The sequence below is a fragment of the Agelaius phoeniceus genome, unplaced genomic scaffold (genome assembly GCF_051311805.1).
Source record: "Agelaius phoeniceus isolate bAgePho1 unplaced genomic scaffold, bAgePho1.hap1 Scaffold_225, whole genome shotgun sequence".
Taxonomy (NCBI): Eukaryota; Metazoa; Chordata; class Aves; order Passeriformes; family Icteridae; genus Agelaius; species Agelaius phoeniceus.
Genome location: NW_027509900.1, coordinates 87,586 through 158,553, shown reverse-complemented (window position 1 = coordinate 158,553; position 70,968 = coordinate 87,586). Strand labels below are relative to the sequence as shown.

The 70,968-nt window shown below is 51.7% G+C and overlaps 1 protein-coding gene across 1 annotated transcript; it reads right to left on the bottom strand.

Annotated features, from left to right (window-relative positions):
* Nucleotides 1-39,515: 39,515 nt before the first annotated feature.
* LOC129133493 (hydrocephalus-inducing protein homolog) lies at nucleotides 39,516-55,515 on the bottom strand (the record flags this gene model as incomplete). Its single annotated transcript, XM_077173137.1, has 9 exons — nucleotides 55,409-55,515; nucleotides 54,029-54,218; nucleotides 52,840-52,939; nucleotides 51,492-51,610; nucleotides 50,140-50,363; nucleotides 48,135-48,202; nucleotides 45,612-45,844; nucleotides 44,699-44,799; nucleotides 39,516-39,659 (listed from the first exon to the last, which is right to left on the bottom strand). Coding segments are annotated over exons 1-9 (1,286 nt in total), but the record flags the coding sequence as incomplete, so codon positions are not given.
* Between the last annotated feature and the right edge of the window lie 15,453 nt (nucleotides 55,516-70,968).

Here is a 70,968-nt window from a genome sequence, read left to right as displayed (position 1 = left end):
TACACCAACTATGGGTAGCAGACACATAGGCATGGTAGATGGGAGTCAAAGCCATACTGGACCTCTGGGATGCCCTTTTGCCCATTCCAAATGATTGTCTCCAAGGAAAACCTGAGATTTTTTCCTCCTGTTCCCACTGTCCTTGCCCACATCAAGAGATGCTGGCATGACACATTCAAGAGGGAGAGAAAATTTTTTACTTAATTGTTCAAGCAAAATGACTTCAAGAAAAAGAAAAGGGGGGAGTGTTATAGATGAGTAATCCTATGGTTGAGTCTCACAATTAAGCGGTGAATATTAAATATATGTTCAGAGAAGTTTTGTAGATGTATAGTTATCCTTCCCCTCCCCCTTGCATTGTTATCGCAGGATGGCCTCAGTAGTTGGGGCATTTGGGAGGGTTGGCTTGTTACTATGGCAGCACCTGACCTCCAATCAAGGTGTGAGACAGTGATCTCCACCACTGGACAGTGAAGAAGGAGTTGATTGACAAGACTTTGGGAGGGGCTAGAGGTATAAAAGAGCATCCATTGTGTAGATAAGTACATGGTGACTGAATTCTTTGCTCCTGCTGCTGTATTCTTTTCTTTCTTCAGTCTTCTGTTTTATTTTGATATGGTCCTAATAAAGCATTTACATTTTTGAAAGTGAAAATCGTTTCTCACATGGGGTAGGGGATTGTGGGGCAAGGTTGGATTCTGCCTTGGAGTTCTGGGGAGGCTTCTTCATCTCCCTCTCAGGGACTGATGTTCAGGGCCTGAGCACAAAGGCCCAGAGGCTCATTAAAGTCCTTGTGCTGTGTCTGTGCTGCTGAGCTGGGCTGGGCTCCTGGCCCAGAGGCAGCTCCTGGTCACCAAGAAGAGCTTCAAAAGCACATTTCTCTTGATGAGCAGCTCTTCTGCCAGCCCAGCAGGGCTGGGGCACTGCCTGCAGCCAGCCCGGGCACAGCACAGAGGCACAGAGGGGTTAAACTCAGCCTGCGCTGGGAGCACAGAGCAGAGCTCACTCAGGGCTCACTAGGGCAGAAATCATCCCAGGTTTGAAACAGTCATTCCCTGGCTGTGGGAAGAGAAGCTGCAGTTCCTGCAGGGATCTCCTGGAGCTGGCACATCCCAGAGCTTTTAGGACCTTTCAGGCGGACTCTCAGGGCTGCTCCAGGGCAGGGCTGTGGCCCTAGGGCAGGGCTGGCTTTCCCTGCTGCCCCAGCCCAGGCACAGCCCAAGGCAGCTCCTGTTGCCAGGCTCTGCTGCAGGGCTGAGCAGCCGGGGCTGCAGCCAGGGGTGCCCAGGGCTGTCCTGCAGAGCAGGGTCCTGCAGCCCAGGGCGCTGTGCTGGGGCAGGGACTCTGCTGCCTGCCAGGGACAGCTCTCAGCCAGCCCTGGCAGCTGCTCCCAGCACTGGGGAGAAGCTCTGGGGGGAAGGAGCCGCCCTGAGCAGGGCAGGGGCTGCTGCTGAGAGGGGCTGGGTGGGGCAGGGCTGCTCCCAGCTCCAGACCAGCCTGGACACTGCTCCGGAGGGCACTTCCCAAAGAAGGTAAGCCTGGGATTGTTGTAAAGATCAGGAGCTTTCCTGAGAGTGTTTTCAATTTCCTGCTTGGAGAAGGATGGGAACGTTGGGGTGATGACAAAAAGATTTTTTCATTTTATACAATTTTCATGTATTTGTAGCTCTATAAATTACTATTACATAGTTATAAATCTATATTCCTTTTTTAAGTCTATTAAACTCTTCATGAACTCTCTTACTATTATATACATCTATAACTATAATCCTTTATTAACTCTATTATTTTCCCTAACTTTTTTCTTTGATTTTAGAAAAATAAGCTGATTGTCTAAATGCATTCCTGAAATACATATAGTATACAATACATATAGTATCCTGTATAGTCTTATTATCAGGAAGAGGACCTACAAGAAGAAGATTTTGGTTTTTGACCAGAATGTGAGCAGTCAGAATAAAAAGTGAAGGCAAAGAAGCCCTTGGACCTACTCCAATGGATTGAGCCAGGGGTGTGTAACTGGGGTAAGTGAATCTCCTATTGGATGTTCCTGTTAAATTTCCTAACTAATCAACCTTAATAAATTGTTGAAATCAGGCCCCAGGTGTGCCCCATCCCCACTGGGACACCTGGAAGCTTCCAATTAATGTCTGGTTTTTACTTCACTCTTCTAACGCTGTTGCAAGGGTTTTTTTTTTTTTTTTTCTCTTTTGATTATAAAAAAACAAGGGGATGAGAGAAGCAGAACAGGAATTGTAATCCCAGAATCCCAGGACATTCTGAGTTGAAAGGGACACACAGGATCATCAAACTAATGTTTGAACTTTTACAGGGACTGCAGAACTGTAAATTCAGTTGATCAGTGTCTCTGCTGGGAGCCTCCCAAAGGGCCCTCAGCCACTCCTCAGCCCTGGACAGCAGCAGCATCACCTTTGCAGGGCCCAGCAGGGCTCTCCTGAGCTGCCCTTGCCCAGCTGCACACAGAGCCTGCCCCAGCCAGGGCCCTGCACACAGGCAGGTTTCTGTAGGGCCCCAGGCAGGGCACACAGGCTGGGATGGGCTCTGTGAGCGCTGGCAGGGACAAGGCTCCTCTCAGGAGGGAATGTCCAGGCCCAGGGAGATGCTCAGGGAAGCAGAGGGGGCTGAAGAGAGCAGTGCTGGGGCAGGAGGGCACTGTTGGTGTGTGGGAGGTGCCGGGCACAGCTGGGCACGGGAACACTGTCCTGAGTGCCCGGCTGTCTCTGCCCTGCCCTCTCAGGCACAGCACCACAACATCTGCTCTTGGTTCTGCACTGCCCTGACATTGGCACTGTTATCTGCTGCTCTCAGGGAGGCTCTGGCATTTGCAGCAGCTGAGTCAGGCACTGCCCTTGGCATTCCTGCCAGGCAGGGGTGTCCATGGGAATGGGGTGTCCAAGCTTCCCTGGCACCTGATGGGCTGTGGGCAAAGCAGTCTATGGCAAAGAGGAATGAGCTGAGCCCCCTCCCTGAGATCCCATCATGGGCACAACCAGCGATCTCCTTGCTGTGCCCTGCCAAGCTCTGAGCTGCCCTCCTGGGTGCAAATCTGTGCCAGAGACTCTGGGAGTTCCCTGAATGTCCCAAGGGGAAGGGCAGAGCTGCACACCTGAGGAAATGCTGCTGGGTTTGCCAAGGGAGCCGGGAGTGTCCTTGGCACAAGGGGGTGCTGAGACCTTGCCCAGAGACCTTTAGGGAAGGTGAGACATTCAGGGATCCCTCTGCTCTGGGCAGGGTCTGGTTTATCCCAGGGTGGCCCGGGAGTGTGACTGTGCTCTAATTCCAGCCAAAGGTTTTCCCACAGCAGGACAAAGGGTGAGTGAGTTCTAGCTGTAGGGACTGTCTACAGGGAATGGGGCAGGTTTGGCTCCAAGCAGCCTCTCCTGACTTGTCACTGTCCTTTCTCCATGAACAGGGGCCCATGTGCAGCCCCAGCAAATGTCCAACAGCGGCTGCATCAGGCACTTCCTCCTGCTGGCATTGGCAGACACACGGCAGCTGCAGCTCCTGCACTTCTGCCTCTTGCTGGGCATCTCCCTGGCTGCCCTCCTAGGCAACGGCCTCATCATCAGCACTGTAGCCTGTGGCTACCACCTGCACACGCCCATGTTCTTCTTCCTGCTCAACCTGGCCCTCGCTGACCTGGGCTCCATCTGCACCACTGTCCCCAAAGCCATGCACAATTCCCTCTGGGACACCAGCAACATCTCCTACACAGGATGTGCAGTCCTACTATTTTTTTTGTCTTTTTCATTGCAGCAGAGTATTCCCTCCTGACCATCGTGTGCTACGACCACTACGTGTCCATCTGCAAACCCCTGCACTACGGGGTGCAGCAGAGCTTGTTGCCCACATGGCAGCAGCTGCCTGGGCCGGTGCCTTTGTCTATTCCCTGCGGCACACAGCCAATACATTTTCCCTGCCCCTGTGCCATGGCAATGCCCTGGGCCAGTTCGTCTGTGAAATCCCACAGATCCTCAAGCTCTCCTGCTCCAAATCCTATCTCAGGGAACTTGGGTTTCTTATGGGTAGTGCTTTTCTGTTACTTGGCTGTTTTGTGTTCATTGTTTTCTCCTATGTGCAGATCTTCAGGGCTGTGCTGAGGATCCCCTCTGAGCAGGGACGGCACAAAGCCTTTTCCACCTGCCTCCCTCACCTGGCTGTGCTCTCCCTGTTCATCAGCACTGCATTGTTTGCCTACCTGAAGCCCCCCTCCATCTCCTCGCCATCCCTGGATCTGGGCCTGTCAGTTCTGTACTCAGTGGTACCTCCAGCCCTGAACCCCCTCATCTACAGCCTGAGGAACCAGGAGCTCAAGGCTGCAGTGTGGAGACTGATGACTGGATGCTTTCAGAAACATTAAACTGCTGGCCAGTTTCTGCAAATCACTTGTATTAAAACTAATCCTTGGTACTTCTTGTTGGTTGGTTATAGGTGTTTTTTCCTTTGTTTTAATTTTTAAACTATTTTCCACAAAGAAAGGTCATTGCTTTTGCCATTTCTCATTTTGTTTCTCTCCACGTTCCCTGTGGCCACAGACTGTGTCAATGAGGGGCTGCGCTCTCGGTGCCTCTAAATGAACTAAAGGAAGTCCCAGCAAAGTTTTCTGCAGAGATGCCCTTTTGTTGCCTTCTCTGGAGCTGCAGCAGCAATGTCTGTGTGCAGAGCTGGGGCAGATCAGTGCTGACCCAGCAGCTGTGCCCAGCAGCAGCAGCAGCACTTGGTGTTGCCAGTGCTGCTGCCGTGGCCCTGCCCCACTGCCCTGGTGGCCCTGGTGTTGCTGCAGGGCCCGAGTGCTCTCGGGGCTGGGCACAGCCCTGGGGGTGGCAGTGCCGGGGCTGCAGCAGGGACAGGCCATGGGCACTGCTGGGGCAGCGCTGACGCCTCAGCCCAGGCCCTGGGGGCTCCAGGCTCCTTGCCCAGGCTCTCTCAAGAACACGGCCAGGCCAATGCTCAGCACAGAAAACCCCCGTGAGCAGCCTCAGGCTGGCCGTGGGCAGGCTGAGGGCAAACAGCATGGCTGGGGCTCTGCAAGGGCCCTGGGGGAGATGGGAAGGAGCAGCAGAGCAGGGGCTGATCCATCCCCAGTGCACTGCACAGCCCAGGGCAGCGTCCCAGAGCGTCCTCATGCAGCTGCCAACAACATCCCCCCTCTGCAGCCCTGGCCTCTCCCCCAGCTCACACAGGTGGCCCATCCTTGCAGGCACAGACACGGCAGCACTGGCTCAGCAGCCCCTGTTTGCATTGCTCACAGCAGGCAGGAGCAACCCCATGCTGTTGCTGTGGGGACATGAACCTGAGGGAGCACAAATGCCATCAGCCCCTGGGGCCAGCAAGGGCTGGGGGACACCAGGGAAACCACTCAGCTTTGTCCTGGCCTCTGCAGTCAGCCAGAAAGTTTGTCCCCATCAGCTGGGAGTTTCCTGTGCCACTGCAGACACTGCTGCTCAGAGCCAGGGCTGCCTGGCAGCCACCCCCAAACTGCCCTCAACATTTCCTTTGCTTCACCTTTGCTTTCTTTAATCCTCCTCCTACAAATTTCTTCCTCTTTCCTTCCCCAGGGGGCCCAGAGATGGACACAGCACTTGAGGTCTGTGGAGAGCTTTGTGGACAGTTGGCTAGCTGAGAAAGGTCACCTCGACCTAGTACCGTTGGTTAAGTTAGAAGAAGGCAATTCTAGGATTCAGCAGTCAGCGTCCAACCAGTGACAAGGACATTGTGCCCTTGGTGCAACAGCAGGATTGAGGAGAGGATCTTTTGCCAGAAATATAGGATAGTTTCAGCAGAATAACCACAAGAATGTAGAAGCAGTAACAAAATAACCATAAGAATATAGAAGTAGGCATGGTTGACTGATAAGTAATTAACCAATAATGAGCTCAGCTTTGCAATATGTATAAGCTTCATTAACACCACTGTAAATATGTGTGAACTAGCAATAAAGTTCGAGACTTGCTGATCACGCATATTGTGTGTCGCATTTCTTCCGCCGATCCAACAAATGGTGACCCTGCGACGTGATACCGGCAACGGCAACCACGGTGAATCGGTGTAGGACTTCGGTCCTGTCACAGCAAGGACGGCGAATAAGCACCGCTGAAAAAGGGAAGGTGCCGTGCCCTGGGTGACCTCAACGGAGAGCCCGGCTGATACGTGCTGCCGAGACCTTGTAGGGCTGCAACAGCGCTGACGTTTTTAAAATGGATAGAGAAAGGCAAGCAGCATATGATTTATTTACTTGCTTTTTACAAGAGCGTCAGGTTAAGGGCATAGATTTGCAGAAAGAGCTTCCTGGGTTGTTAGCTTATGGGTATGAACAGGGAGTTTTTCAAAATCCTCATACAGTACATGAGTTAACGGAGTGGCATAAATTTGGGCACAAGCTGTGGGAGGCAGTCATAGATGATGATAAAACTGCAAAAAAGTTGGGAAAGCTGTGGCGGGTTGTGCATGATGAGTTATTACAATATCAGGCAGAAAAGAAGGCTGCTCAGCAAGCTAGCGTGGCACATGAAAAGAATAAGAGTTATGGGGACTGGTTTAATTGTCTGTTACCCCCTGCCACATCTACAGTCATTTTGCCACCAACATCGGCTCCTGCTTCAAGCAGCAGCTCACCCCCTGCGTGTGCTACAACAGCACCGTCCGCACCGCCTGTGTCAAACCCTCCATCTCCTCCTCCTAGTAATGAGCTGATCCCTTGGTCAGAGAGTGGCCTAGTCGGGGCCATTGCACAGGGGCGAAGGGAGGCATGGGTAGCGGTAACAAAGAATATCATGGATACGGGGGATGAGGAGGCTATAAATGCAGCTATGGATGTTGCTTGTCCGGTGATATATTCTCCTGTGGCAGGAGGCGGGTTTCAAGCAACAATAACTGCTCTAGACTGGAAGTTGTTGTCACAATTACGGTCCACAGTTAGTCAATTTGGGGTAACCGATGAGCCCACAAAACAAATGCTTGATTATATCTGGGGGACTCAGGTTTTGCTGCCAGCTGATTGCAGAGGAATAGCAAAGCTTATCTTCACTCAGCATCAGCAGCTCTTGTTTAAGGCACACTGGCAGTCACTCTGTCAGGAATGTGTAGCAGTAGCACGGCAGCCAGGCGACCCGTTACATGGAATAACCCTAGAGGAGTTAATGGGTCAAGGGCCTTTTCTTCGGACAGAAGCACAAGCCTTACTCGGTCCTGATAAGTGTCGGGAGGCTATGCGCCTGGTGCGGTTGGCTATAGATAGGATAAAAGAGCCAGGGGGAATTCCTTCTTATATGGGAATAAAGCAAGGGAGAGATGAGTCATTTGGATCTTTTATAGATAAGGTAGCCAATGCTACTGAGCGGGCAGGAGTCCCTGATTTCATGACAGGTACTTTGTTAAAACAATGTGCACTCCAGAACAGTAATCAGGCTACGAGGAACGTATTAAATACCCTAGGAGCTAATTGGTCTATAGAAGAAGCTTTAGAACGATTGGCGAATGTGCCCGTAGGGAATCAAGCAATGTTAGTAGATGCTATTAAGGAGTTAGGAGCAGGATTACAAAAACAGGCAGAAGCCTCACAGAGTCAGGTGTTAGCTGCTCTTGCCCCCCTACAAGCAGCAGCAATAAATACTCCACGGGGTTCATCTACTGGCTGATTCAAATGTTACCAGTGTGGAGGTATAGGACACACGTGACGGGCTTGTCAAGCAGCCAGCATCTGGTGCCAAAATTGTCGCTTGGATACCCACAACAGCGGAGCCTGCCAATGCCGCTCGGGAAACGGGAAAGCCAGCGCATCCACCAGCCGCCGCGCCCAGACACAAGTAGCTGCTGTCAACACCTCAGCTCAGCTTCCCTACAAGCAGCCACCGCCAGGAGCCTCAGGCTGAACGTGGCAGCCTCAGTAGCAGTAACATTGATGACCACCTAACAGGAAAAGGTTCCGACTGGAATAAAGGGACCAATCATCATTGATGGACAACTTATGGGAGCTTTGCTCCTGGGACGATCATCGGCCACCATGATGGGATTGTTTGTTTTACCTGGGGTAATAGACGCTGATTATACCGGGGAAATTTCTGTTATGGTGCAGAGTCTTTTTCCACCTATACAAATCGAGAAAGGACAAAGGATAGCTCAGTTGGTTCCTTTGGAACAAATGGCTAAAACTTTACCCCCTTGTCAATCACAGTCGAGAGGGGAGCGAGGATTTGGTTCCACTGGAGGACTTACTTTATTAACAATGAACCTGAATGACCGACCAAAGCGCACTGTAATAATGGAGTATCGGGGTGGGAGGCAAACCTTGGAAGGATTTTATTGGATACTGGGCGGACTCCAGCCTTGTTAGTCCGGATTTCTGGCCCCACAACTGGCCATTACAGACAACCACAGTGACAATTACCGGGGTTGGAGGCCTAACACTTGCAAGAAAATCACCCATGTTATCTGTAACTATTGATGGAAAAACTTTGTGGAGTGTTTTCTCAGTTGTACCTTTGCCCGCTACTGTACAGTGCCTTGTTGGTCGGGACATTTTGCCTCAAATGGGAGTAGTGCTGACAAATGAGCACCCTTTAGGCTAATGGCCATTGCATGGACTTTCCCAATCCCATTAACTTGGACCACGGACGTTCCAGTGTGGGTTAAGCAGTGGCCGTTAAAAAGGGAAAGTCTGGAACAAGTTCATATACTAGTACATGAACAATATAAGCAAGGTCATTTACAGTTGTCAACAAGTCCATGGAATACCCCTATCTTTGTTATTAAAAAGAAGTCCGGGAAGTATTGCTTACTACATGATTTGCGGGCTGTAAATGAACCAATGGAGCCTATGGGAGCCTTACAACCAGGATTACCTAACCCGTCTATGTTGCCAAGGGACTGGCCACTTTGGATTGTTGATCTTAAGGACTGGTTTTTTACTATTGCTCTTCACCCTCGAGACACTCGGAGGTTTGCCTTTACCTTACCGGCGTTAAATAGGGAAGAGCCAGACACGAGATTTGAAAGGGTTTCTCTTCCGCAGGGGATGCGCAACAGCGCCACCTTGTGTCAACCTTGTGTCAATGCTTTACAACCTTTGCGGCAGGCCTGGCCTGAAACAATCATTTATCATTATATGGATGAGATTTTATTTGCACAGCCACAACCTTTTACAGGTCAACAAATTCAAAAGATACATGATGCCCTGAAACTACATGGATTGGCTGTAGCTCCTAAAAAATTCAATTATCTGCACCTTGGAAATATCTAGGATGGATACTTACTGATCAAATTGTTACCCCCCCCCAGAACTTGAAATTAAATATTAAAATACATACATACATACCTGATCAGATACGGATACCAATGAAGAAACATGCATTGACCTGGTACCTGACAAACAGTATGGAATTACAAGAGGCTCTGTTGGGAGCCGGTAGCGTGATTGCCACTGATAATATTCCCAATATACTGTTGAATTGGGTAGGGCAATGGGGTTGGATTCAATACGCAAAAAGATCACAGAAGCCCCTGTTGGATGCTATAACAGTCTATATGGATGCAGGAAGAAAATCCAGAACGGCTGCAGTAACCTGGCAGGAAAAGGGACAATGGCACCATCAGATTCTCCAGGCTTCTGAGTTGGATACTTTACAAACGATGGAGCTGTTGGCTGTTGTATGGGCCATGATGCACTTTTCTGGGCCTCTCAACATAGTGACAGATTCTGTGTATGTTGCAGGAGCGTGTGAGCGAATAGAAGATGCCTCTATAAAAGAGGTTCAAAACAGGAGGTTCCATGAGCTGTTTATACAGTTGCAGAGGGCAATTAAGCTGAGGAAACATCTTTTCTCTGTTATCCATATCAGAAGTCACAAGTGGGCTATTGGTCTAGGAGAGGGTAATGCGCGAGCACATAAGCTAGTCTCAATCACACAAGCGACTCCAATTCCCAGGCAGACTATGGCCAGAGAGGCACATTCCATGTTTCACCAAAATGCAAAAGGCCTCCATAGAGAATTTCAGATATCTATGGAGGAGGCACGGGCAATAGTCAAAGCCTGTGCCATATGTAGTCATCATAATGGGGGCTGCGGGTTAGGTCGGGGAGTTAACCCAAGAGGGCTGAACACAAATGAGACCTGGCAAATGGATGTCACACATGTTGCTGAGTTTGGAAGGATGAAGTATGCGCACGTTACCGAAGACACTTACAGTCATTTTATATGGGCCACAGCACAAACTGGTGAGAAAGCAGGGCAGGTGGAGAGACATCTCAGTAGTTGTTTTGCAGTAATGGGAGTGCCACGGCGCATCAAGACAGATAACGGGCCTGCTTACTGTAGCAAAAGAATAAAGCAGTTCATGCAATTGTGGGGGACAGAACACGTGACAGGCATCCCTAATTCTCCTACAGGGCAAGCAATTGTAGAGAGAGCAAATGGTACCTTGAAAAGATATCTGGGTAAATACACCCATATCAGAGAGCCACAAGAAAGATTGTTAAAGTGTTTATTTGTTTTAAATCACTTGTGTGTTTTGGGGGAAAGTAAAGTTCCTGCTGTAATTCGCCACTATGTACAGGAAAAAGATGATGTGAAGCAAGATGTATGGGTAAGATACAGAGATCCTAAAACAGGACAATGGAGAGGAGGAGGCACCAAAAGCAAAGGGTAGCTGGGCTTCACTGTTCTGCAGGAATTAGGGATGGGGAGCAATCTCCCACCCTGTCTGCAGCTGCTCCCACGGGGATGTGAGGGCTGATCCCAGAGCCCCAAGGGTCACAGTCAGGGCTGCCCTCAGGGAATGCTCACCTGGTATTGAGGGGCAGCGTGAGAACACCTGGATCTTGGGGCACCCAGCTGCCCCCCATGTTTGGAGGTGTCTGAGGAGGGCTGGGACAATGCCAGGGCCATCCTGCAGTGACATCCCTCCTGTCCTGCTCTGGGTGAGCTCAGTCCCAAACGTGACCCTGATCCTGGTCTCAATCTCACTCCACGTTTAGACACACTCACAGTTCTGTATTTAATCACATCCCAGTTCCAAACTTGTCTAGCCCCAGACCCAGTCCCAACCCCAGCCCTAAAGCCAATCCCATGTCTAGCCTTAACCCCAATCCCAGCTCTAATCCAAATCTCAGCCCCAAGTCCAACTCCAGCCCCAATTTCAGCCCCTTCCTAAATCCTCAGCCCCAAACCAAATCCCAGGTTCAGCCCTTCTGGGGCTTTGGGGGTGTCTCTGTCCCTGTGCCCCCGATGATGTTTGGGTGGGGTCACAGCAGGGCTGAGAGGGACAGAGACTCCCCCGGCCTCCCCAGGTGTGAGAAGGTGGCAGAGCCCCCCCAGCCCCGAGCAGCCTCAGCGGTGAGAGGGACACAGAGCCCCTGGTGCCCAGCCCTGCACAGGCATTCCCTAAGGTCAGAGGGATGGAGACCCCCCGAGCATCCCGCAGGGTGAGGGGACAGAGACCCCCGAGCATCCCCTGGGCTGAGAGGGACAGAGACTGCCCCGAGCACCCCCTGGCACAGGGGTGAGAGGGAGGGAGACCCCCCAGGCATTCCCTGGGGTGAGAATGATGGAGACCCCCTGGGGAATGGCCTGGGGTGACAGGGGCACCCCCTGGGAAATGGCCTGGGGTGGCAGGGACAGGGACAACCCCCCCAGGCCCTCCCATGCATCCCCCAGGGTGAGAGGCTCAGAGACCCCTCGAGCATCCACTGGGCACCGGATGAAGTAAAATTGTTTCATGTCAGAAATCAAACTTAACCCTACATAAAATGCCTTGAAGTTGCTCTTCCCTAAAGACAGCTGTGATGGAAATGCAAACAAATCCCAAACATTAATAAACTGACAGTACAAGCAATTTTGTGGCAATTCCAATTTCCATTGGTTCCTGCACAGCTCCAGCTCAGCTGCTGGCGCATTCTGATAAAAGAAAAGTGGAATTCAGCCCAATATAGATTATGAAAAGGAAGGGAAAGGTCTGTGTAGCTGTCACATAGGTGACAGGGACAATGAGAAAAATGATTGTCACACTTGGCAAAGCCCACCAGCCTGTGAATTTGGGAGTTATTTGGGAATTTAGCTACTTGTGCTGGGCTTCTTGTGAGACTTTTAGCAGCCCTGTGTTCCTCACCTTGGGGTGAATGAACCTTGTCAGTCTCGCTGGTATCTTTTGCTCCCTTTCCTCCAGTGATTTTAACAAACTTTTCAAGAAAGGACATCAAGATATTTTCTTTACACTGGCCACGCACAACAGCCGTTTTCCTCATCAGCTCTCCTGTAAGTCACTCAGAGGAAGCTGTGTCCAAGTTTCCAAGAGTTCCGCCAGAGAGAAGCACAACCTCCTCAGAGGAGGGAACCATGCTGTTGTCAAAGCACTTGGGGTCAGAGAACAGTGTGTAAACTCACTGTGCCAAAATAATGTCACAATCTGGCTAGTAAAATTGTTAGAGAGATGCCTCTGCCCCAATTAAGGTCCTAAGAAGACCAAATCCAAAGTGGATTTTATTGAACAGTAAATGTAGGGTAGACAGAGAGATGGAAAGAAAGAGAAAAGGAGGGAGAGCAAGAGTGAGTGACAAGAACAGAGACCTCCCCTGGGGCAGGGCAAGTGTGACATTGTCCCCTGTGTGTGTGGCCTTCCCAGGGTGGGGGTTTTACACCTGAGCCAGTTTGGGTAAGGGGGGTGGTGTTCACCCCCTGAGCAGGGATTACCCCACTGTTTCAGGTTGCAGTGTAAGATGGAACCAAATGCATCTTTTCAATCCCCATCTTCATCAACTGCTAGAAACAGGTGGGGCAGTGTTCTTGATCTCTTCCATGACACAGCCCTGATAACGCCCTCCAGGGGACATATCTCCTGTGAATGGGCCATTGAGTGTCACTGCAGGACTGATAAAATTCCATCATCCCATTGTGGGATGCTCCACCCAGGGGGAGGATCCAAGCATTCCTACCTGGATATAAGCTGAGGCTTGCTACAACAAGGAACAGCTTGCCTACTGGATTCCCAGAGGACAAGAACTCCAGAACCACCACTGGACCTTCAGAGGAAGACCAGACCCTTCTACAGAGCCACTGCTTTGACAGAATCACGTTCATCTCTCCAACAGGACTGCAGCCACCATTTAATGGGACTGCTGCCACCACCCTGACCAACAGGGTGTCAGGTTATATCCTGACTCTGTCAGTTTAAGGCAGTGTTTCTGTATCATTGCCTTGATCTTCATTTTCTTATTAAATTGTAGTTCTGCCTTAGACTCTCCCCCTGGTTTGCCTTCAAACCAGTACAAAAGACATTGTGTGCACCCTTTGTTTTCTTCCCAAAACAGGATTTCCCATCCCCAAAACTTTGCCAGATGGAAGAGGAGGCTGCGAGGAAGAGGAAGGAGCACCGGGACACCCAGGCAGGTGAGGAGGAAGTCAGTGCCCCTTTCCCCCTCTCTCCTGCTCCATCTCCCAGCCCAGCATCACCCCCGGCTGCAGGACAGCCCTGCTGCCAACCCCGTCCTGCTGGGGACGCACTGGGGGGATCTCCTTCCCCTTCCCTCTGGCACAGAGGCAAATCCCATCCTCTCCTTGTCCTTCCTCCCCCAGAGAAGGAGCTGAGGATGGAGACCAGGGAGGAAAAATCTCCATGGCAGAACCTCATGGAAGAGGCTGTTTTGAGCAACTCTAGTGCACAGGAATCCAACAGGGAGGAAAATCCCCAGAGATGCCACAGGAGGAGGGGCTCTAAACCCAGACCAGGGTGCTCTGAGGAGGAAACACCCACCCTGTGCCAGGAAGGTGGACAGAGCTTCAGCCAGAGCTGAGAGCTGGTGGTCCCTGAGCAGCTTCATGATGGGGAGAAGTCCCACAAGTGCTTGGAGTGTGGGAAGATCTTTAGGCAGAGCAGCACCCTGATCAGCCACCAGATGATCCACACTGGGGAATGGCCCTATGAGTGTGGGGAGTGTGGGAAGGGCTTCAGCTGCAGCTTAGAACTCATCACCCACCTGTGCATCCACACTGGGGAGAGGCCCTACGAGTGTCCCGAGTGTCAGAAGAGGTTTCAGACCAGCTCCAATTACCTCTGCCACCAGCGCATTCATACAGAGGAGAGGCCCTTCCGCTGCCCTGAGTGTGGGAAGGGCTTCAAGGGCAACTCCCACCTCATCACCCACTGGCGCATCCACACTGGGGAGAGGCCCTACGAGTGCCCCACCTGTGGGAAGAGGTTCCAGACCAGCACAAATCTCTGCCTGCATGAGTGGAGTCACACCCAGGAGAGGCCCTTCCGCTGCCCATATTGCGGGAAGGGCTTCAAGAAAAAATCCACCTTCATCACCCGCCGGCGCATCCACACCGGGGAGAGGGAGGCCCTACGAGTGCCCCACTTCATGGGAACAGCTTCTCCATGAGCTTGGACTTGAGCAGACACCAATGGAGTCGCCAGTAAGGGAAGTTCTGCGAGTGCCCCAGCTGCAGGAAGAGCTTCATGCACCACTCCAGCTTCTTTCTCCATTGGAGGTGCCACGTTGGGAAGAGCCCTGGGGATCCATTTTCCCTGTAATCCATGCTGGGAAGACAGCTGTCAATTTTCCTGCCCCTGGCAATGACCTGATGTGGAATTGAAAAACATAAGGGTCTGGCCATGGCCCTGTCATTATATCCACTCCCACCTCAGGTCATTGCCAGGGGCAGGAAAGGGAATCTCTCTCTCTCTCTATTGCTGAGGAGAAGGGTGTCCTTTCCAGACAGGGGAAATTGTGGCCAAGAAGACTCAGTGAGCTGTGTTTTAGTTTTCCCTGTAAAAAGTTTTATTTATCCCTTCTGTTATCAATATTGTCTCTGTTCCATTTGTTCCTTATCTCTTTGCTCTTGGCAATAAATTGTTCTTATTCCAGCCTGGGATCTTTGCCTTTTGTGCTTTCCATGGGAGGTGGGAGGGCAGCGAGGGCAGCGCAGTTTTAGCGAGAGCAGGAAATTGGGGAATCCCATTCCTGAAGCCCAGCCCGTGGAAACCGAGCATCCCAGCTGGTGCCAGCCCTGGTGGCCATGGCAGCAGCCTTGGGAGCGGGTCCCTGGCTGGGGCTGTGGGACCCTCTTCCCTCTGGTGCCCGGGGACAGGAGTGGAGGGAACGGCTGCAGCTGAGTCGGGGCAGGCTCAGGTTGGATGTCAGGAAAAGGTTTTTGCCCAGAGGCTGCTGGGGCCCTGGCCAGGCTCCCCAGGGAAGGGTCCCAGCTCCAGGGCTCTCTGAGCTCCAGCAGCGTTTGGCCAGCGCTGCCAGGCCCAGGCTGGCATTGTTGGGGTGTCCTGTGCAGGGCCAGCAGTTGGACTGGAGGATCCTGATGGGTCCCTCCCAGCTCAGCCAATTCTGTGCTTCTGGGATCCCATGAGACTGGGGATGGGACTGCCAATGGTTGCCATGGGCTCTGGCTGCAGGCCTGAGCTGGTGTCCATGGCAACCACCCCTGGCATGGGGTCTCCATGGAGCTGCCAAGGGACTGAGCATAGCAACAGGGGCCTGGTGATGGTTGCCATGGAAACTGACCATAGCAATAGGGGGGCTGGTGATGGTTGCCATGGAAACTGACCATAGCAACAGGGGGCTGGTGATGGTTGCCATGGAAACTGACCATAGCAATAGGGGGGCTGGTGATGGTTGCCATGGAAACTGACCATAGCAACGGGGGGAGCTGGTGATGGTTGCCATGGAAACTGACCATAGCAACAGGGGGCTGGTGATGGTTGCCATGGAAACTGACCATAGCAACAGGGGGCTGGTGATGGTTGCCATGGAAACTGACCATAGCAATAGGGGGGGGCTGGTGATGGTTGCCATGGAAACTGACCATAGCAACAGGGGGCTGGTGATGGTTGCCATGGAAACTGACCATAGCAACAGGGGGTAGGGTGATGGTTGCCATGGAAACTGACCATAGCAACAGAGGCCTGGTGATGGTTGCCATGGAAACTGACCATAGCAACGGGGGGGCTGGTGATGGTTGCCATGGAAACTGACCATAGCAACAGGGGGCTGGTGATGGTTGCCATGGAAACTGACCATAGCAACAGGGGCCTGGTGATGGTTGCCATGGAAACTGACCATAGCAACAGGGGGCTGGTGATGGTTGCCTGCTAAGGGTCAGATTTGTCACAGGCCCTCAGAAAGGTTCCATGGGGACTTTCCAAGATTCTCCAGGCTGTTCCAGAGCTGGAATGTCACAGGCAGGGACAGGGGCTCCATGGAGACCTCCCAGGGCTTTCTGGGGATGGTAAAGAGCCCCGTGGTCAGAGGCAGTCACAGCCACTCCATGGTGACATCCCAGGGCACCTTGGGCTGCAAAGGCACCGATCTGTCACAGGCACTCACGGGGGCTCCACGGTGACATCCCAGGAGTCCCCAGGCTGCCAAAGAGCCGGGATGTCCCAGACACTCTGAGGGGTTCCTGTTTCATGGGCACGGTGGGAGCTTCAGGCAAAAACTTTATTTCTTTATGGGAGAAACTCCTGCAGAGACATGAGGTGGAGAAATGACACTCAACAGCCACCATGGATCCTCAAACCCCTGCAGGCACCCTAGACTTCTAAAATTCCTTCTAGGAGAGGAGACTGGCAGCGGCTGGATCCAATCCCAGCCCCAGAATTTGTCAAATGTGTAAAGGACTGAAAAGGTGGAATTGAACTTTCACGCAATTTGTCCCACAGGATTAATGATTGAATACTAGATAAATTTATATAAATACGGCTCTGATTGATTCTGATCATGATCAGACAGAAAGATCTTAACCAGAGTTATTTACTCCACAGTTCAGGAGCTATAACAATTCTTAGAATATAGTGCTCTAGGAAGCAATTTTGAAGTCAGCAGGGCCTTGCTGGAGTTGTTGGAGCCCATTGCAGGCAGAGCCTCCTGCTCCAGCAGAAACTGCCTTTCCTGTGCCATCAGCAGGGCAGGTCCCGCTGCAGGAAAAGCCCCAGGCCAGCCCCAGCACAGGGAAGGCCTCGGGCACAAGGGCAGAGTGCCGTGCTGGGAGCTGTGCCAGGGAGAGCCTGAGGCACCAAAGGCACCTTGGCAGCAGCAGCTGCTTGCAGGCCATGGCCAGAAGCCTCCCTTGGCAGCCTGGCCTGGTGGCCACCACTGCAGAGCCGCTGCCTCAGGGCTCATTCCTGGCTGGGCTCTGAAAAGCCACTTCTGCCCCAGGAGGCTGACTGGGAAGCCATTGGCCCCAGCACCTCAGGGACAAGATATCAATGACAAAACTCTTCAGGGCAGCAGAGCCAAGGCAGGGGCAGGGGAAAGGGCAGAGCCAGGCCCAGGGGACAGGGCTGCCATGGTGATGGCTGTGAGGTCACTGCCCCTGCAGCAGCCTGGCTGCCCTCAGCAGACATTCTGGCCAGAAGCATTGTGAGGGCATCCAGCACATCAGAGAACACACACTACAGAAATTCTGTCCCTGGGGATGAGAGAGTTTCACTGGGTCAGGCTCCTGACTTTGGAGTATTCCTGGGATTGGGCATCCACTTCTCTGGAAAACAGTTGCAGTTTTGTGCCACTCTCATAATTGTAAAATATCTCCTCTTTCTAACAAATGTAAATCCACCCTCATTCAGTTTGGAGATATTGAGGCTTGTTATGTCACTGCAAGATTTGGGAGAAAATGCCTTTGACCACTTTCTTCCATTTTCACAGCCCTTGGAGAGGAACCAAAAATCTCTCAAGATGGGATTTGGAGGCCTCATCACATAACCAGCAGGGACGGGCTGATGGCTCTGGGCTTGTTCCAGATTGCAAGGCAAGATGTATTCTAATACCACCTGTATGGCAGTTGTCTTTTGTCAAGTGGGCAGTTTTCCTTATCTCTCTCTGTGAGTGATCACAATCACACCTCCCTCGGGAAGGGACATCTGCTGATAACAGGCTATTGAATGTCACTGCATGACTGATAAGAACTATAACATCTCATTGTGAGATGCTGCGCCCAGAGAGAGGAGCCAAGCATTGCTACCCAGATATAATCCAGAGGTTCTGAAACACCAGCACAGCTTCTCCACTGGATTCCCCAGAGGAACAGCAGCTGCCTCTTCTTCCACTGGATCTTCAGAGGAAGAATACATCCTTCTCTACAGGATCCCTGCTCCAACAGAACCACACCTGACACTGCAGGAGGACTGCAGCCACATTTCCAATTGGACTGCTACCAACACCCTGACCAACAGGGTGTCAGGCTGAGTTCTGACTCTGTCAGTGTTGTTCTAGTTTACTGCATTTTTTATTTGTTTAATTTTCTTCCCTAATAAAGAACTGTTATTTCCTGCTCCCATATCTGTGCCTGAGAGCCCCCTTAATTTCAAAATGATAACAATTTGGAGGGAAGGGGTTTACATTTTCCATTTCAGGGGCGGCTCCTGCCTTCATTAGCCGACACTTGTCTTTTCAAACCTTGACTAGGGGAAGGTTTCAAAGCTTCAGTTATAAAGCAAATGAAGTTTGAAGGAACAAATAAAATTGGAAGTGGGGATGTTCTGTTAGTTCCAGATGCAGGGTGAAATTTATTAGGACAGGATTTACAGGTGCAGTTTGACATTGGAGTGCTTCCAGAGGAAGGGGAAATGGAAGTTAAGCTTCTCCATTTAAGGGAAGCAAATGAGGAGAACATTCATGAGATGATGTGGGCAAAACCAAAAAACTGAGGTAAGTTAAACATGAAACCTATAGTAATAAAAATAGTTAATGAGAACCATCCAGTTCAGGTATGACAATAACCACTCTCCCTGGAGGGGAGACGAGGACTACAGCCGATGATCCAGGACCTACTTGAGGAAGGGACCTAAGAACCATGTATGTCCCCCCATAATACACCCATATTACCAGTGAAGAAGTCAGATGGGACTTACAGGCTTGTCCAAGATTTGAGAGAAGTGAACAAAAGAGCTGTGAATTGATACCCAGTAGTGCCTAACCCCTATACACTATTGAGTAATATCCTCCCTCACACCAGTGGATTACTGTGATAGACCTAAAAGATGCTTTTTTTTTCCACTGGCAGAGGAAAGTGGAATATATTTACCTTTGAATGGGAAGACCCCGATTCTGGGCAGAAGCAACAGCTGCATTGGACTGGGTTACCCCAAGGGTTTTTTGAAACCCCAAACCTCTTTGGTCAAACCCTAGGAGAAGTACTACAACTCTTCTCCATTAAACCTGAGATAAAGCTCATCCAATTTGTAAATTATTTGCTTCTCTCAGGACGGGAAGAAAAAGAAGTTTGGGAATCCACCATAGTGGTGTTAAATTTTCTGGGGGACCAAGGACTTTGGGTATCAAAAGGGAAACTCAAATTTGTAGAATGGGAAGTAAAATTCCTAGGACACGTGATTTGTCAAGGGAGCTGGCAGCTGAACCCTGAGAGAATTATGGGGTTAGTCTCACTCCCATGGCCAAAAACTAAGAGGGAAGTCAGAAGGTTTTTAGGCCTGTTGGGATGTTGTAGGCTATGGATTGAAGGATACAAACAGGCTGTCTGGTTCTTGTCTGAAAAGTTAGTAGAAGAAGAGATTAGGTATGAAAAAGACAATGAACAAAAGTTTGAGGATTTAAAGCAAAAATTAGTCAGTGCACCGGCACTGAGTCTTCCTGCCTTAGACAAACCCTTCTATCTGTTTGTGGATACAGAAAAAGGGGTAACACATGGAGTGTTAGCCCAGGACTGGGGAGGATCCAGGAAACCAGTGTCCTCTTTATCAAAACTGCTAGATCCTGTCAGCCAGGGGTGGCCAACCTGCATTCAGGCTGTGGCAGTGACTGCCCTACTCATAGCAGAAAGCAAAACATTACCCATTTGGGGGAAAATTGAGGATGTCTACCCCAAGCTCAGTAAGGAGTATCCTGAGCCAAAAGGCTGAGAAATGGCTCACTGATTCCCAAGTGCTAAAGTATGAAGAGATCTTAATAGATAATGGTTTAGAGCTAATCATGAGTAACCAAGTCAACCCTGCCCAGTTTTTGTATGGGGAACCAGATAAGGAACTAATACATAATTGCCTAGAGGTTATAAACTATCAAACTAAAGGAAGAGAAGACCTAACAGATCAACCACTCCAAGGTGGAAAACGATTCTTCATCGATGGACCTTCATGGGTAATAAAGGGGCACAGGGTATGGGGTACGCTATAGTGCATGAAGGGTTGGTGGCCATAGAAAAGAGAAAGTTACCTTCCAACTGGTCAGCCCAAGGTGTGAGTTGTATGCCCTAAAACGACCTCTGGAAATATTGGCACAGAAAAGGGGAACAATAGATACAGTCTCAAAATACGCTTTTGGAGTAGCACATACCTTTGGAAAAATTTGGGAAGAAAGTGGTCTATTAAATTCAAAGGGAAAGGGACTGATTCATGAAAAATTTGTCTTAGAAGAGTCAGAAACCTTACAACTACCAGAGGAAGTAGCAGCGGTGTATGTTAAAGGACATCAAAAAGGGGTGACTCAGGAGGAGTGAGGGAACAATTTAGCTGATTTAGAGGCTAAAAATGCAATTGAATCAGAGACAGAAAAACTAATACTAGTATTAACCCCCATGAGAGAAATGCAAAAAGTCCCCATATTCAGTGGGACAGAAGAGGAAGAACTCCTTAAAATAGAAGCTAAGAAAGACAATGAAGGGAAGTGGAGATTAGTAGATGGGAGGCAAATGTTGAAAAAACCTTTTGCCAGAAAAATGCTAGAAGGTGTACGTGGAACAACCCATTGGGGTACACAATTGTAAAGTGATCAAATTCTAAGGGACTGGGGATTCATGGGAATTTTCAGAATAGCTAAGCAAGTAACTGAATGGTGTGTGATATGTCAACAAGTGAATAAGAAAATCATGAGGAAAACACCCAGGGGAGGGTGACAACTAGCCTTATGGCCCTTTCAAAACATTCAACTGAACTTTACTGAGCTTCCCCATGTACAATGGTGGAAGTTTTTGCCAGTGATAGTAGATCACTTGACTGATTGGGTAGAGGTGGTACCCACAGTGAAAGCCAGTGCCAATGTTGTGAGTAAAACTTCTAGAATCAATCATTCCCCAATATGGGATGGCAAACAGGATTGATTCAGACCAGGGAACTCATTTTACATCGAAGATATTGCAGAAAATTGTTCAGGGCCTGGGAGTAAAATGGGAATTACACATTCCATGGCATCCACAGAGTTCCAGTTGGGTTGAGAGAATGAATCAGTCTCTTAAAAGAGCTCCAGTTAAGCTAATGATTGAAACCCAAATGTCATGGATAAAATGTCTCCCTTTGGCCTTATTAAGAATTAGAACCCAACCCCAGTCAGATTTGGGGGTGTCACCCTATGAAATGATGTTTGGGTTACCCTTCCTGACCTCACCCCAGAAGGTTGCCACCTATGAGGAAGGGGAAGCCAATGCCAAGAAATAAGTGATGTCTATAGCACAAACCTTTGAAGGGCTAAGACATAAAGGGGAAATTCCTCAAACTACCACCCTGGATTTCAGAATCCATAACATTAATCCCGGGGATTTGGTGATGATTAAGTCATGGAGAGGTCAGTCTCTAACTCCCCAGTGTGAAGGTCCCCTTCAGGTACTGCTCACCACTGAATCAGCCATGCGAACTGCAGAGCGGGGATGGACTCAGTGCAACAGAGTCAATGGCCCAGTAGAAGAACCCAAAGAGTGGACTGTAACATCCAGGCTGGGTGAAACAAGATTGACTCTCAAGCAGAGACTGAGAGACAACCAGGAAAACACCAAGACGCCCAAAAAGTAGAGTCAAGCTTCCACCAACCAGCTTGAGAACTGTTTTCCTGTTTTAATGGGTGAGAATTACCAGCATTTGTTGAGGACAAGTACACAACAGACAGTAAAAGGTAATGGGACAGCTTCTTCAAGAAAATAAGACAAAGGAAGGAGGGCAAGACCGGGTTGGCCCCTTTTTTTGCTACCAAGAAGGCTCCATAGCCCTGCTGTGGGTAGCAACCCCATAGGCATGGTAAGGTAGGGACAAAAGGCCATACCAGACCTCTATCATTCCTCAGCTGTCTTTTAATTCAACAGGGACTGGAGGGCAGGACCGAGTTGGCCTCTGTACTCACCCCTAAGATACACCAGCTATGGGTAGCAGACACATAGGCATGGTAGATGGGAGTCAAAGCCATACTGGACCTCTGGGATGCCCTTTTGCCCATTCCAAATGAGTGTGTCTAAGGAAAACCTGAGATTTTTTTTCTCCTGTTGCCACTGTCCTTGCCCATATCAACAGATGCTGGTATGACTCATTCAAAAGTGAGAGAAAATTTTGAATCAATTGTTTAAAAATATTACTTATAGAAAAAGAAAAGGAGAGTTTGTTATAGATGAGTAATCCTATGGCTGAGTCTCACAATTAAGCGGTGAATATTAAATATATGTTCAGAGAAGTTTAGTAGATGTATAGTTATCCTTCCCCTCCCCCTTGCATTGTTATCACAGGATGGCCTCAGTAGTTGGGGCATTTGGGAGGGTTGGCTTGTTACTATGGCAGCACCTGACCTCCAATCAAGGTGTGAGACAGTGATCTCCACCACTGGACAGTGAAGAAGGGGTTGATTGACAAGACTTTGGGAGGGGCTAGAGGTATAAAAGACAGAACATCCATTTTGTGGATGCGCACACAGTGACTGAATTCTTTGCTTCTGGTGCTGCATTCTTTTTTTTATTCAGTCTTTGGTTGTATTTTGATAAGATCTTAATAAAACATTTACATTTTTGAAAGTGAAAATTGTTTCTCATATGCGGTTGGAGAATGTGGGGCAAGGTTGTCCACAATGGATCACCTCTCAAGGTATAACTTCTCTGACCTGGCCAGACCTCCTTAGGAGTGGCCCTACATCAATATCAAGCACAGAATGCTGCAATTACCTCTTCTCTAGAGAACAGTAATAAAATACTCTCTTTAAAATAGGATTACATATTTCTTAGAAGCTTATTGAAATATTTCTCCATAACTGTTAAAGGAAAAGTTCCTGCTGAACTGAACTAGACCAGAGGGAAATCAAGGCAGAGCCATGGTTTGTCAGGACTTGCTTGATCCTAATGAGCCCTGTGGTGCATTTGGAGCTGAGCTCTTGAACCTCAGGGCCGGAGAGGAGATTGCACAAACCTTTCCAGGAATCGAAGTCAGAAGAAAACCCCAAGGTGTCTCAAAGCATGAATGGGTCCAACTGAGCTCCATCCCCAACACAGGCTCCTCATGGACTCCATGGAGGAGAGAATTGGAGGCCAGGATGGCACAAAATCCGCTCAGAGATTCAGAGTGGAAAGAAAAATCCAAAGTACCTTAAAAAACCTTGAGTATCTCAAGCACAATAATGACTTCTATTGAGTGTCAATGCAAAGCTCTCAAGGGACTTGTTAAAGCAGATAATTGAAGGCCGTGATTGCACAAACCTCTCAGAGATTCCAAGGCAAAAGCCAAACCCAAAGTCCTCTGAAAAACCTGCAGTCCCTGCAGGGAGCATGAAGGAGCCCCCAGGGCCATGGCTGAGCAAGGCTCCCCAGGGACTCCTTCCAGCAGATCCTTGAGGCCACTGGGATGTGGGCTAGGGGGGGATGCTGAGGGCAGGACAAGGGGCTGACAGTGCCCAGCCTGGCTGGGGCTGGGCCAGGAGGCCCCAGGGCCTCAGGACAAGGGGTCTCCTCACAGCCCTTGGTGGCACAGACCCTGCTGTGCCCCAGGGCACCAAGACTTGGCTTTTCTTTGTCCCCACCTGTCATCACTGCCTGCACTTCTCTGCTCTGCCTGGGGCCTGGGGACACTTTCTCAGTCGTGTCCCTCAGTGGGACCCATTAAAAGTCCAAGAAACTTTGGAGTTGGATTCAGCCTTGGAGTTCTGGAGAGGCTTCTTCAGCTCCCTCTCAGGGACTGATGTTCAGGGCCTGAGCACAAAGGCCCAGAGGCTCATTAAAGTCCTTGTGCTGTGTCTGTGCTGCTGAGCTGGGCTGGGCTCCTGGCACAGAGGCAGCTCCTGGTCACCAAGAAGAGCTTCAAAAGCACATTTCTCTTGATGAGCAGCTCTTCTGCCAGCCCAGCAGGGCTGGGGCACTGCCTGCAGCCAGCCCGGGCACAGCACAGAGGCACAGAGGGGTTCAATCAGTCAGGGCTGGGAAGGTGCTGAGAAGTGCCTGGGGCACAATCACTGCCAGCCCTTGGCACAGGAACCTCTGGCTGCAGGACAATGCAGCTACAGCTCCTGGAGCCATCTCCTCAAGCTGGAACATCCCAATGCCTACAGACCCTGTGAGTCCAACTCTGAGTATTTCTGGTGCAGGGGAGGTGAAATGCTCATGAAGCTCTGACACGCTGAGGGGTTCTGATTGGTCATAGAATATTTCCAAGACAAGGAATTTGTAAAAATTGAGGAAATTTCCAAAGACTTTTCACTGAGTTTCCTACTATTGGACAATGGCAGGGAAGGGAAGATAAATATTAAATGTTGATTATGAATTCTTTCTTATGAATTTTGACGTGTGCCTTAGAAATCCAAACTGTTTCTTTTTAGTGATCAGTAGGAGATCCCTAATGTGCTTTCAGCCACTCTACCCATGGCCAGCAGCAGCATCCCCTTTGCTGGAGCCATCAGGCTCAGTCTGAGCTGTCCTTTCTCCAAGCTGCAAACAGAACCTGCCCCCAGGCAGTGCCCTGCAAACAGGCAGGGTTCTGTAGGGCCAAGGAGAGGGCACAGAGATTTGGGCTCTGTGAGTGCTGGCAGGGAGAGATCAGGCACAGGGAAACACCTGCAGGAGGAAAATCTGCAGGAAGCAGAGAGAAGATCAGGCAATGAGAGAAAACAAAGCCCAGCAATGCTGTGGCAGGGAGAGTTTAGAGATGCCCACAGGATCCCCTCCATGCAGCCCCTCCCTCTGAACAAGCCCCCTCCCTCCTGTGCCCCAGCCAAGCCTCTGCCCTCAGGGCCGGGGCTCCAAGGCGTGCAGCCCCTCCTGTGCAGGCAGAGCTGCAGCAGAGCCGTGGGGCAGCTCTGCAGCCCCGGGCCCAGTTCCCTCTGCAGAGCACAGGGCTGGGAGCAGCTGCCCGGCCCTGGGGGCTCTGGCAGGGGGCACAGCTGGCTCAGGGTGACGCTGTCCCCAGTGCCCGGCTCTGGGCAATGCTGTCAGTGCAGCCAGGGAAGGAGCTGCATCTCCCTTCATCCAGTGCCATCAGAAGGACACTTGGAAGTCTCCCTGAGATTTCAGTCCAAGCTGGGAGCTTCAATGCAGGGTGCAAACCTGTCCTAGAGCATCTCTGAGTTATAAGACTGATGGGGAAAGGCAGAGGTGTTGTGACACTGAAAATGCTTCTGGGTTGGTGAAATGAGCAACGTGAGTCCTTGGCTACAAATGTGGAGCTGGGCTCTGGTGGAAACATCTGCTCTCAGCAGTACCTGGGGGTTTGTAAGACAAACTTGGGAGTGTGAACATCCTCCATTTGAGAAAAGTGAATGCCCACAAAAACTCCAAACAGAATGAAGGGACAAACCATCTCCCCTCGCTCTCTACTCATCATCTTGACACAGAGAATTCACTCTGTTCTCCCAGAGGGCAAAAATAATGCTTAGGGTTTCTGATATCCAAGAATACCAGGAGACACATGGGGGGAGATTAAAAAGAAAACCATGCCCATGTATGTTAAAGCGGATGGTATATGAGAAATGGCTTTGATTTTGGTTACCAGTATCTCTTCCAACTCTTCACTGTCCTTTTCTCCATGAACAGGTGCCCATGTGCAGCCCCAGCAAATGTCCAACAGCGGCTGCATCAGGCACTTCCTCCTGCTGGCATTGGCAGACATGCGGCAGCTGCAGCTCCTGCACTTCTGCCTCTTGCTGGGCATCTCCCTGGCTGCCCTCCTGGGCAATGGCCTCATCATCAGCGCCGTAGCCTGCGGCCACCACCTGCACACGCCCATGTTCTTCTTCCTGCTCAACCTGGCCCTCGCTGACCTGGGCTGCATCTGCACCACTGTCCCCAAAGCCATGCACAATTCCCTCTGGGGCACCAGCAACATCTCCTACATTGGATGTGCTGCTCAGCTCTTTTTCTTTCTCTTCTTCATTTCAGCAGAGTTTTCCTTGCTGACCATCATGTGCTACGACCACTACGTGTCCATCTGCAAACCCCTGCACTACGGGACTCTCCTGGGCAGCAGAGCTTGTGCCCACATGGCAGCAGCTGCCTGGGCCAGTGCCTTTCTCTATTCCCTGCTGCACACGGCCAATACATTTTCCCTGCCCCTGTGCCATGGCAATGCCCTGGGCCAGTTCGTCTGTGAAATCCCACAGATCCTCAAGCTCTCCTGCTCCAAATCCTACCTCAGGGAAATTGGGCTTCTTGGTGTTAGTGGCTGTTTAGGTCTCGGTTGTTTTGTGTTCATTGTTTTCTCCTATGTACAGATCTTCAGGGCTGTGCTGAGGATCCCCTCTGAGCAGGGATGGCACAAAGCCTTTTCCACCTGCCTCCCTCACCTGGCTGTGCTCTCCCTGTTCATCAGCACTGCATTGTTTGCCTACCTGAAGCCCCCCTCCATGTTCTCGCCATCCCTGGATCTGGGCCTGTCAGTTCTGTACTCAGTGGTGCCTCCAGCCCTGAACCCCCTCATCTACAGCCTGAGGAACCAGGAGCTCAAGGCTGCAGTGTGGAGACTGATGATTGGATGCTTTCAGAAACATTAAACTGCTGGCCAGTTTCTGCAAATCACTTGTATTAAAACTAATCCTTGGTACTTCTTGTTGGTTGGTTATAGGTGTTTTTTCCTTTGTTTCAATTTTTAAACTATTTTCCACAAAGAAATGTCATTCTAGGTGCCATTTCTCATTTTGTTTCTCTCCACGTTCCCTGTGGCCACAGACTGTGTCAATGAGGGGCTGTGCTCTTTGTGGCTTTAAAGGAACGAAAGGATCTCCCAGCAAAGTTTTCTGCAGAGATGCCCTTTTGTTGCCTTCTCTGGAGCTGCAGCAGCAATGTCTGTGGGCAGAGCTGGGGGCAGATCAGTTCTGGCCCAGGAGCTGTGCCCAGCAGCAGCAGCAGCACTTGGTGTTGCCAGTGCTGCTGCCGTGGCCCTGCCCCGCTGCCCTGGTGGCCCTGGTGTTGCTGCAGGGCCTGAGTGCTCTCGGGGCTGGGCACAGCCCTGGGGGTGGCAGTGCCGGGGCTGCAGCAGGGACAGGCCATGGGCACTGCTGGGGCAGCGCTGACGCCTCAGGCCAGGCCCTGGGGGCTCCAGGCTCCTTGCCCAGGCTCTCTCAAGAACACGGCCAGGCCAATGCTCAGCACAGAAAACCCCCGTGAGCAGCCCCAGGCTGGCTGTGGGCAGGCTGGGGGCAAACAGCATGGCTGGGGCTCTGCAAGGGCCCTGGGGGAGATGGGAAGGAGCAGCAGAGCAGGGGCTGATCCATCCCCAGTGCACTGCACAGCCCAGGGCAGAGTCCCAGAGCGTCCTCATGCAGCTGCCAACAACATCCCCCCTCTGCAGCTCTGGCCTCTCCCCCAGCTCACACAGGTGGCCCATCCTTGCAGGCACAGACACGGCAGCACTGGCTCAGCAGCCCCTGTTTGCATTGCCCACAGCAGGGGGAGCACCCCCATGCTGTTGCTGTGGGGACATGAACCTGAGGGAGCACAAATGCCATCAGCCCCTGGGGCCAGTAAGGGCTGGGGGACACCAGGGAAACCACTCAGCTTTGTCCTGGCCTCTGCAGTCAGCCAGAAAGTTTGTCCCCATCAGCTGGGAGTTTCCTGTGCCACTGCAGACGCTGTTGCTCAGAGCCAGGGCTGTCTGACAGCCACCCCCAAACTGCCCTCAACATTTCCTTTGTGCCACCTTTGCTTTCTTTAATCTTTCTGCTGCAAATTTCTTCCTCTTGCCCAGCCCTGTTCCCTCCCCTGCAAACAGCCCATCCCTGGTTGCCCTTTCCTCTCTGGCCCCACTCCCCATTGCAGTTCCTGACTTGGCACCATGGGAACGTCCCTTGGGAAGCAGGATCATCCTACAAGTGCTGCAGGAATGTCCTGCAGGCTCCTGCAGTGCCTGGTGCTGCTCCCTTGCCAGAGGCACCCCAGGCCAGGGGGACACACCTGGGCTGCTGTGTCTGGCTCTGGGGCTCCCTGTTCTGGGCAATGAGGAGGAGCTGCAGAGGCTCTGCAGGACTGACAGGATGGGCTTTGGGGCTGCCAGGAGAAGCTGAGGGACCTGGGCTGCTGGAGCTTCTGAAGAGGAGGCCCAGGGCTCATCCTGCAACTTCCCCAAAGGTGGTTTCAGAGAATCCCAGAATCAGCAAGGTTGGAAAAGACCTTGGAGATCATCAAGTCCAACCTGTGCCCGGACACTGCCTTTTCTCTTTTCTCCCCTGAGCCTCCTCTTCTCCAGGATAAACAACCCCAGCTCCCCCAGCCACTCTTCACAGGACTTGTGTTCCAGACCCCTCCCCAGCCTTGTTGCCCTTCTCTGGACATGCTCCAGCCCCTCCAGGTCCTTCCTAAATTGGGGGCCCCGAAGTGGACACAGCACTTGAGGTGCTGCCCAACCAGTGCTGAGCACGGGGGAAGAATCCCTGCCCTGCTCCTGCTGGCCACACCATTCCTGATCCATAGGAGCCATTGGCCTTCTTGGCAACCTGGGCACACTGCTGCCTCATGTCCAGCCTGCTGTCCATCAGTCCCTGCAGGTCCCTTTCTGCCTGGCTGCTCTCCAGCCACTCTGTCCCCAGCCTGTGGTGCTGCAGGGGTTGTTGTGGCCAAAGTGCAGGACCCAGCACTTGGACTTGTTAAACATCACCTTGTTGGATTTGGGCCCTGCATCCAGCCTGTCCAGGGCCCTGTGCAGAGCCCTCCTACTCTCCAGCAGATCAACACTGCCAGATGACTTGGGGTCACCATGGTTCCATGAGGCCCCAGAGTGTCTCAGTGGTCTCCATGATTCCATGAGGCCTCCCAGTGTCACAATGTCCTTTTGGTTCCATGGGACCCCTTGGTGTCACAACGTCCCTTGGATCCTTGGGTCCTGCAGTGTCACAATGGTGATGTGGTCCCCCAAGGCCCTGCAGTGTCACAATGGATCCTTGGTTCCATGAGGTCTGGCAGTGCAGCAATGCTCTCCTTGGTTCCACAGTGTCACAATGGCCTCTTGGTCCCAAGGGCCACCACAGTGTCAAACATGTTTCCTTCATGCCAGGAGTCCCTGAGGAGCAGCCCTGGCCCCTTGGTTCCATGGGGCCCTGCAGTGTCACAATGGCCCCACCATGACACCAGGCCCTGCTCTGTCACAATGCTCTGCATGGCTCCACAAGGCCCTGCAGGGTCACAGTGGCCTCTTGGCTCCATGAGGCCTAGGAGTGCCACAGTGAATTCCTTGGTGCTACAGTTTCACAATGGAGCCCTGGTGACACAAGATCCTGCAGTGTCCCCAGGGACCCTTGGTTCCATGGGGCACCAAAGTGTGACAATTGTTCCCTCAGTTCCCAGAGTCCTTGCAATGGAGCAATGGCCCCTTGATTCCATTGTCCCCAGGCTCTCCCAAGGGTCTCCTTGGTTCCTCAGTGTCACAATGGCCCCTTGGTTCCACAAGGCCCTGCAGTGTCACAGTGGCCTCTGTGGTTCCAGGAGGACCCAGACTGTCACCATGGACTCCTTGCTTCCATCCAGCCCCACAGTGTCACAATGGCGCCTTGGCTCTGTGCTGCCATGTCGCACACAGTGTCACCATGGTCCTCTTAGTGCCACCAGGCCCTGCAGTGTCACAATGGCTCCTTGCTTCCCCAGGGCCCTGCAGGGTCACAATCATCAGAGAATCAGCCAGGCTGCAAAAGACCTTGGAGAGCATCCAGCCCAACCTGGGACCCAACACCACCTTGTCACCTAGGCCATGGCATTGAGTGCCACATCCAGTCTTTCCTTAAACACTTCCAGGGATGGGGACTCACCCACATCCCTGGGCAGACCATGCCATTGCCCCATCACCCTCTGTGTGAAGAATATTTCCTAATGTCCAGCCTAAATGTCCCCTGGTGCAGCTGAAGGCTGTGTCCTCTTGTCCTGTCACTGTTCCCTGGGAAAAGAGCCCAACCCCCACCTGGCTGCACCCTCCTGTCAGGGAGTTGTAGAGAGTGATGAGGTCTCCCCTGAGCCTCCTCCTCTCCAGGATAAACAACCCCAGCTCCCTCAGCTGCTCCTCACAGGACTTGTGTTCCAGACCCCTCCCCAGCCTTGTTGCCTTTCTCTGGACACGCTCCAGCCCCTCCAGGTCCTTCCTAAATGGGGGGGCCAGAACTGGACACAGCACTCGAGATGCTGCCAAACCAGTGCACAGCACTGGGGAAGAATCTCTGCCCTGCCCCTGCTGGCCACACCATTCCTGATCCATAGGAGTGCCAGGGGTTGGATAAGGGAAATGGTTGAGAGGGGGTGGGGACAAAGTGTTATTGATTGTGAGCCATGAAGGGTCTTGATTTTTATCTCTTCACACAGCATTAGGAGGTGCTGGGGTCAATATCAATTGGAAATTGCTGATACCAATCTATAAAAGGAAAAGAAAACTTAAACAGGCAAAACAATTCTCTCCGCATTATTTTCAATATAGCATATTCACTTTGAATACACTTCTGAAATATGTCTAATAAACCACAGAAGACTTGAAAACTTCAATTATTCCCATGGGCTTTTCTTGTTCAGGGGTTTCAAACAAATATTTATGAGCTTTTCTCACTGAATTCCTGAAGTGAAGAGCTCAAAAAAGACAAGGCCTCTGGAGTAGTGAAATTCATCAGCAACCTCCAAATGGCTGAGGATCCATGCCCATGAGAGCAGCAATGAACAGAAATGGGCACAGCTTTGTGGCTGCCCCAGCTTTGGCATGGGCCCTGGGCCTGGAGCAGGAGCAGCTCTTGAGGGCCCCAAGGCCGCGGCTCTTGTGCTGCCCTGCCCAGATGGGATGGCAGCAGGGGCTGCAGAGCTCTCAGCACCTCAGCCCGAGGGGAACAGGGCAGCCAGGGAGCCTCCTTTGGCCTTGGCCAAGCACCTTCCCCCATGGCTGGGGCTGCGTCCTGTGGCAGCTGCAGCTGCTGCTGTGCCCTTGGCAGGGGCTGAGGCCGTGGGGCCAGTGCCCAGAGCAACCTGGCCTGAGCAGAGCTGTGGGGCCAGAGCCGGCTGGGCTGGGCTGGGCTGGGGAGAGGCCCTTGGTGCTGCCCAGAGCTCAGGGCAGCTGGCAGAGCTTGCAGGGAGCTGGGCTGGGCTCAGAGAGCCCGGCCCAGAAACCATCAGTGTCCATCTCAGCCTGGCTGAGCGTGCAGGGCCAGGACTCAGGCCAGGCCTTGTGGGGCAGGGCCAGCGCCTGTGCAAGGCATTGCAAACAGGCAAGTGGCCCAGAGAGGAGGCTGCTCTGTGCCCTTGGGGGCATGGACAGAGCAGGGAGGGGGCCCAGGACATTTGTCAGCACCAGCCTCTGTGCCCAGCCCTTGGCAGCCCTGGCTGCTGAGCCCAGCTTTGGCCTGGGCTGAATTTGGCTGTGGCCCAGCTCCATCCTCCTGCGGGGCTCAGGGCCTGTTCCCGGCCATGGCCAGCCCTGGCCGGCCTCTCTGCTGGCCCAGAGGCCAGCACAGCCCGGGGCAGGGCTGTCTGTGCAGCCCCACAGGTGCCACGGGCTCTGCAGGAGCTGGCAGAGGCTGCCCAGCAGGGAGGCCATGGGGTACAGAGCCCCAAGGCTGCTGTGGGCACCACGGCACAGGGGCTGCTCCCAGCCGCAATGCTCCTGGCCTGGGCTGGGCCTGCACAGGGGCTGGGCCACCATGGCTGGGCCAGCACAGGGCCACAAAGGGGCCACGCAGCCGCTGCCGGGGCTGACAGCAAGGCCAGGCACACACAAGCAATTGCTGAGCATGGCCTGCACTGGCCAGGCCTGACTGTGCCAAAGGCAGAGCTCAGCTGCCCTTGGGGGCTGCAGCCACAGTCCAGAGCCCAAAGAGCCTCCATGGCTGTGCTGGAGACCAAGGCTGCAAGAGGGAAATGCAGGGCTGCTGTGGGATGGGGAGGGCATTGAATTCCAGCACACACCTCAGCTCTCTGATGATCCTGGCACATGCTAGGCCCTGTTTCAGACTGGAGCAGAGCAGATGTTGATGGGACAGGAACCCTGCAGGGCTGGCAGGGACCTGCAGCTTGCAGGGTGCTCTGCTCTCCCTCAGGTGCTCTTGGACAGATCCAATCCCAGCTGGGCACCTCAGGGCACAAGTGGCACTGCCTGTTGAAGGGCACACAACTGCTGTCTGCCTCGAAATTGGCACAGGTGTTAATACCTGTTGGTTTCATAATACACAAGCAAATTATTTATTATCTGGGTCATTATAGTACTTTTAACAAATGGCAATATTTTTCCGCCAATGTCCTGGTTTGAAAACGACGCGAGTTTTTTGGGATGCTGTGGTCAAACCAATAGGTGCTCAGATTTGAATATTGGCACCTGGTGTGGCCACTGAGGACATGGATACACCTCTGAGAACACAGGGGGTTAAAAGCAGAGAACTCCCAGGGGGAAGCTCTCTTGGGTTCTGTCTGTGAAAGAGGTCAGAGCTGCCCTGCCCGGCTGCGGGCTGGCAGGGGAGGGGAAGCCATGCGGCCGGGTGAGGTAGGCCGGGCCTTGGACAGAGAGGGGAGGTGAAGGCCCCTGCAGGATGGAAGGGTGGAGGAGCACTGAGAGGGAGCAGGCAGCCCCCCCCACCCCCCATGGGGGAGAAAGAGAGAGAGGGAGGGAGGGAGGGAGGGAGGGAGGGAGAGAGAGAGAGAGGGAGAGAGGGAGGGAGGGAGAGAGACAGAGAGACAGAGAGACAGAGTGAGAGAGAGAGCCTGTGCCTGTGCCACCTTAAAATTTGATATCTTGTGCTGCCAGCATGGCTAGGTGAGAAAGAGAAAGGGGGGGAAGGGTGGGGGGATGCAGCGAAAAGGTGCCCAACAGGGCAGCCCTGGGAGTTCTGGACAGGCAGAGCCTGAGATTTTTAACCCTTTTCTTGGATGATGGAAACCTTACAAATGCTCATCCTTGAATGAGAAGAGAGATAGAGATGAGATAAGAGGAAATGGGCCAGGAGAGACGTTTAGAAGACTCTTGGCTGAGAGGAGGTGATGGAGTGGCCTTTGGCTGGACTTTTCTTGTATAGCCATGAACAGAACCATTTTTTTCCTGTGACACAGAGACTGCATCTAGAGGGAGGCAATGGCTTGGAGCCAAGAGAGCATAGTGATGTTATGTGGAGGAGTGTGTGAACAGAGACAACAGGTGAGGAGGGGCAGTGGTGCCCTCCGTCTTCATGGAAGAAGAAGATCTCTGTTCTTGAGACCCCTCGGCCCCAGGGGGTGAATCTGGGGGGGGACAGGTGTCCCAAAAGTGAGAGTCTGTGCTTTTTATGGAACTGGGCAAAGCATCCTTAAAAGGGGAACCCTAGAAGCAGCTCTGGTCCATGTGCAGTGGTGAGAGCACTGGGCATGGAAGGAAGAGGTCATGATGGCAAATGCTCTCCAGGCAGTGCCACGTGTGATATGGAAATACACAAGGTCTCAACTGTGTTTCCAGGGGAAGCCTATGGTACAAGAGGGACTCCTCTCTTCTTGATGAACGGAGAACTGATTATCTAAAGGGTGGTGATGGACTGAGAGTTGGTGATCTGAGGGGTGGTAACTGAATTGAAAGTCCAAGGTTTTGTCTGACTGTGATGTATTGGGAATTTGGTGGGGGGAGGAGGAATGTTTGGAAGGTTTTCATCCTGAGTTCTGTGTGTTTCTTTTATATATTGTAAGTTAATAAAGTTGTTTTTTCCCTTTTATCCCTAAGCTGGAGCCTGCTTTGCTCTATTCCTGGTCACATCTCACAGCAGACACCAGGGAGAATGTATTTTCATGGGGGCACTGGCATTGCGCCAGCGTCAAACCGTGCCACCTTTGTAGCAGATGATTGGCCCGTCTATAACTCAGAGCTCCTCCGCACCACAGGTAAGAGACCCAACCTGGCAGATACTTGGGACAGGTGGACAAAACTGCTGCCCAATGCTCTAGAGCAACCCCAAGAACTGGACCTGTTGGGGTCCTCCAAGGCCACATACTGTGTCAAATTTTACTTTAGATGCCTGAAAAACGATTGGCCAGAAATGGACTGGACCAAAAACACATACCAAAAAGACATATCAGCAATTAACAAAGCCTATAACTATCCCTATGGATAACTATCAGCTATATTGAAAAGCAGTAAATGCAACGCCTTATTACCTATCAAATTTTAACATGGTCTGATTTCTTTAACAAGAAGGCTAACAAATGTGCCATATAAAATGATGCCAGATACAGTCACAAAAAGCTGTTGGGTTGTTCAGCAATATGCTAAATTGCACGTTATTATATTTATTTTCCAGTAACCCGGCACTTTAAAAAGCCTTACTGCATTTCTGTTTCCATGGAATTTGCAGTTACCATGGGTTTTTCTCATAACTGATTTACTTATAATTCTAACATGCTTGTTACAACTTGAATCCCTCCAGTGCACCATCACGCTGTTATTTCACTTTTGGCTTATTCACCTTTAAGTAGTCTTTTTGTGTTAATAACTTTGGACAAAATTACATCATGGCATTATCTATAACTTTTAAGGATGTTCATTTTAATGCTGTTAAATTGAAGCCCAATATTGTAAAGCTCAGTTATCTTCTGTTAAATTAAATAAGGCAAAGGTTTTTTTGTTAAATTTTGGTAGATTTAATTTCTGATAAGTTTCAATATTACTAAGTTTGCACAATGATCTATTCCAGTTTTTATGGGTCCAGTTATGTTTGGTATTACTAGTAATTAACTTTGAGTTCTCTTGAGTGCACTTTTTGTTCTACTAAGGTGATAATGACATTAATTTGAAATCCTTTTAGGGCTGAGTTTACGTTCCTCTTGTTAAGCTCCAGCACTGTCCAAATAAATTTCTGTCAGGTTTGAGTGTTATTTAATCTGAGGTATCATAAATTTTACTAGTGAGCTGTTCAGTGTTTTCTTTGGATGCATTTATTCTGTCATAAATATATCAATCTTTGTATTACTGTTTTTATAGCCAGCTTTTCATTTGCTTTACCATCTTTTGGTGTAATTATCTACAAGAGACGTGTCATTTCAGGATCCTCCTTTTGTTCTCTAGCTGCTTATGTATCTCTCAGACCAGACTACCCCTCTAGCTGGGCTCCACACTGTGGCTCTATGGTTTGACCCAGTGCTGTCTCATCATTTCTAAGTATTTTTCAGAGTTCCAAGAAATGATATCTCAGCTTTGTGGGAAGCCTCCTCTAAACTGATGGTATTGTGACATCTACTCTAAGTAATCAGATGCAGCCCCAATTATTATTACAGAACCACTCCAAGAGTTTGCTGGGTTTAAAGCATCTCTATGCTGAGGGAATTTTGGAGGAGACAGCTATTGCATGGTTCATTAGTCTGTCACCCCTAGACCTTTACTCCTAAGTGCTAATCTCAAGAGCCTTGTTTTAAATGATGTTTAGGGAATTCTCTCCCACTTAGAGCTTGGGTGGTGGCCAGGCCTTAGCTCTACCTGGACGGGAATTTGCCAACAGACCCAGATGTTTTCTGCATCAAAGCTAGATTTGAGTGGCTTTGACTTGGCAATTTGACCCTCTAGACATGACAGTTGAACTCTTTTTAAAGGGAGCTTGGGAATTATTATCTGGAAATAATTCTCCAAGTCCCCACTGAATCGAGGTTTGTCAGCTGTTTGCAGACTCTGGGATGATGGTACATTATTGCAGAGATTGCTATTTACCTAATTCCACCTATGTTGTTAGCTTTGTCTGCTATTTGAAATATTCCTGATTGTTGTATCCAAATTATTCCTAATTGCTCTAAGTTTCTTGTCCACTGCATGTATTATTTTGCTATGATGTTTCTTCATACTCATAACAAAAGGCATGCATCTCATTCTTAAGAAACAATAAAGAAAAGGAATGTATGCCTTAAGAACGTTCAAATAAAGCAATATGTACATGAGAAATTTGGAAAAAAGATCATCACATCTAAATCCCAATTGAGTGTACCACAGTGAAGCCTGATTGATTCATTAACTTCAGGAGAAGATGTGCCTGTGTTTCATCATCCGCAGTTCAAAGCAGTCACCTGTTCATTCCATCAGATACTGATCAGCTCTGAAAAAATGAGGCCCAGTGCAAAGAGAAATAACCTCATCACCTTGCAGCTTTTGCTTCAAAGGTTTCCTTGCAGCCTTTGTGGCCAGAGCAGGAACAGGAGGAGGACTGCCCAGACATGGCTGTGTCTGGAAACTGACAGAGGCATTTTGCCAACAAAAGCCTCCTGGCATCCTCATGGTACAGTGCTCCTACGAACTTTCTTCAGTTATTCCCTGTTCCAGCACCCAGGAGGACATTCAGTGATGTCAAAGATCAACATTTCCAGCTCACAGACTTTCTCATACTTCTCAACTCATTGGAAACAATGGTCATTTCTTTCCATTTCCCTAAGAGACATTGGACATTATTCTTTTGTTTTCTCATGCTGCAAAACTCTGTGTCAATGACTTGATAGAATTTGGTAAGTTTTGTTGATTGTAATTGGTCTTTTATCTATCTTAGCCCCGTATCTAACAGATAACCAGTGATAACCTTGATGAGATAATACCCTCACAAGAGTGAGCTCTTTCAACATCAGAACATAGGAGCCTTTTTTAAATGAACAAAAAGGGGGAGATGTCATAGACAGGTAGAATAATGATAAAAGAAAGGCCATATGAAATCAGGCCTTGTTCTGCCATGTTAATAGCTGGCCTGTCATCTCTTCTGAGTACAGCTAAGCAGTTACAAGTTCCCATGTGAAGCTATTGTGAGAATGAGACTTTGTGACCAATCTATTCTGAGGGTGAAAAACAAATACACCTGCAACAACAAGGGATTTGTCCCATGAGAATCAGTGAAGAGAACAGGTAAACAATACAATAGAGAGATTTGATGCACAAGTAAAATCTATTTTATTAACCAATAATAGAATAACTGGCAAGAAATCTATGAACTAACTAAAGTTGCATACAAGGTCCTTCAAACTGTAAAATGAGTCGTATGAATAAAGAATAAAGAGTTCTCCAGCTCAGCTGGGTCCTCTGGGATTTCAGTTCCCCCCTTCTTTGAGGCTTTGTGTTCCCTCTTCTTTGGGGCTTTGGGTTCCTTCTTCTCTGAGATTTTGGCTTCCTTCTTCTGTAAGATTTTGCTTTCCTTCCTCTCTGGGGCTTTGGTGTCCTTCTTCTCTGATGCTTTGCTTTTCTTCCTTTCTGATGCTTTGCTTGCCTTCTTCTCTGGGGCCTTGGTTTCCTTCTTCTCTGGGATTTTGGTTTCCTTCTTCTCTAATGCTTTGCTTTCCTTCTTCTCTGGAATTTTGGTTTCCTTCTTCTCTGGGGCCTTGGTTTCTTTCTTCTCTGGGATTTTGGTTTCCTTTTTCTCTGGGATTTTGGTTTCCTTCTTCTCTGGGGTCTTGGTTTTCCCCTTCTCTAGTTTTGGAGGTTGCTTCCCCACAGAGACACCCTTCTTTTCCTGCTTCTGCCTCTCTTCATCCTTCTGCCTCTCTTCCGCCTCTAAGGCTTTTGCCTCCTCCTGAAGTTTTTTACCTGACTGCTTCAGCTCCCTTCTGCAGACAAAATAAAACAAAATAGAAAACATGGCTGAGAGTCACCACCAGAAACTTGGGCTCCCTAGTCCTGGATGGCCCTGCACTTCATTCCTTGACCCTGAAGCCATTTCCATGAATTCTTCTCAACCCACAGAGGTTGAGAAAATCCCAAGTGAGGCCATTGGTGAAAGGGGACCTCCAGGACCAGCCAAACCTAAGTTTTTCCATCATAAGCTCCTGACTGTGCAAGTTCCCTCTTAAGGCACAGCCAGACCCCTCCAGCCCCTGCCAAAGGCTGATCCACCAGCTCTCTGTGCTGGTGCCTGAAAACGCCCTTTGTCTCCTGGCTTCCTAGTTTAGAGCAGAGCACAGATTGCTGACATCTGCTTATCTCTCCTACAATTCTTACTCAGCTCATTCAGCCCCCTTCCTCCTGGGCATAGCTGAAGCATGATTTTAGAGAGTTCAGACTTCAGCTGAGGCTTGGAAGCAATTCCCATTGATCAGGATGTAAGTTAGATAGGCAGACCATAGGTTAATGATTATGAGATGCTTAAGCTGGAGCTGATTGTTCTATTGTTTACCATTAGGAGCTTCTTTCTAGAAGGAAGTGGAGGAAGTGAACTGTTATAAGAACATCTTGAAACCAGGAGAACAATGGTTAGCACCTGGGCTTGATGTCAATCAGTCACTAAGCAGGGGGCCTTGGATCGTGCCAGAGGGTCACAGAGACCTGATGAAGACATTCCTGACTTCATCCCTTAAGACCACGGACCCAATTCGAGACCCAGTTCAAGGGAAGAATTGCACAGGTGTGAAGGACCAATGACCTCATTTGAATACAGAGCGGGGATGGGAGGTGCTGGGGTTGTGCAGATGTATAGTATGTAAGATCTTGGGCAATAAAGAGAGGGCAAAGAACCTTGGACAGCGCGGTCACGCCTTTTAGGGACGGCTCTGGTGCCTCCCGCCGGTGTTAATAAACACACCACTGCCTAACTTTAATTAGTTAGAGAGTCTCTGTCCGTGACCTTTGGTTTTAACGACTCCTAGCCTGCTCCTTCATGAGAACAATCCTATCAGTCAGAAAGCAAAGGCTGCAGGAACTCCTCTCCTGCAAGACAGGCTCTTGTCAGCCAGATTTCCTGCTGGAACCCAGCTGTGACCAAGCAAACCAGTGCTGGCTGCCATGGAAACCATTGGAAGCAGCCTCGTCCCTCTCCTCCCCATGCAACCAACTTCAGCCTGGCCTGAAGAAGTCCTGATACACAGGCTGGCTTGAAGCAGCCTCCACTCCCAGCTCCACCCTTGGCCTGTGTGTCCTGAGCTGGGCTGCCTTGCTGGAGCTGAGCTTCTCCTGTGCTTGCCCACTGCTGCAGCTGCAGGGGAGCCTAAAGGACATGAGCTTTTCTGGCTGCTGTCCCACCATAAGGAGAACCCTGGCAGATCAGCATTGCAAGGACTTCATCTGGGGCAGGAGCAGGACCCAAAGCAAGGTTTGCTCTGTGCCCCACGCCTGCCCATACCACAATGCCACTGTTTTGGTGAAGAAGGGAGGTGATGAAGAAGATGCCACTCAACCCCATGCACTTCAAGACACCTCTAGAGGCAGTGCCAAGGCAAGTCCAGAGCCCAGCTCCCTGCAGGCAGCAGCTAAGCCAGGAGGGCTCAGCACTCAAATAGAGAAGAAGATGTTCTGTCTCAACAGGAGAAGGTAGCCAGGGAGCTCAGAGTGGCCATCCCTATGTTGCTGCTGGCCTTTGCTATGCAGCACCTCTGAGCTCAGAGTCCATGGAGCAGGGAAGCCCTGCAGGGACAATAACCCATGGCAGAGCAGGAACCCATGGAAGGCTGACTCACCTCTCCCTGAGAGGGGCCTGAGAGCCACAGTTGATCCACCGGGGGCTCAGGGAGGAGCTGACACGTGAGACCTCCCCGGGCACCAGCACCTCGTAGCTGGGGCCTCCCTCCACGTGGCACAGCTCCGGGACATTGCAGGTGCTGCTGAGGTGGCCAGAGAAGGTGGAGGAGACCTGCTGGCTCTCTCCTGGCTGCAGCACACCTGACACTGGCAGGATACTGAAAGCCTGGGTGGAAGACAGGAGAGATTGAGGTGCTGAGCATGGAAATGGATGCAGAAGAGCATCTTGGAGCAAAGTGCAGCTGTAGCCAGAGGGGCCTATTCCCCAAACCCTGCCAGAATCACCCTCACCGCATCCTGCATCCATGCCACTGACCAGTGCAGGGACCATGGGGAAAATCTTCTCCCATCCTCACAGGTCAATGCATTAATTAGTACATTACATAAAAGTGACTTGGGATGTCTCCTGGCAGTAGGAATTCTCTCTGATGCACAACTTGCCTTTAAAAAGTTTCAAAACTTCCTGCTTTTAGAAAAGGAGGAGACTCAGAGTGAGAGCTCTTGGAGCTGAGGGAAGGAGCCCAGCCCAGCTCATCTGACTCCTGAGGCTCTTGCCCTCTCTCTCTGATTTAAATGCTGCTTTCTCAAGGTGCTACAGCAAAAGCTCCTGCAAAAACTTCCTGTGGAGCACCTGAGGAGTTCCAGGGGGAGCAGTGCCCTCCACAGGTGCTGCACAGTGTCCTCGGGCAGCCTACAACGTGTCCTGCACGGCTCTCCAACAAGCAGCTGCTTCAGCAGCCCTTTGTGATGGGCCTGCAGGGATGGGAGGCCCCTCTGTGGCCAATGCTGAGGGCCCCCAGTGGCACTGGCAGCTCCAGCCCTGCTTGCCACACTGACAATGGGCAGTGAGACAGATTCCCTCTTGCCTTCTCCGCTCCCAGGGGAGTGTGCGCCACATCCAGGGAGCACCTGAATCCCTCCAAGCCTTGTGGCAGGTGAGGGTTTTCAGGAGTTGGGGCTGGCACCTGAAAAACAAGCCATTTTCTGTGCTGGGAGGAAGAGACAGCCACTTTGCAAAGTCTCCCTTTGTAAGACAGCTTCAGGGCCAGCAGTGCAACAGCAGCTCTGGGTGAAAGCAGAGCCCTGCAAACAGGGAGTCTGGCTGCCTTGGGAAGAGGCTCCATGGAGATCAGGACTCATCCCAGCTTGCTCTGGGAGGGAAGCTGGAGGTGTTACCATGATGATGCAGAGAAAAGCCTCATCTTACTTTGGGAAGGAAACAAGGCAAAAAAATCCCACACTCAACACAGGTCTGTAGGATCTGAGTCAGCTTCTCCAAGGAAAACTCTCCTATTTCTCCCTCCCACTCAGCCCATGTCCAGCCACTGGCCCTGCTGCCCAGCCCGCTGGCAGGGCACAGCAGAGCAGGGCAGCAAAAAGGGAGCTCAGCATGAGCAGGACTTGGTGCTGGCAGGCAGGGGAGGCAACACAAGCACTGGATGTACAAGAAAATCTACCTCTGCTCCTGAAGAGTGGGTAAAATCCTGCACTTCTTTCAGGGCTCTGGCTGTATCCTCCTGTCCAATCCTGAAGTGCCTCCATTGAGATGCCAGGGAATCCAAACTGGTTTTCTTCTCCTTTGGTGGCTGGGGTTTGAATTTAGGTGGGTAGAGCTCATCTCTGGAAAATAAGATAACTATGAACAGGGACCTGCAGTGGGAGGGAGGGACACCTGCACGAGCAGCTCCTGGCCAGGATGCAGCCCCTGGCTGGGTGCTGGCACGTTGAACTGAGAAATGGCTTGATCCAGCCCTTCCCAATCCAGGCTGGAGCAGGTCTGTTCTAAAGGCAGCCCAGGGATGACACTGAGGTGCTGCAGCAGCTGCAACTGCTTGCATTGAGCAACTACAGAGGACAGGCATGAACACCTGGTGGGGATGCAAAAAGCACAGTGGGACAGGGAAAGACAGAGAAGGCAGCAAAAAGGTGAGATTTGAGGCACCGAGGGGCAGACCCAGCCAGTGCCCAGCCAGCAGAGCCCCCCCAGTGCCCAAGGCCAGAAACTCTGCAGCTCCACCAGGGATTTATCAGGAATGTTCCCCTGACACTAATGGGGGGTTGGTTGACATTTTCCAACACTCCCAGGCGACTCAGGTCGCATTCCCCATCCATCCATCCATCCATCCATCCATCCATCCATCCATCCATCCATCCATCCATCCATACGTACACAGGCTGTGGTGCTGGGATCCTGCCAAGCTCTGCCAGCCTTGGGCTTGGGGAGATTTCTGCCAGACGTCCTGAGCTCCGTAATTGTACTCTCTGTTCCAGGAAGCAAGCAAGAAAGATTTTAAAAAAACCCAAAACAAACAACAGAGAAACCTAAAAAACCTTCAGCAGCTCAACCCTGCTCAAGTTATTTCTTTAGGGAGAGCTACCACTCTCCAGCTGACATGCTGGGCTTCTGGGGAAAAAGAAAATTACATGTTCATCTCCAAACTGAAAAGTATTAAGGTAAGAGAGAACCTTTCAAACTAAAAATTATTGGCCCAAAGCTTTTACCTTTGCAAGAAATCTCTAGTTAAGACCGGGCTGACAGTTAAACAACTGGTTCTTCTGGTGGGGAGAAAACCTCCTCTTTGAGGGAAGCAGCCTGATAGTTGAAAGCAACTGCTTTGTCAAACTTCAGGCTCCCTGGCACAGCCTGCATTGCCTGTCCTTCCTGTTCACTGATTTACAGGCAGTGTCACAATGGCCCAGGTTCACATGTTTGGTGCCATCCAGGGAATTTGGCATCGCCATTTCCATATGTTTTAATAGAAGTTTAAATCCTTGCAACCACTCTTCAAATGTCAGCTTTCCTTTATTTACAGAAAGCTCAAGGTTCCCAGAAGTCTTCTGACGCCCTCTTTTGTGCTCAGAGAGATGACATTTTCAAACAGATGTTTCCAAAGTTAACAGCATTTGAAAGAAGAATGAACTGAAATGCCCCTGGATTCCAGCTTAGCCGAACTCCATTCTGTGTCAGACACTGAGATTGCCACCTCTAAGGCAGGAGCTGTTTGTGCCACCCATCCCTCCTGTCCTTCTCCCCAGCAGCCTGGGCCTGTTTTCCCCGGCAGAATCCCTGTCCCTGTGCACCCTGCCAGGAGCAGTTGCACACAGGCACACATCTCCCCTTGCCCTCACCAGTGGGTTTCTCTCATCCCCGAACACGCCGATGACAACGTTGGTGCGATGAGTGCCCAGGGCCTGCACTTCCACCACAACTGGGATCTCTGCTGTGCTCTGGGGCTGCACAATCCCACAGGGCTTGGGGCTGGAGTAGAGCACAGCAGAGTCCTCCTTGCGTTTCTGGAAGGGACAGAATGAAATGCAACTTCAGAGGCACCTCTGAAGAAAGTTTAGACTCCTTAACATCCACGGCAACAGCAACTTAAACACACGTTTCAAACTCCCCAGCACAAAGGTAAAAGGCACAAACAAGATGCAAGAATTGTAGGCTTAGCACTCCCAGGGGATCCTGCAAGGAGGCTGCCAGCACAGGCATTGGTGTCAGTGGATGCAGCAGCTTTTCACAACCCTCTAAGATCTCCCACAAGAAAACACCCTGAAGACCAGAACATCAACTGTTTCCTCAGGAGCTTCAACGGCCTCCTAAAGTTTACAGTCAGGTAGGATCCTGCTCTCAGCAGATCTTTAGGACTGAAGAGAAACCAGCAAGGTCTCGTCCAAACCCTTTTTTCCCCCTTAATAATCTCCTCAGTAATATTTGACAGAAGGAGGTGGATGTGATGCCAAACCTGGGGAATGAGCCCGTAGCAGCCAGGAAGGTGGCTGGGATTCCTAATGATGAGCTTCCTCTCATATGGCACCTTCAGGTGGCACTCATCGTACAGCAGCACTTGGGGGGACACTTGGAGCTCAGGAACGAGACATCTGGGCAAAGAGATGACCCCAGGGGAATCAGAGATACTGAGAGAATGGAGAACGTTTCCCCCCAAAGATTGTGAAATGGAGCAGAACACATTGGTCACTGTCAAATGCACACTGAACAGCCCTACAGGGATAAATTGCCTTCTACCCCTTCCCACTCCAACATGTCTTGTCAAGGAGGGGCAAACCCTGAGAGGCAGCACCCAGAGGCTGCCCAGTGCCCCAGGCAGAGCACTTTGAGCCACAGCTGCCTCAGCCCCTCCTTTACCCAAGAAGGCTTGCAAGGACTCCTGGAACAGTCCCAGTGAGCCACGAGCTCTGGGGGAGCCTTCCCAACAAGGATCAGTGCTCCCTAAGGCTCAAGGAACACACAACTCCAGTGTCTCAGTACAAATGACTCCCTTCTCTCCCATGGTGCTGTTGCCCTGCCTGAGAACTCAGCTCTTTGCCTCAGCCTTGGAGGGCACGAGACAGCAGCTGCCCCACAGAGTGGCTGATCAGCCCCTGCCAGGCCCTGCAGCTCCCTGGCTCCTTCACTGCACAGCTCCAGGCCCTGCCTGGCCCCAGCTCCACCTGCTTTACAGAATGGCAGCCCAGGCACTGCCTGGATGGCTCTGCCTGGGACAGGGAACAGCACCAGGGAGCTGCATCCCTCTTGGCATTCAACTGACACCCACAGCAGCACAGCAGCATGGAATTCTGCTGCAGCAACAACGACTTTTGGTCTCAACCCTGACAACATTAAAGCTCAAATTGGGAAGCAGAGGGAAGGAGAATAACTGGAGCTGACCTGCCACATCAAGGGCTGCTTTCCCCTCGTAAGACCTTGCCCTCACCACTCTTGCTGGGAGCCACTTCCCCCCTGCCATGTGCCCTCATGGACAGAGCCAGACCCTGACTCTCAGCAGGCTGCTTGGTGTGGCCCAAACCAGTGCACGGTGCTCACAACCAGCACAACTCCACCTCTTGCAGAAGAAGGAGAGGAGGCCCTCGGGAAATTTGTTCCACCTCAAGCACCAAAAACCAGGCCAAGAAATGATATCATTCCTGGTGCCCTTAGCAGAGGGCCCAGGACCGTGTTGGCTGTGAGCAGGGGTGCTTTTCACCACAGGCTGCTGCCCAAGCACTGCTGTTCCCATGTCCAGCTGGCACAACATGAGGCCATTAAGCAGCATTTCTCCTTGGCAGCTGCAGCCAGCAAAGCCTGTGCGAGGCAGCGCCTGGGGGGCCAGGCAAGGGCTGGTACCTGGCTGTGAGGATCAGGGTTGCCACTCCCTTGCCAATACCCTCCAGGTCCACCAGCATTCTCCTGTAGAACTCCATCACCGTGTTGGAGCACAGGGTCACCTGGTGGAAGAGAAGAACAGTCAATTCTTCCTTACAAAAGCTCATTACCCACGGGTGATATCCTCCAGTTCGTGAGGGAGGATTTGGCCTTAATTCTTCTGCTGCTCCATGTGTAGAGCACAGTCTCAGAGTAACAAAAGCCTTCTGGCAATGCCAGATTTGTTAAACACCCCTTGCTATCAGGCCACAGGTCACCTACATTAAAACATTAGACTAAAGCTCTATGCACCACTGCATTCAAATTAAGGGGCCAATTTTTCATCTACAATGAGAAATGCAACTACAATGACATCCATGCAGAGGAAATCTGACTTGAGCACAGCGAGTTCAGCTTCACAGGAGGAAGCTGAGGGCAAAGTGTGGCCCAGGAGGTGCTGGGCAGTTCATGGCTGCAGAGTTTTTTGTCCCCACTGGAGATTCCTGCAGTGAACACACATCATTCTGCTCCCCAGGAGAGGGGAAATGAGACCAAGAAGAAAAGCTAACTGCTTTATCCAATGACATCTCTCTAACGGCCACCTTCTGCCCTCATCCTTGCTCTGCCCACTTGCAATCAAATAAATCGCTCTCAAAAACACAAGAATGGCTTCAGGCCTTGACCATAAGGTATGTGACCTCAGCATATGAATTTGGAAACCAAACAGTGCTCCTTGAGGAACATCCCGAGTAAGCCAGCTAGCAGAGGCCTCCCAGCAGTGCAGATCTCTCACTGCCAGGATGCTCAAAGCTGGCACCAGAGCTAAAGCCCTCCCACACCGCAGTGCAGCTTCAGCCCTGGTGCTGCAGCGTCTGTGGCTGGGCTCTTGCCGTACCTCGATATCCTGGTGTCCCTGGGGCAGGATGGTGCCTTGGCTGGGATTCATGGTGAACTCCCTGGGCTCCACATAGAAATGGATTCCCTTCCTCCAGGCCGGGTCAGTGTCCCTGCGGATCTGATCCACGCTGTCCACAGCCGGCTGCGTGCCATCGTCCGACATGCGGAGCCGGAACGTCAGGGGCACCGGGGAGCTGTTGGTGAGGCGGCAGCGCCGCGTGTAGGGAAAGCCTGGGGAAGGACACAAATATCCATTCAGGCACCCATTAGGGCATGATCCTGGGGGGAATATCCTGGCAGGATGAAAGTGGGATTGGAGTTGAGCTCTTTATTAGCTGAACTACAGCTCAGCGAGAAGCTGCGTGAGGAATGAATCCTCACTGAGTTCCCTTTGACACAGATTCCAGACTGCAGCCTTGAAAATGCCCACTCCTAGCCCTGCTCAACACTGCAAGCTTCTCTCTTTGTGATGGGGAGGAGCTCCCTCACCTGCCCCAAACCAGCACCAGTTCTCTCTCAGTGATGAGTGTGCACCCAGACCCAGCATTTACTCTGAGAATTCAAGCTGTCAAATTCCCTCGTCAGCCTGCCAACACTCCCACCGTTTTCAAGATATATAAACAGTGAGTCGTCATTGAGAAGAAGCTACAGCAAAAGGAAGTGAGGATGGAATCAGGAACTAGAACGTGATGCAAAGCACCCTAATGCAGCTTGTCTCTGCAGGACCCTTAAGGCATCTCTTGGTTTGGGCCAAACAGACTGAGCACGTGACAGCTCAGAGCCCACTCAACTGGGGGCACACCCAAGCCTTGCTTTGAGATTAGCAATTAGGAACCAGGTCCCACCTCACCCAACAAACGGGGATATCACAGCCATGCTGCTCACTGTGATTGCTGCCTGCAAGGGTTTCCCCCACTCTAGCTCTGAGATTTGCTTTCCACCCCACAAAGCCAGAGATACAGCCACTCATGGTGGGGATGTCCTGCAGAGCCCGCAGAGCAGCCACAGCCTGCTCTGCAGTGCACATCTGGCTGGGCTGGCAGCTCTGTGGGGAGGAGACTTCTCCCCAGGCCTGCTCACCAAGAGTCACTGGAACACAGATGGGGAGAAAAAACAACTGCAGCTGCAGCCCAGAGCTTCTCTGTGCCCATCCAAGTGACCACTGCCAGCTCCAGCAGGGACTCCAGCAGGGAGGCAAAGAGAGGCACAAAAAGGACAAACCCAGATGTCAAAACCTCAAATGAGACTGAGGCCAGCACATGCAGACAACAGTCAACAGTTACAAAGAAGCAAAGATACAACAGCTGCCTTCAGCTGAAGAGACCTTAGGAATGAAATGGCATTCAGCAGGATCAATCTCCTGCTTCAGAACCATATTTCCATCTGTTGCCTTTCTTGTTTCATTTCTTCAAAAGGCAACTTGACAACTGCCTCCATGGTGATGCAGGCTGGGGCAGAAGCAGCTCAGGAAAGGCAATGAGTTTCCATCAGAAGTTCATGAACTTCATTGTTCTGGGTTTAGGCTTGGCAGTGAATGTTGCCCTTGGTCTGGGAAGGGGGATAGGGGTTTGGGGGGGTTTTGGCCCTGGGCTGGGCTTTTCCCTTGGGGGTTTTGGGAGTTGTGGCGTGATGCCGTGGGCGGCCGTGCAGTGGGAGCTGAGGCTGGGCAGGGAGCGGAGCTTCCCTTCCTCCCGCTCGGGGATCGCAGCTCGGCCGCTGCTGCTGCGGGAGGTTGTGTGCTTGGCCCGGGACTGCCCTGGCTGCAGCTCAGCGCTGCCATCGACCCTGCCTGCCTGCCCCGCTCCTGCCTGCTGCTGCTGGGCACTGCCCACATCCCCCTGTCCTTTGGGGGTTTGCAAAAGGAGCATTCTCCTTCCCTTCCCTTCCCTTCCCTTCCCTTCCCTTCCCTTCCCTTCCCTTCCCTTCCCTTCCCTTCCCTTCCCTTCCCTTCCCTTCCCTTCCCTTCCCTTCCCTTCCCTTCCCTTCCCTTCCCTTCCCTTCCCTTCCCTTCCCTTCCCTTCCCTTCCCACACCGGCTGGGAGGGGATCCCTGCCCTGCCAGAGCCCACAGCTCCTCCTGCTGTGACCACAACTCCACCAAAGGGGAAAAACGGGACTTGGCCCCTGGGAAACCTCTGTTCTTGCCTTCTTGTCTGTGCTCTCCTGAGATAGTCTAGGAAAGAACTGTTATTCCTTTTCCCATAGTTTTGCCTGGGAGCCCTGTCATTTCAAAGGGATAATAATTGGGAGGGAGGGGCTCATCTTTCCATTGCAGGAAGATTCCCACCTTCCTTGGCAGACATCTGTCTTTTCAAGCAGCACAGAGACACCAGAAAATACTGACTTTCTATTCCTTGCTCCTATTGGATTTCACAATGGCAAAATGCCCCCTGAGGCAGCAGCCCTGCAGCCCTGCAGTTGACAGCCTGAAGAGGCTGCTGGGGCAGACCAGGAGTGAGGGATGCTTTTCTGTTGGAAGGCACAGATCCCTGACGCTGTGTCCCAGCCCAGGCAACACTCACCAAAGGAGATGTCCCCGAAGTCGAGCTCAGGGAGGTCGAAGTGTACACTCGGTGCAGTGACGCTGCCCCTGGAGGCCGAGGACAGAGCAGGAAAGGGCTCGGTTAAAGGGATTGCAAAGGTCCGGCTGTCGTGGCTCGGGGGCACAAAACCTGGGCTCAGGGCACCCTGGGTTTCCAACCAACACAGCACCGTGTGCTCAGCACAGGGCCCTGTGCACAGGGGGCAGCTCACGCCAAGTGGCAGCAGCCAACAGCCCCTGATGGGCTTTGGGCACAGGGCAGGCAGGAGAAGCCCCCGGCTTGCTGGGGGTCCCATGAAGGACCCTGAACACACACCCAGACAGGGCTCCGTGCCTCAGTTTCCCCATCTGCAAGGGGATGGACATCAAGGTGTGCCCACAAACTTCTGTAAGCAGCCCTTCCAGCCACAGGTGCCCTGCTTTGCTCCTTCTTAGCTGCAACTGCTGTTCCCATGGAGGAGCTTTCTCAGGAGAGTTTGACCCACCCAATCATTACAGACAGGGTTCTGAGACACAAATCCAGGGCATTCCCAAACATCCTCTGGAAAGAGCAGCAACAGTTCTACCCAGGGGACAGATGAATCCTAGAGGAAAGGACCAGCTTGTCAGCAGTGCCCCAGCTGGCACAGCCAAGAGCAAGAGCTGCAACAAGCAAACAAGGCTGTCCTGAATCTAGCACAGCACCTCACCTGGCCTTGAACTCAGCAGACACCCTCCAAAAGTCACCAACATCCACTGAAATCAGCACTTGAAGCTGCACAACACTCACCAGTTGATTTCATGGTTGATGCCAATCAATGCCCACTCTGCCTTTTGGTTCCAAATCAAGGAGCAGTGACCTGGGCCTTGTGTTGTATTCACAGGACTGCCCCTGGCTCTGCTCTGCACATCTCAACAAGAGACACCTGCCCTTGCTCCAGGAGAAAGCTGCTTATGCACAAACAGCCCATGACCACTTTGGGGGAGGGACCACTTTGGGGGAGGGACAGAGGAGAATCAATTCTTTGATGGTGAAAGGTTCCCTCTTGATTTCCAAAAGAAAAAAACCAGCACTTTTCCTCCAAAAACAAAGCCAGCATCATGGTTTCTCCACTATGGGGCACACCTACTCACCACTTTTCTCTTGCTAAGGAGTAACTTCCTTGTTCTTCTTTATCCATCTCCCTTATCTTATTGCTATCATCCAGTGCAGATTGCTTTCATTTCTTGACTGCCTTGAGCCAGTGCCTGCCAAGAGCAGCAGCCCAGCTCCAAAGCTGCAGAGCAGCCAGCATCAGCTCTCCTGCTTCCACTGCATTATCCTAGCAGCAGATGGCTCAGGCTGGCAGGGCCAAGGCCTCACGCTGCTGTGGTGCTGAGGACTGAGCTCTGCCTCCCCTATGGTCAGCCCTTCTCCCTTTGGCTGGGCCAGGATTGTCTCTTGCCATGGCACCAGCCCACGGGATGGTGCCCCAGTCCTTGGCACAGTTCCTGCTGCACAGTTCCCTGACTCCCACATCAGCCCTTTGCTGGCTGTGCAAAGGAGGCACCAGAGCACTCTGTGCACAGGAGCTGGGAGCACAGCTTGTCCCCCACAGCATGGCCATGAGAGCTGAGCTGAGGCTGCTGCTGCCCATCTGGCATGGATTATTCACACAAGGTTTTACAAACACTGCTGCTGCTGCAGAATCACCCAGGCTGGCCCATCTGCAAAGCCCTGGGGGCCTTGCTGGGTGTTCAGCTGGGACATCCCAGAGCAGCTGCTGCCCAAAGCTGATCCATCCCACTGCCTGCCATGGCCCAAGGCACAGGGAGGATCCCTGCAGGGAGGAGTCATTCCAGCTGCCAGGCACCACCCAGGGCAGGAGGCATCCTCACACTAAAGCAATGCCAGCAGCAGAGCAGACATTCAGACCTTTTTTCTCTGCTCCAGCCCAAAAGGAGGTAGGTGGGGGATGTCCCAGAGACAGCCACAGATGTGCCCACCCAGCTGCCAGGGTCCTTACTTGATGGTCAGGATGGCAGGCCTAGGAGATCCAGCCACACTGAACTGGAACTCTTCCTCAAAGCTCCCCAGCACGGTGGCACTGAAGGAGATCTGGACACTCTGGCTCCCACCTGCTGCAATGATGCCCTCCTCGGGTGCAAACTTGAAGCACAAGCCCACGTTGCTGCCTGAAGGGATACGGGTGAAGGGAGCATCAAGAGCTCCTTGGTTCATCAGTTTCACCTGCAGCAGCAAGAAAGCAAAGTGGAAATACATGTGGAACCTTCCCTTCTTGTGAGTTCTTGGCTAATGATGCAATGAACACCCAGCAAAGGCAGAAGATGCTTTGTGCTGCTGAATGGCAGAAGTCAAAAGATACAACAGGACAAGTTCTGCCTTTGGGTTCTCATGCAGAGCAGTGGCAACTCCACAGAACTGCAGTCACCCTGGGCTTATCCCATGGACACAGAGCAGTGCACCTCTGCTCAGCAGCACCCAGCTCACTGGGAGCTGGCCCTGAGAGCAACGTGGGCTGATTGCAGCTGCGGAGTGAATCACCCCAGAGCTGCTGCTGCCCCACTGAGCACAGCTCCAACAGCACCATCTACTCATTCACCTTTTCCCATACCATCAAAACAATACATTGAGAGTGAGGCATCAGCATCAAAATGTACAGACAGCACCATCTCTTGGTAAGAAAACTCAGGGTGTCTTTCTCTTCCCCAGCCAAGCTTTTGAAAGTGTCTGGCATGACGCAGTGCCTCATTTTCTACCTCTTTCAGTTGCTCTCTCATGAAGTTTTTGCAAGCTTGACACTATTGGGGGGAGGCAAAAAGGTAGAAAAATCCTTTGTTTAATTCCCAGGAACACTTTTCTCTTTCTAGAGCCAGAGATGCAGCAAGGCTGAAGTGTGGTGAGGGACTGCTCAGCAAGGGAGAGAACTCCCAAGGCTTTCCTGTCACTTGCAGGAATAAGCAGGGACACTTGACTGGGAGCTGTTTGCAGAGGGCTGAAGCTCAAAGGCAGCCAGTTTGTTGCAGCTGCTTCTGCAGAGCCCAGTGCAAAGGTGCCTTGTGTCTGGCACTGCCACAAAAGCCTCTGAACATGCAGCTTTTGGAGCCAGTGCTGGGTTCATGGGCCAAGGGCTTGTTTTGCAGGAAGCCTTCACGCTGATCCCTAAGGAAGGCTGCCCAAAAGCAGGGACTGGGGCTTCAGGAACAACAGACACACCTTTCTGACCCCCCCAGATTTGAGCAGTGCATCAAATATTCCCTGCTCACAAGTGCCCAGGTTGGCAGCAATTCCACAGCTCCACCAGGCTTGCTGCTGCCAAAGGAGCCATCAGGATCCATCCCAAGCCCTGCTGCTCACCTCACAGACATGGGGGGTGTTGACAAAAACGTTCCCAAGGTTCAGAGTCTGAGAGCTGAGTTCAACCAAGGGTCCTTGGCCTTCCCCTCTGAGCTGCAGGGGCAGCCTGCTCTCACGGCCTGGGGAGAGATGTCCATTGCAGTACAATCATTGCCTCTGTCACACTGGATTTTCCAGGCTGCCTCAGTGCTAGTCCCTGACTCTGAGCTGGATGCAACCAGCTCCTGATGCTGCAGGAGAAGATATGCACCCTTCTCTTCCCTCAGGAGAAATCCCTTGGGGCTGACTCCTGATTTCTAACCCATTCCTTGGGCTGCTTTCCAATTTGAGCCACCCGTTTGCTGAGTTTAAAACATCTCTGGTGTCCTGTAGTGACAGGCCAAGGAGTAATGGGTAGAAATTGAGAGAACGGAGATTTAGGTTAGATATAAGGGAAGAAATTTTTACTGGGAGGGTGGTGAGGCACTGGAGCAGGTTCCCCAGGGAAGGTGTAGAGGTTCCAGCCCTGCAAGTGTTCCAAGCCAGGCTGGATGGGGCTTGGAGCTACCTGCTCTAGGGGGAGGTGTCCCTGCCCATGGCAGGGGCCTTGGCACTAGATGATCTTGAAGGTCCATTCCATCCTTAACACACTGTGATTCTGTGGTTTCCTTCTCATGCACCTAGAGGAGCTTTGAAATCCATTCAGTGCAGGCACAAAGCTCATACAGAGTTTGGCAATTACCAAACTCCCTGGCCCAGGAGCACAGGACTTTGTTGCCCAAGTGCTCCCCTTCTGACACTCAGCACTGTGTTCTATTTGCACAGACTGAGAGCTGCAAGGGCTCAACTCCCACACAGGGAGAGAAGCAGCTGCTGGCCAAGGGGGCTCCCTCTACAAACAGCCTGGGCTCAGTGGGGCTCAGCCACCTCTGCTCTGCTGCTGTCTGGGCACTGGGAGGTGATCCAGGCTCAGGGAGCCCATTTCTAACTCAGCTCCTCCCACCTGATGATGGATCCATGGCAAATGGACCCATCCTGGAGGCCAGGGGCCTGGAGGGCCTTAGTGCTTGTTCACTAAAGCTGTTCTGCTCTGGAGCTCTCTGGCCTTTGAGGGAATGCTGGCAAAGCCATGGCATGAAAACCTCTCCCTGCACTGCCTGGGCTGTTCTGGGATCAGTCAGGCAGACACAGCACTCTGAGCCCTGGCCTGGCACGGGAGACTCCCTGGAAGCTGCAGGGCCAGGGGGGATGTGCCAGCACTGCCCTGCTGACCAGGGACTCTTCCCAGCACTTCCATGGGAGCCCAGTGGGCTCAGGCTTGCACCATGGCTTCACTGAGGGGGAGAGAAGCAGGGCAAAGGAGCTGCACCTGAGATGCTGCAGTAAGCCACACTTCCATACTCCAGTGCTTCCAGGGGCTTGAAGGTCACCTTGATTTCAGCTGAACAATTTGGCCCAATTTCTCCCTCCTACAGCAGAAAGAGACAGCAAAACATTGCTCTGCAAACTTCACATTGCTTGTTTTCACCACACTCCTGTAGGCCTTTGTTTAGAGCATCAGTGATGAGTGAACAACACGAGGAGCCAAGGAAACACTCCAAACCCAGCTCAGCACAGCTCTCAATGCTCAGCTGATCAGCTCCCACTCTCCACAATATTCCTGCTGCTCTGACACAAGCTCTTGGCCACATCATGCTCCTGTCAGCTACAGTGGGATGCAACTGCCACTGTGCACTGCTGGCTCTCAGCCTTAGATGGGCCATAGGAGTAAGCAAGAGGAGAACATGTCCCCTTCCTTGAAATGCAAATATTAGTTCAGCTGTTTTGAAAGAAAGCAGAGGTTGGGATTATTCGGGGCTTTACTCCAAGATGAGAAGGGGTTTTGCACTGTGCAGACACCAGGCATTCATCATCTCTCCCAATGCCAGTACTCAGAATCAGGGCTCTGCTGGATGGGAGCACGTGGCAGTTTGCTTGCATCAGCAGAAAAGGAAAAGGTTTTCTGTCCCTGTGTGCAGGAGAACTCCAAAGGCCCATTTCAACCTTGCACCCTTGTGTCCAGGCTCACAGATGACACTGGAAGGCAGACTCAGAAATTAGTGCAAGGCGTGCTCACAGGAGGGGATTGGCATTTCTGTCATTAACCTTGGGCTGAATTTGGCCTCCTTTTGCCAGGGAACCATTGCAAGCTTCAGGTCAGTGTGTGAGCTGGCAGTGCTCCAACAGCCTCTGCTGAGCCCCACGTGTGGGGGGAGCCCCTGCCTACAAGAAGTGCTCCCTGTGACACTGCAAGGACACGCAGGCGGGGCCTTGAGCTCCAGCCTGGCAGCAGAGCTGGGCTTTGTCAGGCTCCCAGCCCTGCCTTGAGCCTGCAGGGCACAAATGCTTTGAGCAGGGAGCTCTGCAGCCGCTCCAGGAACTCCATGTCCTCCCTGCCAGCACATGGGGCCAGCTGAGGATCTGCCCAGTGACCGCAGCCGGGGCAAGGGGTGGGTGTAGGGAGTAGGGCGGGTGGGAGGAGGAGAAGGAGGAAGAGAATGTTCTCAGCTATCACTCACCATTGGCTCAATGACAAAAATGTCATGGGAGAACAGCATGGGGTCTTCTTGCACCTTTGCCATCTTCTCCTGGACCATGCTGCTCAGGAGGGCACTGTGATCTCCACTAAAGCCCTTCACCTTCTCTGTTCCTTTCTCCTCTGGGAAGTTTTCCTGGGACACCTCTTTCTGCAGCTGCAGCAAACACTGCCTGCAGCCCCAGGGAGAGACAAGGCCAGCAGATGGTTTCGTGAGCCACAGATTTGCAGAGAGAAGTGGGAGAGCAGGAGAGCAAAGCACCTGGGGAGGAGCAGCAGCAGCAGCAGCTCCCCAGCAAAGGCTGAGCCCAAGCCACAAGAATCCCACATGGATCAGAGGATAACTTGCTGTTCACTGGCACAGCAGGGACTTTTACTCCACACTTGCAAGCTCAGCAGAGGTTTCCAAAGCCAGCAGCCCTCCAGAGAAGCTCCTGCCTCAAAGCCTCTGCCACAGCTGAGGGAGAATCCAGCGGCCACCTCAGCTGGCTTTTCCTCCCACTGAGCTGCTCGGGGGAGGCACAGAAAGATCACAGAGCACCCACTGCAGCACTTCCCTGGCAAGGGGAGAACAAGCTGGCTTGCAGCTACGTGTTACCAGCATCACTCTTTGTTTCTTCCATTTTGGACCTGCCCCGTTCCCTGCTCTGCCTTTCACAAGAGCATCCCAGAGCACTTCCAAAGGAAATTGATGAATTCAGGCACCCAATCCCTTCAGTGACATTCAAGGTTTTATATGCAATATGCATGAAAACAGAGCCTCTGAGAGGCAAAGGGACTTTGTTGTGCAGGAGGGAGACAGCAAACTCCTGGAGAGACCTTTTCATGAGCCAGAGCTTTTTGGCTCCCATCCCAGTGCATGGCAGTAGAATGTCCTGAGAGGGAAAGGATCCTGCACTATCTACACTCATAAAAAAATCCTCTCTGCTCTGAGAGCTCAAAAGCTTCTCTGACAGCAGGACAGGGGGAGACAACCAGCCCCCATGGGCAAGGAGCTTTTGAAGGAACTAAGGGGAAAAAAGAGGGTGTATCACCTTTGGAAAGAGGGACTGGCAACTCAGGAAATGTTTAGGGATGTTGCCTGGTCATGTAGAAAGGAGATTAGAGAGACAAGAGCCCAATTAGAACCTGAGGAAATCCAGTCATCACAATCAACCTTTCCTTCCCAAAATGCCGTCCCTGGCTGGACTATCAATGAACTGGAATGCTGAGTGCTGAGCTCCTGAAGCCCAGGGACACACACCCCAGTGCCAGGCATGGGTTACTTGGCCTAAACCATTCCAAAGCACCAACACCCCCTGAGGCCACACGTCAGTTTCAGTCTTGGGCCTGTATCTCACTGAAATGCATCTTTCAAACCAACCTCCTCTTCTCTTCATTCTCTTCTTCCTCACTAGGAAAAGCCTTCCACTGGAAGTGGGCTGTGATGTTACTCCTGTTTTCAATGAACAGGGTTCTGTGGCTTGACATGGTGATGAAAGTCTTGTCAACCTCCACGGAATCTGTGCTCAACCCAATGTTGACATCTACAGCTTCTCCATGGAGCTTTGTGTGGATTCTTTCTTCACCTGGAACAAAGCAAAGGGGAGTCTTTGCTCAGCTCACTGGCTGATGGAAGCACAAGGAACAGAGCAAACCACAGGGCACAGAAGAAAGTGTCACAGTTTTGAGCTGAATGAGCAGTTCTGTGGATCAGTCCATTTATCACATCCTGACAGCTCTGTGTGTAGAGCGTGGGGATGTCCTGGGCAGCTCCTTAAACACCTTATTTCTGAGGGTGTTTGTAGAGATTTGGCCCCAAGGTGACGGTATGGGCAGGGAGATTGGTCCATGTGCTCCAGTGACCCACTCAGGTCACCGGGATTTCTGCATCCAAGTCCTTCAGGTGACAGGGCTGAGGAGCCCTGTTCAGCCCTGCCTTGCCCAGGGTCTCCCCGGGCATCCCAGGAGACTCCTGTCTCTCCTGATGCCTTGGATCCCTTCTTGCTGACCAGCAAATATGCCTGGGGGCAGGTGGGCAGCAAAAGGAGGCCCAGAGGAACAAGTGAAGGGACAGCCCACAGCAGGAGGGGACACAGGTGAGGAAACACAACCCGCCTGGCTCTGCAATGTGACAAACCACTACAAAATGAGCACCATGACAATCATCATCATCATCTCCCTGTCCAAACCCACAGCCACATCAGTCTTGAAATATTTTATATTGTTCTGATCTGAAAAACCAAGCTGGAGCATTGCAAATCAAATAAGAAAGGGACAAAGGAAAGATTAGTGAGTACAGAGCAGTTTCTACATTAAGACTGAATGGGATTCCTCAGTCTAGAAATCAAATGGGAGATAGATGTGAGAGGTTTGCAACAGCGTGAATGGCCTGCGAAATGGGGACAGGGAAAAATTTGTTTGGATTTGTCACAACAAAGGAACTTGAGGGCCCGAAAATGTTGTTGTGCAGAAACTACATCTATGTGTAAGGGCCACATAGAGAAAGGGTCTGTGACAAGCCAGTGGAGAAGCAGCATATGGGACAGAGGTGTGCAAGAAATCCATTGCATTGGAGAGAGTCTGATGGAGACCTCACCTACAGCACTGTCCAGGAATCAAATAAAACTTCACCCAGGCATAGCCACATGGTAGTGGAGAATCAGGGATCCTCCTTCCTCCACTCAGCAACTCCAGCAAAACAGGAGTCCAAAATCTTTGCCTTTGTTAGAGGGGATCCACTTTCTCAAGCCCCTGAACACCAAGGAGTTCTCAGTTTGCTTTGGGGTAAAGCTGAACAGGGGAGGCACCTCTAGAGGGAATGCAGGGGATGGGACAGCAGGGAGCCATGTGGAGAACTGTCCTGTGCCCTGCAGGGCCCAGCACTCACCTGAGCTGCAGCACACGGCCAGGGAGCCGCAATGGGCACCGCTGGCCAGCGGGTGAAATGCCACTGTCACCTGCACGGTGTCACCAGCGCCCAGAGCTCCTGTGGCCGGCACCACGGAGAAAGGACTGCAACACAAAGAGAGGCATCAGGCCTGGGGGACACCTGGCCATGAGATTCCTGCTGCACTGCAGCTCCCTGCAGCTCCCTTGGGCAAGCAGGGAGCAAACCAAGCACAGGCAGCAGAAGACAGCCAGAACAGACAGGATCAGAAACAGCCACTGAGCCACTGCTGAAGAGATCCAGCCCTCACAAGATCCTGGGGGTAAAATGACCTCAGCTCCCCCATACTCTGCATCCAGCTCTCTGCAATGAGGCTCAAGGGTCCCACTGCCAGCAATCCCAGCAGAGAATGGTTGGTGAAAAGCACAGAGAGGGTTCAGACCTATCTGCATGCACAACTTGACACTGACTGCCTCAGGAATTTCTCTTTTCCTGCTGCCTATAAACCTCATCTCAGGAGATGCAAATGTTAGGGCACTCCCTGTCCTGGGAGATTACAGCCTAGGAATCAGACAGGGAGAAGGAACTTTTTTCTCTGAAGACCAAGGAATAGTTACTGTTGAATTTGCAGTGTGGTTCTTTGGTTTCTTTGCCCTTGAAAACATCCTGATTTAGCCTAAAATGGACACATTTTATCAGCATTTCAATGGAAGCTGCTCTAAGAAAAGGAGCAATCAAAACTCTGAAAGAGTGCAAATGCAGATTAGAGCAATAGAGTGACATGGAAACAAGACCCAAAAGGAGGATGCCATTTACAGTCTGAAGGGTCCAATCCCAGCTAAATGAAGCACCATGAGCAGGAGCACATCAAGGAAGCTGAACAGGAGGTTTCTCTGTGTTTACCAGCAATGCAGTTTGGGACTCTGGGCTGTCATGCAGGCTGGTAATTGTTTGCTTGGCCCAGCTGCTGGGCTTTGTGCTCTTCTACAGCCCCAGGGAGGAAACAAAAGTTGCTGGCCTTGGTGCTTTGCTGCTGGTCAATGTGTCACTTCAAAGTGTCTTCTGGGGACTTTGGTGATGAATGCATCACACACAAAAACAAAGAGAGCATCTGGCAAGCTGAACTTTGTTCATGTCAGTAGTGACAGCTGATGAACTTGCTTCAGGTTCTGCTCATTCAGGACCTCTTGCTGCAGTGATGGGCTGAGCTGTTCCCATTCCCACTGGTGAGAACATCACTGCTGGCTGATGGGGAAGCCTTGGGCCAGCAATGTTCATGTGCTGGACGTGAGACTTTGGAGGGAGGGGAGGAAAGACAAGGCCCCAGCAGCCCCAGAGCCAGATCAGTGCACGTGCTCCTGCATCTGCCCCGGGGCTGATGCCAGCACTGCTGCAGCTCTGCTGGGGCTCGGGGGGATCAGGGCCTGCTGGGGGCAAGGCACAGCATTCTTCTCTTAGTCTTTTGCCAGAAATTTCATCAGAACAGAGAAGCTGCCACTTAGGGGAATCCCAGGCCAGACTTCAGCACTACCTTCCATTCCATTCCATTCCATTCCATTCCATTCCATTCCATTCCATTCCATTCCATTCCATCCACTTCTGCCCCATGTTACATGCTCCCATGCTCCTGCCTTCAGATGGCAGGATGGGAATAACATCCTAGGGGTGACTTCAGGGCTTGCCTGAGAAAGAAGGCAAGTCTTCTTCTTTTCAAATTATCAGGAGAAAAGGATCCAGCCAAGTTCAGGACTCAGTTGTCAGGACTGAAAAACTGAGTGCAAATCAGCCCCTGCATCTCCTACATCCCTGGGCTGTACCCACCAGACTCCTCTGTTCCTGCTGTAGCAGTCATCTCTCACACAGACCTGGCTCTACAGCTAAACTTAACTCCTCTCAATTTCAGCCAACATCACTAAGCTGTTCCCTGAGCCCACAGATAGAAGAGCTGTGAAGGACACATCCCTGACACGGTAAGAACCCAATGAAAACCACTGCCAAGAGATGGGGCTGGCAAGCTAAATGTTGGCCTTTTCTCTGTTCATTGTGAGCTGCTCCTTAAGACACTTCTCATCCTGTTAGATCCATCCTCTCAATGAATCACTACTGCACCTGACAGGCAGAAAAGATAAGGGATGGAGGGGGTTTTAATAGGTTCTTTTCTTCTGCTTTTTAACTAGGTCCATTGACATGTCTGTTTCCTTGTATGGCATCTAAAGACAGGCCCAGATCTCCCAGTGGCACCTTGCAATCCCCAGACACTGCTCTTGCTTTGAGCAGTGTGTGTGCTCAGATGATTTCCAGAGGTCCCCTCCAGGACCACTGCAAAGCCACGTGCCTGTGGCCTCCCAGAGAATGGCTCTGTTTGGCTGACAGTGCTGAGGAAGCATTTCAGAAGCTGCTGGTGCTCAGCAGGGTGCAAGCCAGCTACCAACATGTTCCAGCAGCCTCCAGGAAATCTGGGACAGAGAAAGCTCCAAGGCCGCTGAAAGCAAGAGCAGATGCCATCCATGCTGCTCACTTCCAGCCAGGCTACAGGGCAGCAGCTGCAATGCTCTGGCTCCTTTTGCTGCTCTTCCCCAACCCTGCCCTCTCCCAAAGGTGTTTTGCACAGGGACAGATGAGCTGCCTCACCTCTGGGTGCTCAGCTGGTACCGAGCTGCCCGGGCACCGACATTGCGCACCAGCAGAGTCTGCCGGGTGCTGACCTTGACTGGACACTTGGAGAAGTCCAGCTGGGCAGGGAAGTCCAGCACAGCTCGGGCACCAATGGCCCGAATTGGCACAACTGTCCTTTCCCTGGCAGTGATGCAGACCAGCTCGTGGCAATAATCCTGCAGGAAAAGAAACTGCCTCAGCACAGGGCATTTAGTGCCATCCCCATGGCAGAAGAAAAACCATTTCTATAACCCTTCAAGGACATCAATTTACCTATTGCACCCTAAAATGAACACGAAGTTCTACTAATATGTCACATTTTAAAGGCACAGGAGCACTTTGCCAAAACCATCTCTGTGGCATTCAGCTCTTGTGTCACTTGGGTCATTCCCATACCCTAGGCCACCATAGTTTTTACTCTAAATTTTAATGATGTTAAAGAATTCCTAAGGCCCTTCTAAGGAGCATGGAGCAAGGGAACACAAGACATGCCTCTTTACGTTTCTATGTTCCCACTGTCTGAGAATAGGACAAAGCGTTCAACTGACTCTAAGCAGCAAAAGGAAGATGAGAAAACAGCTGCACCCAAAGAGATCCTGCACCTCTGGCCTGGTGCAGAAACATCAGTTGGCTCAGAACTCCCCTCTAACTTTGCCTGTCCAGCCAAGTCAGGAGAAGAACAGTGCCAAGAGGCAGGAGGATGCTGTTGGAAAGGGCCTCTCTTTATTTTCCTGCAAGGCTTCCTCCCTTCCATGCCATGTCCTAAACCCTTCTGTATGAACAAGCCTCCAGATCAGAACATGAACCCTCCAGATGCCAGCACTGAGGTCAGACTTGCCAGGGCCTCAGCACTGCTGTTCAAACCTGCCCACAAAAGCACCTTTGGCACGGAATGGGTGCCAGCTGACAGAGCAAGCACAGTGACAGGCATGAAGACAGAGCCCCACCAGTGTCACTGCCATGGGCTCTGGGCTCACAGCTCTGCCTGCAGCTTGTACCTGCCCTGCAGCAGCTCCTGCAGGCAGGTGTCCAAGTCCCCTGCAGCGCAGCAACCTCCTGCTGACCAAGGGCACCCAGAGCCCAGTGTGCCTGTGCCAGGCTGGGCTCACGGGCACAGCACATCCTCTGCCCTGGGCCTGCAGCTGTGCCATGCTCACTTGTGCTCTGGGACAGCACAGCTGCAAGGCTGCAGAACAGAGGGGCTGAAAAAGCATCGTCTTTGCTCCAGCCCAGGGGCAGGCAGGGAAGCTGTTGCCAGTCAGCAAGGAGGAAGCTCCCTGACCTCTTTGTTCCTCTGCTGTTTTCCACCATAATGAAAACCCTTCCACTGGACCTAGAGATGGCCCAACAGCGATCAACAGCCCTCTGTCATTTTCATCCTGTTCCCTGTGCATCTTCCCCTGGCAATGCTCAGGGATGTGCAGGGAGGGGAAGCAGAGCCTGTCAGGCCTGGCTGCAGTGCCTGCCAGCAGTGCCAAGGTGTGACTGGCTGCAGGCTGCCTGCCCACGGCCTGGAGCCCAGCTCACAGCATGCAATGGGCTGGAGCCAGAGTGCAGGGAAAACAATGGCTGTGGAGATCATCGTGTGCTTTGGCTCCTCCAGCCTCACCTTGTTCTCGTCGGGGCTGAAGCGGATGCGCACAGGGGCAGAGGCGCCTGCTGGCACCATATGGTACACATCCCTGGGGCACGCCAGCTGGAAATAAGGGCAGCTCTCCATGCACACCTTCACCAGCCGAGGCATCTGCAGCAAAGACACCAAACGATGATTTTGCCACTTGTGGAAACAGGACCAGAGGAGACCTGTCCGTGCCCTGCTGACATCCCTCCCTGGCCCCTTTCCCAAAGCACTTTCAGCTGTGCGGGCACAGGCACACCATTCACAAGGCTGAACTTGAATCCCTTCTCTCTGGCTCCAGCATTTTGGCCAGGGCCAGCAGGGCAATGCCTGCTGGGAAGGAAGGGCCAAGCAGCTCAGCACCAGCAGGATGGAGACAGAGCACCTGAACCAAGTCATCTGCATATTCAACAAGGCCAAAAAACCTGCTGGCTTCTGCCTGCACACAGCCATGAAGTTGTCATGGTCCAGAGGGGGAATGTGCTACCTACAAGAAAACCAGCACATTGTCCTGGGGGAAGGAAGAAATGCCCTTCTAGCAGATCAGGTTTGGGTAGGGACCTTGTGGGGGATACAGTCAGGCAGGCAGAGCAGCAAGAGAGGAGACCAAACACTGTGGCCTTACTGGGAAGAAAAGCAAACCTGAAAAGCAAAAGAAGGAAGGAACACAGCAAGACCATCCCTAAAACAAGGAGATGGCAAAGAGAATTCAAATGGGCAGTAAAGCAGCAAGGAAGAATCATAAAACCATGAGAGCAACCAGCTTGCCAAAAGTAACAGAAACACAGACAGGCTGTGCCTATGGACTCTGGGCTTCAAAGGCATTTTCTGCCTGGAGAAACATGACCAGCACTGAGTGACAATGTGGTTCCAGTATGCAAAGCCAGTCTTGGCTCTCCAGGGCTTCCTGCTGCCTGTGCAGGCAAGCTGGGCTGCTGGGCATTCCTGCCTGCAGCCAGCAGGCCAGGTGCTGCCCTCTGGGATTCACAGACACAGCACACATGCATTTTCTAGCACACTGATATCCCCTGAGCGCCAAAATGCTCTCCAAAAGTCTAAACCAGATGCTTTGGGCTCCCTCCCGTCTCCTCCCACCAGCCCACTCTTGGCACAAGCCTCACTTGAAAAAATGTTTCCCTGACTGAAATTCAAATGGCCTCAAGTTTTCCCCTTTACAGTGGAACACAACTGCTGACATTTTTTAACTTTTTCCCTCGCAGCTCTCTCAGGAAACTGCAAAACAATCCCAATTTCTTCAAGTGAAGGTGGAAACCTCCAGGAACACATGGCTTTGGATGTGCTGTGGTTCTCCAAAGGGAACACAGAGCACCGTGTTGCTTTTGGAAAAGCTGAGCAGAGCTGGATGAAGCTGAGCAGGAGCCTCAAGTGGCCCCTAAAGGCCTCTCACTGCTTCTGCTCCACCAGTCTGGTTGCAGGACTCTTTCTGAACACGGTTCCTGCAGTGCCAATGCCATTAATGAGAAGTGATGCCAGCATAAAGTGCAGAAGGCTCAGCCCCTGAGCTCTGACTCTGAGCTGCACAAAGGGAGCCAAACTGGCTGAGAGAGGCAGAGATTCCTACCAGGAGCCAAGATTAACCAAGGAGACACAGGATGTGCTATAGACTCAAGGCAAAGCATGAGAGCAGGTAAGAACTGTACAGCCCTCAACATTCCTATCAATCCAGAGCTTGCAAGAGAAGGAAACTCCTTTGGGATAGACACCATCAAGGCATGGCCAAAATCAGGGGACAGTTTCCAGCACAGGAAGATTTCCACCATCTCGCAGAACAAGGTGCTGAGACATTTTCCTCTGCATGTGCTGCAGCAGATAACTTGCTTTGCTGTACACTGGGGGAATGACAGCACTCTCCTCTTCCAGCACAGTGTTAAAGCTCTGGGTGCCAGCACTTACCTTGTCCTTGTTCATGAGAGACAGCACCATTTCAGAGACCTCCCCAGCGATGAAGTTCTGAAATACCAGCACTGGTGGGGAAACCCCAAACCAGCTCTGTTTCGGGGCAGCTGACAGCAGCTGGAGAGGAGAGAGAGCAGGGAGAGCTTCAGCTGCTGGGAGGAAGGTTCATGCACGAGAATCTTCCACTGATCCCCATGAAGTACAGACTCTGGGGGAGCACGTCTGCCCAGCCCACACTGGGCAAACAGTGGCTCACCCACCTCTGCTCTGAGCTGATCCACAGCTGCTGGGCCACACAGAGCAGGCTCAAGCCAAGCTGCTCTTTTGCCATGGATTTCTCCAGGTTTCTTTCTCCACAATGCCAGGCAGCACTTTCCTTAAGCACAGCCCTGTGCCCATGTGGTCACAGAGCTCTGGGGCACTGACTGAGCACTCCTGGAGTAAGGTAAAACCCACGAATTTACAGGAGACTCCATGGGAAACAATTTTGGGATGTCCTTTACTCTGAGACAGGGAAACTGAGGCCCACACAACTGCAAATATCTTTTTTGCTCTAGAACTTAGACATCAGTAAGAAGAGCACAGGACCAGAGGAGATGTGAGAGATGAGCTGACATTTGGCTGAAGCCAAAAGGTTATGAAGCAAAAGAATGGAATTTGCTGGTTCTGTGTGTTGCTTGTGGTTTGCATTTGTTCAGGTTGAGTGTCACAGTGAGAGGGACGGGGTTGAAGACCTGACCAAAACGAAGGAGGACGAGAGGGGAGGGGACAGAAAAGTTGGTGGTCAGTAGAGAATGGAAGCTCCTGAGTACCCATCCAATGGCAAAGGGCACAGGGGCCGCCCCAGCCGGGTACAAAGGGGATACAAAGATTGCCATTTTCTCGGGGGGTGTGTGTGTGCTTGGCTCTCGGGGAGGGAGACATGCCCGGCTCAGCTGAATCCTTACTAAGAAACACTTTTCTTTTGCTCTGATGATTTTGTTCCCTTTCATTGTACTTAAAACTCAGTGTGTTTCAAACAGAGGGAAAGGCAAAAATAAAAAGACAAATGAGCTACAAAGAAAAAGACAAGTGAGGTGAATGCTGAATGAGGATAAGGTTCAGTTATTTTCTCAGCAACTTGGGTAAAAGTAGAGTTGCTATCTCCTTTTTCCATGAGCTTTAAATGGGTGCTTTCTTGTCATTATTGCTATCTTATTCAATGCCATCGTAGAGGCACGTCTGGAATGACACAAGAACAGCAAATGCTTCTGGAGCAGAGACATTGCTTGGAGAAAACTCTGCCCTGCTTTGTCTGCCTTCTCCAGCCACACTGCTGTCACTGCAGAGACGCAAGCAGGTCTCCTCTGTGACTTCACAGCAGACACATTCTGCTGAAGGGAGTGGCTGCAGCACACTGTCCCTTAGCTGTGCCCTTCCCTGAGGTGTTCCTAAGGCCCCTCTCCAGGACAATCCTTAACCTGGATTCCGTGGCTCTTGGGGCCAATTTCCAGCCCATCTCAATCACCTATCCCTTTGGACTGTGCTTTCTACTGAGCCAGTCCTGCCAGAAAAGCAGCTTTAAACACACCTCTAAGTAGGCACTGATCCAGATAAAGCACATCCATTTCCCTCTGCCCAGGGCCAGTCCCCTGTACATTTGGCAGCCTGCAAAATCTAACACCCCGTCAGGCTCCCAACACATTGTTCCAGCCCAAAGCAGTAATGCAATTTGTTTTGTTAAAGCTGAAGTAATTCCTGCACATCCTTGGCCTTCAAAGGCCAACGCTGCCACTCTGGCAGGAATCCGGTGACCCCAAGCATTTGATGGTGACCACACCAAAGCAAGAGGTGCCTCCTTCAGCAGGAGAATGGCAAATGGCAATGTTGTGCCTTTGTGTCCCCAGCCTTCCCCCTGTTAGCAATGGCAGCTACGCTCCAGCACACCCCAGCAGCTTCAGCTGAGGTTATTTGTGTTGGCTTAGTGCAGATCAGGACTCCCAGTCCACCACTCCCAGCAGTTTGCAATGACAGCAGGACCTGGACACTGAGGGCTTTTGCTGGAGGCAAGCCTGTCACAAGCACACACCCTCTTCAAACTTCCTGTTAAACAGAAAGGAAAAGAGCAGGAAAAGGCTACCTTTGGACGAATCTCACTCCTGTCTAGAAATGGGCCAATTCTAGGCAGAATACTCCCTCCAGTGTTGGCCTCCTTCTTCCTGCTGAGAAACTTCTCCCTCAAGAACTTAGAGGGAAGCAGCTGAAAGGCAAAAATACACCAGCTAGAGCCTCAGAGATGCGCTTGTTCAGAAAGGCTTTTCTTGAACAAGTGGCACTGGTGAATAACTTGTGATCACAGCCACTGGGACAGCCCTGGAAGCCCTGGAAGTTTCCTGCTGAAATACTTAGCATCAGTCAATTAATAAAACAGAGTGCAATACACATACTCCAGCCACAAGGCTCTGTCCCATGAGCTTCTCCGTGACCGGATGGGACATGGTTGGGGATTTCTGCTCTTTGGGCATTTGTTTCCTCTTATGTTTCATTGGATTGAGGCAGTGACCTTTCCAGAGAATGGGGAGGAGCTCTCAGAGCTGCCTGAACTCCAGCCCTGCACAACACTCAGAACTCACAGCAAGGAGATATCGCTGCTGGCTGAGTCCAAGAGATGCAAGAAAACAAAGTTGTACCTAGAGTGAGGTGCACAGGAATGTGTCCAGGTTTTAGTTCTCCCTGTTAATTGTTTTCTCTGTCTGGGCTGACAGAGCCCTCCACAGAAGAAAACAGAGGGATCTCCTTGACAGAGCCTCAGCAGTGGGGCATCTTCAGTCAAGTGAGCTGCAGACAGCAAGGGACCTTTGTGGCCCTGGCCCCAGTGCTGCCTGCAGGGCTGGATCTGTGCCCACACAGGAGCTGGGAGAGAACAGCTGCTTTGCAAGCTCTTCCAGCTGGGACCAGCCGTGGCTCTCAAGGCTTTGGGCAGAGTTTGAGCCTCCCCCCCACATGCCCAGGTGCCCAAGGGCACGATGGTCAGAGCAGCACAGGTGAGTGCCCAGCCTGACAGAAGGAATTCCTGTGGCAAAGGGAAAGGGACACAACACATGCTCAGGGCTTCAGCTGTACATTGGTTTCACTTGGCTCCGCTGGCACAGCCAGGCAAGGCACCACTGAAGCATCCCACAGTGTTCCCTACTGCACCAGGACAGCCCCAGCAACAGGAGCACGGCACAAAGGGCTGGGGAGGGGCTCTGCAGCTTCACAGCACTGCTGGACAACAGGGGCAGGGAGAGCAGGGACACCAGGGCACTGCCAGCCTTAACACAGCCCCAGGGGCTACTCACAGCATCAGGCTTCAGTCCTTCCCTGGACAAAAGACGAGGTGTTGGTGTCTTCTTTGGCAATCCTGACGCCATTTCCAAGGGAGGATCTCGCAGATGAGCCACAATGCCTCAACAAAACTGGAAGGAGCAACAATGGAACTCTGAAAATCCAGCACCCAATTCATGGCAGATTCTAGGGATATACTGGTGCTAAAAATGTTACATTATTTGAAAGTAGCTAAGCGCTTGTTTGGTGTAAGTAGCTAGTATAGTTAGGCCTCTAGTTGGACTTTATTTGAACTCCATGGCTACCTTGTGCAAGTCAAAGATGGATCATACTGAAACCTGGAGCTCAAAAGCTGAACATTAATAAGAGTTGGAACAGACAAAGCTCTAGCCTAAATATTACTTAAAAATAGCTAGAGTGGGCCTCCTCTTCTTTAGGCTAAAGCACCCCTGTGCTCTCTCAGCTGTTCCTCACAGCTGAGAGACTCCTGAGAGACTGGAATGTTATGGCTAATGGCTTAAATATCATCATAAAGGACTTTCTGCCCATTGGGACAAAACTGTATAAAGAAGCTGCGACCACCCAAGCCCAGCCTTCCCTGAAAATGCCTCCTGACTGGAACTTGGCACTGTGAGTTAAGCTGCCTAAGGCAACTTGAGACAAGATCAAGGTGACACTATTGTCCCATTAGCTCAGGGCTGGGGAGAAGTAAACAAGGCTGAGGAGAAAAACCTATCCACCACAAAGCCAAACCCAGCAGCTGTCCTGAAAATCAGCTCTGTCTGCCTTCAGGCTGGGGAAGCCACAGCCACAGGCTCTTCTGCTGAGGCCAGGTTTGCACACAAACCTCCCATCAAAGACCTCCACAGTGCCTCCAGACCCATTCCTGAGGCCTTGCACCAGACCACTGCAGGGCATGCAAAGTAACACAACAAACCGGAAAATCCAGAACCCAACTCATGGCAGACTCGAAGGATATACGGGTGCTAAAGATTTTGTATTATTTGAAAGTAGCAAGAGACAGAGTCAAACTTGCCCCACGCCAGGGAGGTACCTGGGCAGTCCCACCTTGCCCAAATCTGCATGAATCCATTGGAGTCTTACGTTTTGCCAGACCTCACCACAGAGAAGACCACAAGAGGATGTAATGGTATGCCAATGGGATCCATGGAATGGTGATATTTTCTACTAAATCTGTCTCTGTCACTCTCTTTCTCCCCCCTCCCCTTCCCAACCCCCATCCCCCTCCCACTTTTCTTTCTCTCTCTTTCTTCCTCACATTTACTGTTACATATTGACTATTGACTTTTGACTTTTGACTATTGACTTTGGCATGTGGTCTCATTTGCACCTCAATACAGAGGCATCTCCCTAATAATTTTGATAACCAGGTGATAAAAACCCACTGAAACTTGAACAGAACTCATTCACCTTTAAGCAGTTTAAGCTATTACTATAGGGGAAAATGTATAGACTAGTAGATTTAGAAAATGTTGCATTTCTTCAGTGAAAAAAAAAGCACAATCAGTAGACCATTTATTGTTCATCCTCTCAGGTGTACATGTCACTGAACTACTGCGCCAGAAGACTGGCATGATCACATCCTCTATTGCCCTTTGGCATTCTCTTTCAGAGCACAGATGAAACAAAACCAAAAAGTTCAACTTTAGTCGGTCTTTACCTTCAACTGAAATTCAGGACTCCCTAGCAGAGACCGATGTTCTGCACGCTGAGGAACTTTTCGCAGAGGCCAATGCTCTGCACCTTCAGGAATTCTCTGCGCAGACCAATGCTCCGCCAACAATTCCCTTGGCGAATCGCCCGCTGCAGCCGCCTGCAGGAGCCCAGGCTGCGCACATCCAGCCAGGGCCGCGCTCTCAGGCGGCTGAGGCCGCGCCGCTGTCACAGACGCTGAGGGCCCGGGCGCGGTTACCGGGCAACCGCGGCACCGAGTGCGGGGCCGGGCCGGGCCGGGCCGAGGGGATTTCCAAAGGAGATTGTCACTCGAGCGACTGACTTCAGTTTGGTGCTTCCCAAGAGCCTTTCTGTAAGCAAGGAAAGGTTAAAATGTGCTGATAAAGGCACCTATGTCAGGTCTATTCATTGCTCTTTGTAGCACTACTATTCTACCCTGGCTGGAACAGCAGGAGGGGCTGAGGGAGCTGGGAAGGGGGCTCAGCCTGGAGAAAAGGAGCCTCAGGGGGCACCGTCTGGCTCTGCACAACTCCCTGACAGGAGGGGACAAGAGGCTGCTTGAAGTTCAGGCCCCGCCGGAGCCGCGTGCTTCCCCCTCTCCTCCCCCGCTCCGCCTCTTCCTCCCTCCCTCCTCCTCCTCCTCCCCCGCTCCCGGAGCCCTCGCAGCCCGCGGGAGGGGCGGGGATGGAGCCGGGACAGGTCGGAACGCAGAGAGGGCTGGGGGGGATGCCAGCAGTGGGAGTGACTGGGCTGTACTGGGGTCATCCTGGGAGCAGCTCCTGGGTGACCGAGTTCTGCTGGGATCATCCTGGGATCACACTGGCAGTGAGGAGGAGCAGCGCGATGGCTCCAGCGCTGGGGCTGGGGGCGCTCCTGGGGGGCCAGGGGGGAGTGGGACCCCCGGCACCGGGACCCTGAACCGCCACTGCCGGCACCGGGACCCCCCTGCTCCCCTTATCCTGCTCGGGGACCCCCCTGAATCCCCCATTCCGGACATCAGGAACCCCTGCTCCCCTATTCCCGGCCATCCCATGGCTCCCAGCCTCCAGCCTTGGTGTAGGCTTGACTCTGGGACACCCTGGAACGCCTTGGTCCCCCATTCCTGCCTTTCCCAGCCCCAGCTTTGTGCAAAACCAGAGACCCCCTGAAATCCCCCTTCCTGAACATCCCGGGTGTCCCCACCCTGGTGCCCCCTTTTGGAAACCCTGGACTCCCCTTTCCTGGGCTCAAGGACCCCCTGGAACTCCCTTTTACCTCTCCACGTCCCTGCTCTCCCCTATTTTCGTGAACCTGAGACCCCCCCTGCACCCCCATTCCTGAGAACCCAGATGCCCTTTTACCCCTTTGCTTGGCACTGAGACCCCCCTGCACCCCCTTGTCCTGCACCAGCTCAACCTTTTCCCGGCTCCTGCCTCTCCCAGCCCCCAGCCCCACCCTTTTCCCTGGCCTGGGACCAGAAGTGCAACTGAGTGAAAAGAAATGTGACAGAAAGAAATAATTTTGCAGCTTTTATTTACTACTGAAATACAATTTCCTCCTGTGAAATACAAAGCTGTGTTTCGTGTCAAGTACAAACAGGCGACGTGTGTATTTGTGAATGCGAAATGTGTGGACCCCAACAATGGGAGAGCTGTGAATTCTAATAATAACTGAGAAAAATAAAGCATGGGAAAAGGCCTTTGAACCTATCTTTTGTTTGCAAGTAGCCCTGGTTGATTTAGGAGCACTGGAATTAAGGTGTTAAGGATGTTGCTTTTTGCTTGCAGTTAATCCATAAAGAGCTCTGCAATAATAACCTTTTGAAGTATAATTTTAGAATATTACTTGTATCCTTGAAACTATAGCTTTGGAAGATATATAAAGGAAATATGCTTATCTCACGCCTTATGGAAGCAGAGAAAAACAGCTTGAGAAAGGAAGATGAACACCACCTGAAGGTTTTATGGTTTCGACCAAAGGGAAGCTGGACATCACTGTTGTTAGATTGATAGTCTCTGCAATTAAAAGGTGGACCCACATCTGGGGAACTGGACTCCACCAGGTGGGACTCGTCTTTCTTCTTTCGGAAACTGGACCGCCACCATCTGGGATACTCCTTTTAAGATACATCCTGAGAAACTAAGATCACAATAGTGTATAGAATTGTGATGTAATAATTTGGAATAAAAATTGCTGATGAGTAAAAAATTGGAAATAGAAACTGCTGAAAAAAGCTGATGAGTACCCCTATAAATACCTGTAAGCCTCAACTATCGGTGTGCAGTTGGAGGGAAAACTTCCCCCACTGTACTCAGCACTGTATTGCTCATACTTTACCATATTAAATAATAAATTGATTGCTGCTTGAATACTGGCCTAGTCAAGCTTCTTACTCATGACAGGAACTCTGTGCTCTCTGCAGTTGTGGTGGTTTTGCATCACAGAAGTGATGTCCTAAGAGAAGCTGCTAGCAGTTTCCTCCGTGTCTGACAAAAAGCCAATCAGTAATTAGCTTTGAGAATTGCCAATCTGTTAAACCACTAAGGAAACTGTACACGCCTCTGTGAAGGCACATGTTAAAGATGAGAAAGGCTGGGCGGGTCTCTTTCCCTTCTGGCTGGCAAAGAGGTAACCAGGCTGAGCCGGCGGCGTCTCAGCCAGGCCGGGCCGGGCGGCTCCTGCCGTGGGGCCGGGCCCCTTCCCAGGGACCCCGCCAGGCCCCATCGGCTGCCGGGCAGGGCAGGGGAGGCCGCGGGGCCGAGGCCGGGCCGGGCCATGGCTGCAGTTGGGAACATCTGGGCACTGCTGAGCCCTGCCCCGCCGCCAGCCCGGGCCCAGCCAGGATCCGCCGGGCCCCAGGAGCAGCCCCGGGCCGCGCCGGCTC